Source organism: Lolium rigidum, chromosome 7, assembly GCF_022539505.1.
Source record: "Lolium rigidum isolate FL_2022 chromosome 7, APGP_CSIRO_Lrig_0.1, whole genome shotgun sequence".
Lineage (NCBI taxonomy): Eukaryota > Viridiplantae > Streptophyta > Magnoliopsida > Poales > Poaceae > Lolium > Lolium rigidum.
In genome coordinates this window covers 345,273,134-345,331,366 of record NC_061514.1, presented here as the reverse complement: position 1 = coordinate 345,331,366, position 58,233 = coordinate 345,273,134, and the positions used below count along the sequence as shown (strand labels likewise).

The window sequence follows — 58,233 nt, the reverse complement described above, 5'->3', positions numbered from 1 at the left end:
TATATTGTCAAATAAGGAACCTGATTTTAAGCCAGTGTCATATAAGGAATTTCTCTTTTTGTAGAAGAACTGCATGTGCATACTGGAGTGTCCTTGCCTTCAAAAACATCGCGGTTTGGTCGACGGTTTCTCTCCTAGCCTATACAAGAGACAAGAGACAGAACAAATCTAGAGCTTTCCACTCCTTCATGTCTCTCTCTTAACCAAGTTTTTTTTTGCTGCGTTGCTCTCTAGTCTTCTCCATTCAGACGACTCTGTTTATGACCGTCTGGGAGAGTAGGCATCCGAAATTCCGCCATCAAGATTCTGCACCAGGAGACAAGCGATTAGACTTTTGGGGAGTGTCTCTAGGGCGGCTGCTCTCCTCTATTCATCTGCGTACTCAGCAGATTCGACTACTTTTACAAAAACCTGGACAGCCTCAACAATAAATCATTAACCATGGTGATGCTGCTGCTGGAGCGACCTTTCCGATCGTGATGTATGTACTTTTCATCTCGTATTTTGCACTACTACTTAATCCATATATAAATTTGGTAGATAGGGTTTGGTTTGTGTATGGTTAAAGAATAAACATGCTAGTGCATATGTGATGTTTTTTCAGTAAGTAAACTCACTCCGAAATTGGCTAGTAGTCTAACAATCCTTGTGGGAGCGGCACTAATCAATGGTTCACAATTAGTCTAGGTTTATCTTGTGGCGCACTTATGCCAATTGCCAACTTCTTTAGTTAAGGCCATTGATCGTACTTAGCTGGGACAGTACTGTGGTACCCAGAGATTAGCTTTGTGTCCACTTTAAATTGAACGGGATGGGGGTCCAAACCTCAACGATCTATTTGTTGGATTTTCCGCATCATGTTCAATTCCTCCCAATCTTTAAACCGAACCCCAAATCATTGGCTTAGTATACAAGTGAAGAAAACAGATGCTCGGGCAGACCTTACAAAAAATACTAGAAAAAGCATTCTCAAATCCACGAGAGATTATGTACTATTCCAAACCCCGATTAGAAGCTACCAACAACACAGAGGGAGGGAGTATCTTAATCCTGGTCGTCTTGAAGGAGCAACAGAAGAATACTCCATTGTGTCAGTCGTAGCCACTGTGCCACACTGCCCGATGCTCGAACGCAGCCCAGCACGACGTCAACCTCATCATCCAAAGCAACGGCTTTAAATCTCGCCGTGTGGGCCAACCCACGAAAAAACAGATTAGTGGCGTGGAAGGAGTAAAGATAAAGGGAGCGCGCGCGGCCATTAGTTGAGCTCACGTGCCCTGCCATGGCCGCAGCTTGTCGGACGACGACGACGACGAAGCGGAGGAAGAAGAAGAAGTGGTTGCGACGCGGTGGATTCTGTTCTGGCTCGCGCGTCAGCATTGGTCGACGGCAGAAGCGCGCGCAACACAACTGCTGTCAGTCAGAGAAAATGTTTGCTTGTCTGAAGAAACAGATCTTATCTTCCTTTTCCTCGCATATCCTGTGCTACTCGTCGTCTCGGGCGAAGACGCTCTATGTACAGTACTGTACCTGTATGGTACTGTACCGCTAGTACAAATGTTAATGTATGTACGATCTGGTATAAATTAGAAAAGGACACGCCGTTCGTACGGTAGGTCGTATGAAAGCTCGGGCAGGGTACACGGACAATTTCTTTGAAGCAAATGTTCCTATAAATGCGTCACAGCATAGGTGTGCCCATGGGCTCATGGCGTCTACCTGATGTGTTTACTCTTTTCTGGCTTTATTATCGTGAATGTTACCTGTTGTATGCTCTATTTTTGGGCCTTGATTTACTTGAGAAAAAAGAGGAGAAAACACCAACCCATCTGCGCAGCTCATCTGTTAACGTGACCACCCGATCGAGTGTCAGCAAAGTACAGCTAGCCTTCAATCAACCACTATGTTGAGCGGCCTCAACGAACTAGAACATCTCCGAGCGAACCGATTGCGACCACGCGGTTGGAAAATGCGCCAACATTCAGGTCCAGCGGTTCGATATATACTGATCGGTCTATCCGTGGAGAAGCAAACGCGGTACAAATATGAGTATTGGATGCGTCTAGACAGATGTTGCACGGTCAAGCCGCGTGACTGCTCTCTTCTCACACAGGCCCGCCACCTATCTCGATGCGTCTTCTCATGCGCATCAATTCTAGCGACTAGGCATCGTTTCGACAGTCTGCGCCACGTTAATGGCGATGACTCGTCCACCGAGCGGCCACCGCCCACCTCTACCAACAAAGTTAATGCCGTTGCCAAGCGTGTCGCGCCCTCGGCTACCTCCAACGTATATAGAGATGGGTGCGCGCTCGGCTGCCTCATCATCTCCTCCACACAAACTCTAGCCACCGCACAACCTCCACCGTAGCGCCGCCTCGCACCTCTCCTCCACCTTTGCCACGATGAGCAGCGCCGGCAGCGGCCAGGCTACCTGCCTCCACCTTCGACTCCACCTCCCCCGAACCCATGAGGGACGAGAACGAAGATAGCGCGGACAACGTCATCGACGCGAAGTTCATGGCTGACGCGGAGCAGGCGGCAGTCAGGCAGAGGAGGAGCGGGTGGCCCACGCGGGAGATTCGCGTTGACCTCGTACAACTGGATTTCTTTCGGGGCGCAGGAGTTCCACGCGTGGCGCCGAGCAGGATACCTCGGCGATGTCGACTTCTTCACCCGTGAGCTCGACGACGAGGACGAGTATGACGGCGAGGGCGAGTACAAGGACGATGGTGAGGGATGGTACAAGGACGACGGCGAGGGCGGGTACAAGGACGATGGCGAGGACGATGACGTTCAGGTCCTCGGAGCCAACAACAACGATGACGACGGCGGCAGCCTGGCCTACGATCCGGAGACCCGGCCGCCGGGCATCAGCGAGGAGGAGACTATCGCAGTCGCAATGGCCAACAACAACCTCGACTAGCTCGCTATGTGGGACGTTCTCGGCATCCAACTTTGTGGATCCTGGCTGGCGTAGGGGACGCCGACGACTCCTCTGGCCACGCCGACACACACACCTCATGTTCCCGTTCCTCCTACTCCATCCCCGGCCTGGGATTCGTGCCCGTCGTCACCTCATGCTCCCGTTCCTCCTCCACCGTCACCGCCGGGTCCCCTTCATCATCCACCGGCGGTCTACCAACTGCCATGGCGGACGGGGGAGATCATCAACCTCATCAGCGACGACGAGCAGTAGTTGATGGCTAGGTTTTAGCAGCCTTGGTGGCCCTTTTAAATTTTATTTTTTTCTATCATTATATTTTTCTATCTTCTTTTTTTCTATTTTTCTTATGGGTCGAACCGCTGGAAACACCCCAAAAGCAAACGGCCATACGATCGAATTCGACTATTTGGATCAATGCAAGCGGATGCACCAGGCCACTTTAGACATATGGTTTGCGCCGCCTCCGTTGGACTGTTGGAGATGCCCTGACTAGCAAACCCCGGGCCCCGGCAGAGGCTAGTCCCGCACCTCCTCCGGAAGCAGAGATGCGCAGCAAACGCGTAGAAGCTCAGCATCCATGCGTGTGCAGCCGGCCGTGGAACTCCGGAGATGGACGGACGGAGCGGGGTGTCGGAGGATCGAGCTGGTAGTTGGCTGCGTGGAGACTTCAAGGCGTAGGGGCGCGAGGCCGGTGGCGCACGGGTACGGCCGGTGGCGCCTCGAGCTGCTTTGATTTGCTTTGCGTTGCTCCCGCTAGCTAGCGCACGGATTGAATGCGTGCGCATGCAGGTGTGAGGGATTGGAGGAGGTACGTACCGGCCGGAGCAGGGAGTTAATGGCGGGGGGCGTAGGGTTAGGGATTTTAAGTGCGGCATTTACGTCGCCTTTGACGTTTTCTCCCTGGGACGGTTTGTGCGGCCGTGATCCGATCCGGTAGAGGAAGAAGCCCTAGGATTCTCGCCTCCTCCGTGCACATTGTCGCCAAAGTCAGCGGCGATCCTGAGAAAAAACACAGCAGAGCCAGCAACGAGACGTTCAGTTAGCGGCCGGGATCATGAAAGGCTGGCGAGATCGTGGATCTCATCGTTTCCATGTTGGGCTGACAGCCCAAAGAGCCGGGCAGTAAGTGTTGACGCGACATGGCCCAACAGTCCGCTGGTGGAAGGACTCGACTTTCTTGTTTTTTTAAGATTCACCGCAATATCTCCTTTGACTTACTGAATTATTATCTTTACTCCTACAAGAGAAATCTTTATTAGACCTATAAAGATTCGAAGGTGACAATGGTCCTTTGATCTTCTTCTCTGCTATTTAGTCAGGAAGGCTCAATCCACCGACATGTTTCCAGCGGTAGGTGATAAGATGCCAAGGTTATATGTTTCCTTTTTTATCAAAAACATATACGTAATCCATAGAATCTAGAAAAAATCCTAGGGTGATGTCATTGATTTACAGAAAAAATATATCACGCGAAAATACCAACACAACTAGCAATTTAGTTTGTTCTTGTACCTTGCAACAAAAACAACAGTTTAGTTTATTTCTACAACATTGCAACAAACATTCCTTAGCTACCACCGGAGCATCCACTTGGACAACTAAAATACGGCAACGCTTCGATAGAAAAATAGAAATTACAGTATCGACCTAATATCATTCAGTATTTTTGTCGAGAAAAGACGTGTATTTGGGGGCATGCAGGAGACCACGTAATACATTGAATGGTGGGAGAGATGGCCTTTTCCCAACGTAGTCTTGGTGGCTCATATAATTATACTAAACATTTTTAGTTATTTTTTAAATAGATCATAATATAGTTTGAAAATATATATTTGATCTTACTTATCAACCATTGTTAACCATCCAATAGTGTTGCTAAACATTAATTGTGTTTCTGATTATATAATTGCAATAAATATTAATAATAAATATATTTTTATTGTGGTGAATTTAAATTGTAGTTGTATTAAAAGTTACATTAGTTTTCTCCTTTCTAAGACATTGCCATAACAAGATATTGAAACTAGATCGCCCAAAATGAAAAAAATGCCAACCTCCCTGAATTAATTTTGGCAATTTGATGAATTTATCATGTATATTTATACTATTTTTGTGTGTACTTTCTTTCTATTTTATCATTCTTAAATAGGGGAGAGATTTACAAACCATATGGCCTAGCAAATATCTTTTTAGTTGTTTGTACTCTATGACTAGGTAAACAAATTTGTAGAAACTTCACGAGTAAACATCGACTCATTGGCATGTTTATTATTTCGTAGTCAAACGTACCTCCTACTAGTTGGTTTCCCGCGCGTTGCTGCGGACATGCCTAAGTAATCTTAAATATATAATTTGTGAACAGTCTAGCAATAATATCATATATTACACTAAGAATTTGGACAAAATTGGTTTTGTTTTTGACAGCACATTGCTGCAAATAACTGAATCATTTCTTGCTGCATAACTCACTACAATGATCAGTCTGAATTCTTAACGATGGGTGTCGGTTGTATGGAGATGAGGAACAGTGAACTGGTAATTTAATTCACACCAAAATAGTATGTGTATATTAATGTATACTCTATCGACCCAAAAGCATGAGAAAAATCTTACAGTTAACAATACAACGTTAATGCAAGAAGCCCTTACATGGTTTAAGAATTTGGCAACCCATCACCTGATAAAGTGCACCGCCAGAGCCTTTAGTTGTAAGCCTACTTAATATTAGCCTTGGCGACATAATACATAAACGCAAAGGTAGATGTGATTTTGAAAACTGAAAGACGATATGAGTGACCTTACTTTCTTGTCCCCTGTTTTTTGAGAAAAGGGGCATTTGATGTCTCCTGTTTTTTGTGAAAAAAAGCCATTTGATGTCTCCTGTATGATAACTGAAGAACCGAGAAGAGCGTACATGAGATTCACATGTTCTAGGGAAAGAGAAAACCTGCAAAAGTAGTGAATCAGCAAAACTTGTTGTGCAAGAGTTAAACCAAACAGAGTAGGCACCTCAAAGAGTAAGGCAGAGAGAAAAACCTGGGAATGGTTTGGAGCCTCCCAGTCGAGCGGGGAGTTATAGGAGCATAGAATTGTTGCTCTAGACGGTGGCTAGGCGGAGTCAACATCATCGTTGTGGCCGTAAAATCATGACAGAAGATGGGAGGCTGGGGCAGGAGATGCTGCATCCACGCATGATACTGCAAGTTCGTTGCCGTCTGAAAGGACACGGATGTCGCCTAGAGGGGGGGTGAATAGGCGATTTAAAACTTTTACGAGATGGGCTTAACAAATGCGGAATAAAACTAGCGTTTACTTTGTCAAGCCCAAAGCCTATATACTATTGTTCACCTATGTGCACCAACAACTTATTCTAAGCAATGGTTCACCTATGTGCACCAACAACTTATGCTAAGCAATACAAGCAAGTATGTGATAGCAAGATATATATAACTTCAAGCACGATGGCTATCACAAGGTAAAGTGCATAAGTAAAGAGCTCGGGTATAGAGATAACCGAGGCACGCGGGAGACGATGATTTATCCCGGAGTTCACACTCTTGCGAGTGCTAATCTCCGGTGGAGAGGTGCGGTTGCTTAGTGCTCCCGAACGCCACAAGAGGCTCACCTTGAGGTGTGGTTGCTCGATGCACACCAACGCCACAAAGGCCTCACCCCAAGATGCGGTACTCACACCACACACCGAATGCCACGAAGGCGCCTCACCTAAATCTCCGGTGACCCTCGCCACAAAGGCCTAGGTCACAGTTCCACTAAGGGATTTCCTTCGAGGCGGAAACCGGGCCTTACACAAAGCTTGGGGCACGCATCCACAACTTAATTGGAGGCTCCCAAGAAATCGCCACAAAGGCCTCAAATCCGTCTAGGGTTCCAAGAACCCAAGAGTAACAACTTTCTTGCTTTCACTTCCACGAATCACCGTGGAGAACTCAAACCGATGCACCAAATGCAATGGCAAGAACACCACAAAGATGCTCAAGTCCTTCTCTCTCAAATTCCAACAAAGCTACAAAAGCTATTGGGGGAATAAGAGAGGAAGAACAAATAGGAGGAGGAACACCAAATTTCTCCAAGATCTAGATCTAGTGGATTCCCCTCACAAAGAGAGGGATTTGATTGGTGAAGGTGTAGATCTAGATCTCCTCTATCTATCTCTCAAATAGATGCAAGATTCATGGGAGGGAGAGGGAGATAGTGATACGTCTCCAACGTATCGATAATTTCTTGTGTTCCATGCCACATTATTGATGTTATCTACATGTTTTATGCACACTTTATGTCATATTCGTGCATTTTCTGGAACTAACCTATTAACAAGATGCCGAAGTGCCGGTTCTGTTTTCTGCTGTTTTTGGTTTCGGAAATCCTAGTAACGAAATATTCTCGGAATCGGACGAAATCAACGCCCGGGTTCCTATTTTACCGGAAGCATCCGGAACACACGAGAACCGCCGGAGAAGAGGCACGGGGCCACCAAACCCTAGCCCGGCGCGGCCAAGGGGGCGCGCCCCCTAGGGTGTGGACCCCCTTCGACCTTCTGCGCCGCCTCTCCGCCTATAAAAAGCCCCTGGATCAGAAAACCCGATACCAATTGACGAAACTCCAGAAAGACTCCAGGGGCGCCGCCACCGTCGCGAAACTCCAATTCGGGGACGGAACTCGTTCAGGCACCCTGCCGGAGCGGGGAAGTGCCCCGGAAGGCTTCTCCATCGACACCGCTGCCATCTCCATCGACACCGCTGCCATCTCCACCGCCATCTTCATCACCGCTGCTGCTCCCATGAGGAGGGAGTAGTTCTCCATCGAGGCTCGGGGCTGTACCGGTAGCTATGTGGTTAATCTCTCTACTATGTACTTCAATACAATGATCTCATGAGCTGCTTTACATGATTGAGATTCATATGAGTTTGTATCACAATTCATCTATGTACTACTCTAGTGATGTTATTAAAGTAGTTTTATTCCTCCTGCATGTGTGCAAAGGTGACAGATGCGTGCACCGTGTTAGTACTTGGTTTATGCTATGATCATGATCTCTTGTAGATTATGGAGTTAACTATTGCTATGATAATATTGATGTGATCTATTCCTCCTACATATGCACGAAGGTGACGAGTGTGCATGCTATGCTAGTACTTGGTTTAGTACTGTTGATCTATCTTACACTAAAGGTTACTTAAACATGAGCATTATTGTGGAGCTTGTTAACTCCGGCATTGAGGGTTCGTGTAATCCTACGCAATATGTTCATCATCCAACAAAAGTGTAGAGTATGCATTTATCTATTCTGTTATGTGATCAATGTTGAGAGTGTCCACTAGTGAAAGTGTAATCCCTAGGCCTTGTTCCTAAATACCGTCTGAGTTACTACTTGCTTGTTTACTTGTTTTTCTTGCGTTACTACTGCTGCAATACCACCACCATCAACTACACGCCAAGCACTTTTACGGCACCGTTGCTACTTGCTCATACTTATTTATACCACCTGTATTTCACTATCTCTTCGCCGAACTAGTGCACCTATTTGGTGTGTTGGGGACACAAGAGACTTCTTGCTTTGTGGTTGCGGGGTTGCATGAGAGGGATATCTTTGACCTCTTCCTCCCTGAGTTCGATAAACCTTGGGTATCCACTTAAGGGAAACTTGCTTCTTGTTCTACAAACCTCTGCTCTTGGAGGCCCAACACTTGTCTACAAGAATAGAAGCTCCGTAGACATCAAGCACTTTTACAGGCGCCGTTGCCGGGAAGAAAGGTAAAAGGCTCTCATACTACGGTCTCGGGTAAAGTATTTTTACGGCGCCGTCGTGTGTGTGCTCAAAGCTATTTCCTTTAGATCCTGCAATTGCATCTTGTTGTTTCTTGTTTACACTAGTTTGGCATAATGTACAAGAGTGAGCTTCTTATTCTATTTCCTGATTTAAAACATGGATTGTTTGATGCGAAAATTAAAAAACCTATGAAATCTTGTTTGCATGTCGGTAGTAATATTAGTATGAACGCTTTGAACACCATTGTTGACAATAATATAGAAAGTTCTAAGCTTGGGGAAGCTGGTTTGCATGATATTTTTAGTCCCCCAAGCATTGAGGAGAAAATTTTCTTTGATGATACTTTGCCTCCTATTTATGATGATTATAATGATAGTGGTCTCTTGGTGCCACCTACTATGGAGAGTAAATTTTGTTGTGATTATACTATGCCTCCTACACTTGATGAGAATAATAATGATAGCTACTTTGTTGAATTTGCTCCCACTACAACTAATAAATTTGATTATGCTTATGTTGGGAGTAGTAATAATTTTATGCATGAGACTCATGATAAGAATGTTTCATTTGATAGTTATATTGTTGAGTTTGCTCATGATGCTACTGAAAGTTATTATGAGAGAGGAAAATATGGTTGTAGAAATTTTCATGTTACTAAAACACCTCTCTATGTGCTGAAATTTTTGAAGCTACACTTGTTTTATCTTCCTATGCTTGTTACTTTGCTCTTCATGAACTTGTTTATTTACAAGATTCCTATGCATAGGAAGCATGTTAGACTTAAATGTGTTTTGAACTTGCCTCTTGATGCTCTCTTTTGCTTCACATACTATCTTTTGCGAGTGCATCATTAAAGCTCTTGAGCCCATCTTAATGGCTAAAAAGAAAGAACTTCTTGGGAGATAACCCATGTGTTATTTTGCTACAGTACTTTGTTTTATATTTGTGTCTTGGAAGTTGTTTACTACTGTAGCAACCTCTCCTTATCTTAGTTTTGTGTTTTGTTGTGCCAAGTTAAGCCGTTGATAGAAAAGTAAGTACTAGATTTGGATTACTGCGCAGTTCCAGATTTCTTTGCTGTCACGAATCTGAGCCCACTGCCCTGCAGGAAGCTCAGAAAATTATGCCAATTTACGTGCATGATCCTCAGATATGTACGCAACTTTCATTCAATTTGAGCATTTTCATTTGAGCAAGTATGGTGCCATTTTAAAATTCGTCAATACGAAGTGTTCTGTTTTGACAGATTCTGCCTTTTATTTCGCATTGCCTCTTTCGCTATGTTGGATGAATTTCTTTGATCCACTAATGTCCAGTAGCATTATGCAATGTACAGAAGTGTTAAGAATGATTGTGTCACCTCTGAATATGTCAATTTATATTGTGCACTAACCCTCTAATGAGTTGTTTCGAGTTTGGTGTGGAGGAAGTTTTCAAGGATCAAGAGAGGAGTATGATGCAACATGATCAAGGAGAGTGAAAGCTCTAAGCTTGGGGATGCACCCGGTGGTTCACCCCTGCATATATCAAGAAGACTCAAGCGTCTAAGCTTGGGGATGCCCAAGGCATCCCCTTCTTCATCGATAAATTATCAGGTTCCTTCTCTTGAAACTATATTTTTATTCGGTCACATCTTATGTGCTTTACTTGGAGCGTCTGTGTGCTTTTGTTTTTGTTTTTGTTTGAATAAATTGGATTACATCATGCTTGTGTGGGAGAGAGACACGCTCCGTTGGTTCGTATGAACACATGTGTTCTTAGCTCATAATATTCATGGCGAAGTTTCCTCTTCGTTAAATTGTTATATGGTTGGAATTGGAAAATGATACATGTAGTAATTGCTATAAATGTCTTGGGTAATGTGATACTTGGCAATTGTTGTGCTCATGTTTAAGCTCTTGCATCATATGCTTTGCACCCATTAGTGAAGAAATACATAGAGCATGCTAAAATTTGGTTTGCATATTTGGTTTCTCTAAGGTCTAGATAATTTCTAGTATTGAGTTTGAACAACAAGGAAGACGGTGTAGAGTCTTATAATATTTTCAATATGTCTTTTATGTGAGTTTTGCTTGTACTAGTTCATCCTTGTGTTTGCCTCAAACAACCTTGCTAGCCTAAACCTTGTATCGAGAGGGAATACTTCTCATGCATCCAAATACTTGAGCCAACACTATGCCATTTGTGTCCACCATACCTACCTACTACATGGTATTTCTCCGCCATTCCAAAGTAAATTGCTTGAGTGCTACCTTTAAACAATTCAAAATTTATTACCTCTTATTTGTGTCAATTTTTATAGCTCATGAGGAAGTATGTGGTGTTTATCTTTCAATCTTGTTGGGCAACTTTCACCAATGGACTAGTGGCTTCATCCGCTTATCCAATAATTTTGCAAAAGAGCTGGCAATGGGATTCCCGAGTCCCAAATTAACAAACTAAAAATAGACACTCCTCCATGGTATGTGATTGTTGGACGGCACCCGAAGGATTCGGTTAGCCATGGCTTGTGTAAGCAAAGGTTGGGAGGAGTGTCATCATAATAAAACTAAAATAAAAAGGTACTCCTTCATGGTATGAGATTGTTGGCAGGCACCGAGGATTCGGTTAGCCATGGTTTGTGAAAGAAAGGTTGGAAGGAGTGCCATCCAAAAATAAAATAAAATGGGAGCCGCTCTTTGAAGGTTTGTCTGGCAAGGGGGTTAGAGTACCCACTACCATTCGTTGACAACAACAAACACCTCTCAAAACTTTACTTTTATGCTCTCTTTATGTTTTCAAAATCAAAGCTCTAGCACAAATATAGCAATCGATGCTTTCCTCTTTGAAGGACCATTCTTTTACTTTTATTGTTGAGTCGGTTCACCTATTTCTCTCCATCTCAAGAAGCAAACACTTGTGTGAACTGTGCATTGATTCTTACATATTTGCATATTGCATTTGTTATATTGCTTTGCATTGACAATTATCCATGAGATATACATGTTACAAGTTGAAAGCAACCGCTGAAACTTAATCTTCTTTTGTGTTGCTTCAATGCTTTTACTTTGAATTATTGCTTTATGAGTTAACTCTTATGCAAGACTTATTGATGCTTGTCTTGAAGTGCTATTCATGAAAAGTCTTTGCTTTATGATCCACTTGTTTACTCATGTCGTACATATTGTTTTGATCGCTGCATTCACTACATATGTTTTACAAATAGTATGATCAAGTTTATGATGGCATGTCACTCCAGAAATTATCTTTGTTATCGTTTTACCTGCTCGGGACGAGCAGAACTAAGCTTAGGGATGCTGATACGTCTCCAACGTATCGATAATTTCTTGTGTTCCATGCCACATTATTGATGTTATCTACATGTTTTATGCACACTTTATGTCATATTCGTGCATTTTACGGAACTAACCTATTAACAAGATGCCGAAGTGCCAGTTCTCGTTTCCTGCTGTTTTTGGTTTCAGAAATCCTAGTAACGAAATATTCTCGGAATCGGACGAAATCAACGCCCGGGTTCCTATTTTACCGGAAGCATCCGGAACACACGAGAACCGCCGAGAGAAGAGGCACGGGGCCACCAAACCCTAGCCGGCGCGGCCAGGGGGCGCCCCCCTAGGGTGTGGACCCCCCTTCGACCTTCCTGCGCCGCCTCTCCGCCTATAAAAAGCCCCTGGATCAGAAAACCCGATACCAATTGACGAAACTCCAGAAAGACTCCAGGGGCGCCGCCACCGTCGCGAAACTCCAATTCGGGGGACAGAACTCTGTTCCGGCACCCTGCCGGAGCGGGGAAGTGCCCCCGGAAGGCTTCTCCATCGACACCGCTGCCATCTCCATCGACACCGCTGCCATCTCCACCGCCATCTTCATCACCGCTGCTGCTCCCATGAGGAGGGAGTAGTTCTCCATCGAGGCTCGGGGCTGTACCGGTAGCTATGTGGTTAATCTCTCTACTATGTACTTCAATACAATGATCTCATGAGCTGCTTTACATGATTGAGATTCATATGAGTTTGTATCACAATTCATCTATGTACTACTCTAGTGATGTTATTAAAGTAGTTTTATTCCTCCTGCATGTGTGCAAAGGTGACAGTGCGTGCACCGTGTTAGTACTTGGTTTATGCTATGATCATGATCTCTTGTAGATTATGGAGTTAACTATTGCTATGATAATATTGATGTGATCTATTCCTCCTACATATGCACGAAGGTGACGAGTGTGCATGCTATGCTAGTACTTGGTTTAGTACTGTTGATCTATCTTACACTAAAGGTTACTTAAACATGAGCATTATTGTGGAGCTTGTTAACTCCGGCATTGAGGGTTCGTGTAATCCTACGCAATATGTTCATCATCCAACAAAAGTGTAGAGTATGCATTTATCTATTACGTTATGTGATCAATGTTGAGAGTGTCCACTAGTGAAAGTGTAATCCCTAGGCCTTGTTCCTAAATACCGCTGAGTTACTACTTGCTTGTTTACTTGCTTTCTTCGCGTTACTCTACTGTCGCAATACCACCACCATCAACTACACGCCAAGCACTTTTACGGCACCGTTGCTACTTGCTCATACTTATTTATACCACCTGTATTTCACTATCTCTTCGCCGAACTAGTGCACCTATTTGGTGTGTTGGGGACACAAGAGACTTCTTGCTTTGTGGTTGCGGGGTTGCATGAGAGGGATATCTTTGACCTCTTCCTCCCTGAGTTCGATAAACCTTGGGTATCCACTTAAGGGAAACTTGCTGCTGTTCTACAAACCTCTGCTCTTGGAGGCCCAACACTGTCTACAGGAAAGGAGGGGGAACGTAGACATCAGATAGCAAGCTCAAAGAAGGTCAACAATGGAGGCAAAAACGAGCTCAAACGGTTGGGGAACTTTGGGGAAGAAGACCCCCTTAAATAGGGCAAGAGAAATCTGCCCGTTATGCACAAAACTCGTGAAAACCGGAACTTCCGGTCATTTGGGGCGGAACTTCCGCCCCGGAAGTACCGGCCAAGTTCCGGGTGAAGTCGGGCGACCCGGAAAGCTTACGGTATACTTTTGCGTGCAGAATCGTCATTTCCGGAAGTTCGCCGGAACTAGGGCGGAAGTTCCGGCCACCGGAACTTCCGGCCAACTTCCGGCCGAGAACCGCTTCACGGAAACTTGAATAACTTTTGCATCCGGACTCCGATTTTGATGATCTTGGGCTCGTTTCGAAGCTAGTAAAAAGCTCTACAAGATCATGCAGGAAACCATCATAGTCCAGTAAGGTAGGATAGAAACAAATGGATAAAGGTTTTACCTATCTATAAACAGACAAACCGGTAAAACCTCCAATATGGAAAATGCAACAACTTGAGTTAGGAAACTCGGATTTAGGTGAAACCAATTTTGTTGTAAAGAAGATGACAATAGCTACCCCACAAAGAGTGAAAAGCTTAAGAACAAGTTGGGTAGGTTTTTCTATGTATTTTAGAGTGAAACCTCTCAATACGAGAAACCGAGAAAAGCTCCAATATCGAAAACGCAACAAGTGATTCATGCGGAATCCGTTTCGATGAACTAGAGCTTGCTATGGAAATAACCACAAGCTCTAAATCACCACATGGATAAGATCCAAATAACAACCAAGAAATATGATGCAAGGATGCAAAGGTTTGAGCTCTCTCCGAACGATGCGATCGAGTTACTCACTCGAGAGCCCTCTTGATAGTACGGCAACTAAACTATAAACCGGTCTCCAACTACACCATGAGACCGTTAAGAAAGAACCCTATCAAGAGCAAACCTTAACCTTGCACATTCCACTTGAGCTCGATGATGACGATGTTGACCGCCACAAGATGGAACGCCTTTCTTGCTTGTGCTTGCTTGACGAAGTCTTGTAGATTGCTCCCCCATAAACCACCATGGGAGAGCTTCTTCTTCGAGCGCAACTTCACATATCCTTGATCACCATATGGATGGCAAGAGTCAATCAAAGGATCTCTTCAAGATGGCTCATCTTGAACTTGCACTTCATTTCGTTGATGTCTTGAAGTTAACCTTGAGAGCTCACTTCATCTTCATCTTCAAGACATACTTGACACTTGATATCCTTCATCAATTTCTTCTTATTGCAACCTTGAAGCCAACAAATGGTTCAAGCATTGCCTATGGACAACACCTACAAATATAACTCAATGCAAACATTAGTCCATAGGGATTGTCATTAATTACCAAAACCACACATGGGGGCTCCATGCACTTTCAATCTCCCCCATTTTGGTAATTGATGACAATCTCTTTGAGAGGGTTTATATAAGGAATTTAAGTAACAAATAAGTTGAATATATAGAGCAAACTCCCCCATAATATATGCATGTGTGAATGATCTTGACTTTCATTGCATATATTGGCATTCAAAGCCTAGTGGAGTTTCCTCTAAATATTCAACTATGCAAAGCAACAAGATGCAATGCAATAAAGGCACATGCTTAAGCACAAAGCAAAGACATAACCAAATTCCCTTAAACCCTCCAAACTTCTCCCCCATTGGCACCAATTACCGAAATGGGTGAAAAATTTAGAAGGCCAATATAGTGAGAGTTCCTCCATAGCGTGTGCATTTCTCATAATTTGAGTGGAATCAAATGCACATATCCAATGACGAATATTCGGAAGGAATCACACTATAGATAGGTTCAAAGATTGCAAAAAGATAACAAAGTCAAGAAGCTTCAACAAATAAAGCAAGCAACCAAATGAACCACAAAGAAGATACCAACAGAAAGATAGATATTATGATAAGATCAAGAAGATTAATCTAAATAATATGAGGAAGCTCCCCAAGGTTTGTGCACAAAACTAGACAACTTGCATTGGAGTATAAAGTGCACAAACATGGAATCATCACTCCCATAATATCATTCAAAACAAAAGATACCAAGTGAATCAAACTATAATGATCATCACAAAATAGTGCCTTAAATAAAATGAGGAAGCTCCCCAAGGTACATGCATAAATTAAAATGTTGCATTTGAATACAATATGCATAACATGGAATCCTTACTCCCTCATTACCATTTAAAACACAAATTTGCAATAGATCATAGATAGAAAATTAAGCTTAACACTTGCAACAAACAAATGGTTGAGCAACAATTAAGAGGCACCATAATAAAAGGCTCAACCAAGAGGATATGTGAAAGGCATGATAAAGCATATTATAAGACTATTACAAGGATGAGAAAAAAGCATCATCATAGTCTTCAATGAATTATATTGCTTAGCATGACCAATCAACACGCAATAAAAAAAATATCAAGAGGAGATGTATCATCTCTTATGTGTATAAGTTTCTCTAAGTGGGCAATATCACAAAGATATTTATTCACAAAGAAACATGCACACAAAATGGATACGCAAGAAAAATAGTATGATATCCAAGACGAAGTCATGCAATATACCAATAAGAATTTTTGCTTAATAGCATGGCCAAAGGCACAATTTTATCTTATTGTACATTCATGAACTTCAAACCACAAACAACTAAAATACATCACAAATATCAACAAGGGATAGAAGATAGTTGGGATGCATTTGAGAAAGGCAACAAGTATCACAAACGGGGATACCAAAAAAAGTAACTAAATTTGCACTTTCATCTATATTGCACATGTGAGAGCTTTGAGGAATTGATATGCAACAAAATTGCTAGATAGGCATAGTTGGGATGGATGAATCATGAGCATGATTTAAAATACTTCCCAACAAATGCACTCATCTCAAATTACTCACATTCACAATAAAGAGGTTTCATTAAGACTTTTGCAAGAAGCACAACATTTGCAAATCAAGAGATTCATGCCAAGATGCAACCATAAGGTTGGATACAAGAAAAGTATGCATGAGAAGATACTTGTTACCAAGATAGCATTGGTGTGGATGTAGTAGATATGTGTTCGTTGACCATCCTAGCTTGCCTCAAGTTACCATTGAGTCACCACTTCTTTCCAAGAGTGAGACAAGCATCCAATGCATATCCATTGTACCTAACACAAAGGTAAGTACAAAATGGTCCCCAAACTAATTGGGTCCGAAGTAGTTAGACACACTACAACATATAGGACAAACTCCACAATTCTATGTGCATGTAGATATGAAAATGAATTTCATGCACATCTTAGCCAAATTAGGATTTGATGGAGTTTACCCTATATATTGGATCAAAGAAAGTAACACATGCCATAAGATATACATATATTAAATATGCATGCACAATACTCTCAAGAACCAAAGGAAGATACAATTTGGACAAAACACCAAATAAATCAATAGACAATGGTTGCCCAAATTATATCAAAGAATCAAATCAACACAAGATTGACTCCAAAGACTTATCTCATTATAAGAAGCTAATTAAACCTAAACACAAAGGAATGAGATAACCAACTCCCAAGAGAGCAAGGTTCCAACGAATAAACCAAACCCTCGAAACTTTTTATGATGGCACAAAGTACCAAAAAGAAAATTTATGTCTCCCAAAACCAAATTTTTGATAGAGATCAAGAGATGTTAAGCATTCTAACAAATATAGGAAAGCTCCCCCAAGATTAGTGCATTATCTAGGATTTTGCATATGAATACAAAAATGCACAAGACTAGGATCATCACGCTACCTACATCTACTAAAAAGCTAAGAAAGTTTGAATAGACAAATTAGATCCATAAGATGCAAGGAAGACACATGGGAGTCAAAGCACAACAAATTCATGGCAATAAATAATGCAATTTAAACACAAGAGCCAATGTAGATATGATCAATAAATATCTACCTCATAATTGATACCAATTGTCCTAGGACAAGAGGTATTATGAAATTTTCCCGGTGGTAGTTTGTAAGAATACATAAGATCATATTTACAACGAACAAAGCATATGGTAAAAGATAAGAGTTAACCATCATGCAAAGAAAGTTTCTTGATAGCTTCATTTAGTCATACCAACATGCAAGGCAATTAATAGTATTCATACCAACATGCAAAGCAATTAATAGTATTCATACCAACATGCAAAGCAATTAATAGTATGACTTGAAGCACATGGTTTTCCAAAAAAGTATTGAGGGACACGTTGTGAAAAACCATGCCAAGAAAAACTTTCACAAATAAGATCCACAAAGATATTAGCAATGAAGCTATTTAAGCAAATTGGAGCTTGTTTGAGCAAACATGCCACATAGGAGAGAGATAATTTACGATATCAATTCTATGTGACACAACCTCAAATGTTCACATTTTCTAGGCTTGTAATATGCACAAAGCTTATTACTCCCCCATAATGTGATAATGAATTTATTTTCACAAGAGGCAAATAAGATCCAACTAGAGATATTAAAGGACAATAGAATTTGAATTTCTCATGAATATGACATACCACATAGAGACTAGATAATCTTGCAATATCAATTCTAAGTGATATTCCTCATGTACACACATTGTTAGGATCATGAAATTCCCAAAGGAATATCACTTCCCCAAAATGGGATTGTCCATTAATTGCTCATAAGAGCCATATAAGATACATCAAGGTGCAAAGAGGCTCCAACACAAACACAAATACATGGTGTGCAACCCAACATGCATAGACTTGATTTCTCAAGAAAAGCAAGTAGGAAGCACAACATCTACAAACACATGTTAGGAACAAAACTAACACATGCAAAGGGGCGAGTAACTTTCAATATAAATGAGATGAGCACATGTTACCGCAAGGAGGAACATTGAATATATGATAGAAGCAAGATAACCAAGACTTGGCTTGAGATAGTATAAATGATGAAGATCCCTTAATTCTTCATGATGTAGCCAAGTCTCCAATGCCCTCCAACAAGCACCTATTGATCAAGTTTTGGATTGTTGGTCCCCAACTAAGTTGGGTCCTAAGAGGTTAGTCACAATAGGCTTGGCAACCCAAATGGTTCTTTTCTTGACACCACTTTGAGCACCAACATATTTGGCAAACACATTGCCACCCTCATCCTTACGAAGAGAATAAACATCATCAATGGAGATAGAGTTGGATGAGGTACCAATAGTGCAAAAAGAGGAGATGTGGCCCTTCTCACGGCATATGTAGCAAGTTCTTTTCTTCTCCTTCTTCCCACTAGATTTCTCCACAATGGGAGCATTGGCTTGATTCTTCTTGGGAAGTGGAATTTCTTCAACTTGAGGTTGAATATGGGTTTGAGCTTGAGGCCGCTTCCCTTTTTGCTTCTTATTCAAAGGGCAAGATCTAACATGGTGCCCTTCAATTTTGCACTTGAAGCAAACAATCTTTGCCGGGTCTTTGACTTGTAATTGACCCTTCTTAATCTTGTTGCTCTTGGACTTGTTCTTGTTGTTGGAGTTGAATCCAAGTCCACTCTTGTCATTGGGGGATTGTTGCACACTCAACATCTTGTCAAGTTTGCATTTCCCTTCATGACCCTTTACCAAGTCGTTCTTCAAAGAAGAGACTTGGGCCTTGAGCTCTTTGATTTCCTCTACATGGTTAGTAACAACACAAGTACTAGAGAAAGTAGAACCTTCATTGTTAGAGCAACAAGGCAAGGAAGATAATTCATCACAAGATTTAGCGATACTATGAGTGGATGAATTACAAGGACTAGCACATTTCAATATAGCATTTTGAGTAGTAGTGCTAGTATCCACATGAGGCTCACAAGGTGTTTCCTTTGATATGATAGCCTCATGAGCTAACTTTAGCCTATCATGAGAGGCTAGAAGATCCTCATGGGAGCTAGAGAGCTTTCCATGATTTTCTTCCAATTTCCCATAATTGCTAGTTAGCAATTCAAGTTGAGCCCTTAGCTCAACATTCTCCTTCAAGATAGATGCTTCACAAGAAGTAGAGTTAGTAGCACAAGCATCATCACAAGACATATTAAGAAGAGATGGTAACATAGCATGCTCTTTTAAATAGGAAGCTTGAAGTTGCTCATGGGACTTGGTGAGGATAGAGTGTTCGCTCTCCAAGACCTTGTGGGCCTTGTCTAGATCATCTAGATCCTTAACAAGTTTATCATGACCAACACCAACTTTTGAATTTTCCTTTTTAAGCATTTTTACTTGAGCTTTAGCATGGTCTCTTTCCTTAATGAGTTTAGAAACTATTTCATTTTGAGACACTTCAAGGGTTTCAAGTTGCTCTTCAAGAGAGGCTATGGTCTCTTGTTCTTCTTCAAGATCATTCTTTAGTGATGCTACATCATCGGCATACTCTCGTTCAAGAGCACCCTTTTTATCAATGGTGTTCTCATGCATCCAAATAAGTTTTTGGCTCTCAATAGCGGTAGTCAAGATTTCAAAGAAGTGAGTGCTAGCAATTTTATCTTTGCAAATAACCTTGAATATGCTCTCACCCTTATCGCGTAGAGAGACAACCCAATCCTCTTCTTCATATTCATCCTCATCCTTATCACCACCGGACATATTAGGTTCCATGGTAGGAGGTACCGAGGAACCCTTGGCCATAAGGCATATATGAGGACCGTGAGATAAAGATGAGGAGTTACTTGAGGCTCCTTTCAAGATCTTGTCTTGAACAATAGAATCTTTAGTTTCCTCTACATTGTTAGACACACAACAACTAGAGGAAATAGAATCATTTTTATCATGGTCACAAGACAAATCAAGCATATCATTATGAGATTTATTCAAGCAACTTACACATGATATGCAAGGACTATCAACACAAGCATGTAAATCATTTCTAGTGCTAGATGTGTTTAAGTCCAAAGATGAAGCATTGCAATGAGATAGAGATGAAGAATCATCAATAGTAAGCTCAATATCAACATTACAATTTTCATCACCACTCACCATATCATTACCTTGTGTCTTACCACACTTTGGTGAAGTGGATGAAGATGAGAACTCATCACGGCCGGAAGTGGAAGCAATACAATCATCCTCAATAATATTGGACACATCATATTTGTCTTGAAGCTTTGTCCATAATTCATGAGCGCTCCCAAAAGGCATGATTGAAGAAGTAACTACATTGCTCACAACAATGGAAAACACATGAGAAGCAAGAGCATCGAGGCAAGAGTTTTTCTCCTCCTCAAGAGATAAATTTTGAGGATCCTTAGGAGAAGAAAAACCCATGTCAAGAAATCGCTCCATGTCCGGGGACATACGCCGCAAAATATTAAGCACATAAATTTTCCATAGAACATAATTTATGCCATCAAATATAACCAAGTTATTGTGCGCTAATCCCCTAACCGACATCTTTACTCTCAAGGCGGTGAAGCCTAAGAATGAGAGACCTTGCTCTGATACCAATTGAAAGGACACGGATGTCGCCTAGAGGGGGGGTGAATAGGCGATTTAAAACTTTTACGAGATGGGCTTAACAAATGCGGAATAAAACTAGCGTTTACTTTGTCAAGCCCAAAGCCTATATACTATTGTTCACCTATGTGCACCAACAACTTATTCTAAGCAATGGTTCACCTATGTGCACCAACAACTTATGCTAAGCAATACAAGCAAGTATGTGATAGCAAGATATATATAACTTCAAGCACGATGGCTATCACAAGGTAAAGTGCATAAGTAAAGAGCTCGGGTATAGAGATAACCGAGGCACGCGGGAGACGATGATTTATCCCGGAGTTCACACTCTTGCGAGTGCTAATCTCCGGTGGAGAGGTGCGGTTGCTTAGTGCTCCCGAACGCCACAAGAGGCTCACCTTGAGGTGTGGTTGCTCGATGCACACCAACGCCACAAAGGCCTCACCCCAAGATGCGGGACTCACACCACACACCGAATGCCACGAAGGCGCCTCACCTAAATCTCCGGTGACCCTCGCCACAAAGGCCTAGGTCACGGTTCCACTAAGGGATTTCCTTCGAGGCGGAAACCGGGCCTTACACAAAGCTTGGGGCACGCATCCACAACTTAATTGGAGGCTCCCAAGAAATCGCCACAAAGGCCTCAAATCCGTCTAGGGTTCCAAGAACCCAAGAGTAACAACTTTCTTGCTTTCACTTCCACGAATCACCGTGGAGAACTCAAACCGATGCACCAAATGCAATGGCAAGAACACCACAAAGATGCTCAAGTCCTTCTCTCTCAAATTCCAACAAAGCTACAAAAGCTATTGGGGGAATAAGAGAGGAAGAACAAATAGGAGGAGGAACACCAAATTTCTCCAAGATCTAGATCTAGTGGATTCCCCTCACAAAGAGAGGGATTTGATTGGTGAAGGTGTAGATCTAGATCTCCTCTATCTATCTCTCAAATAGATGCAAGATTCATGGGAGGGAGAGGGAGATAGCAAGCTCAAAGAAGGTCAACAATGGAGGCAAAAACGAGCTCAAACGGTTGGGGAACTTTGGGGAAGAAGACCCCCTTAAATAGGGCAAGAGAAATCTGCCCGTTATGCACAAAACTCGTGAAAACCGGAACTTCCGGTCATTTGGGGCGGAACTTCCGCCCCCCGGAAGTACCGGCCAAGTTCCGGGTGAAGTCGGGCGACCCCGGAAAGCTTACAGTATACTTTTGCGTGCAGAATCGTCATTTCCGGAAGTTCGCCGGAACTAGGGACTTCCGGCCAACTTCCGGCCAGAAAACTGCTTCACGGAAACTTGAATAACTTTTGCATCCGGACTCCGATTTTGATGATCTTGGGCTCGTTTCGAAGCTAGTAAAAAGCTCTACAAGATCATGCAGGAAACCATCATAGTCCAGTAAGGTAGGATAGAAACAAATGGATAAAGGTTTTACCTATCTATAAACAGCAAACCGGTAAAACCTCCAATATGGAAAATGCAACAACTTGAGTTAGGAAACTCGGATTTAGGTGAAACCAATTTTGTTGTAAAGAAGATGACAATAGCTACCCCACAAAGAGTGAAAAGCTTAAGAACAAGTTGGGTAGGTTTTTCTATGTATTTTAGAGTGAAACCTCTCAATACGAGAAACCGAGAAAAGCTCCAATATCGAAAACGCAACAAGTGATTCATGCGGAATCCGTTTTCGATGAACTAGAGCTTGCTATGGAAATAACCACAAGCTCTAAATCACCACATGGATAAGATCCAAATAACAACCAAGAAATATGATGCAAGGATGCAAAGGTTTGAGCTCTCTCCGAACGATGCGATCGAGTTACTCACTCGAGAGCCCTCTTGATAGTACGGCAACTAAACTATAAACCGGTCTCCAACTACACCATGAGACCGTTAAGAAAGAAACCCTATCAAGAGCAAACCTTAACCTTGCACATTCCACTTGAGCTCGATGATGACGATCTTGACCGCCACAAGATGGAACGCCTTTCTTGCTTGTGCTTGCTTGACGAAGTCTTGTAGATTGCTCCCCATAAACCACCATGGGAGAGCTTCTTCTTCGGCGCAACTTCACATATCCTTGATCACCATATGGATGGCAAGAGTCAATCAAAGGATCTCTTCAAGATGGCTCATCTTGAACTTGCACTTCATTTCGTTGATGTCTTGAAGTTAACCTTGAGAGCTCACTTCATCTTCATCTTCAAGACATACTTGACACTTGATATCCTTCATCAATTTCTTCTTATTGCAACCTTGAAGCCAACAAATGGTTCAAGCATTGCCTATGGACAACACCTACAAATATAACTCAATGCAAACATTAGTCCATAGGGATTGTCATTAATTACCAAAACCACACATGGGGGCTCCATGCACTTTCACCGTCGCCATAGTGCCGCAGTTCTTAGGGAAGTCTAGTTGAGTTATGTTTTACTCGATGAGAGGTCGTAGAATAGGTAGACGAACATGAGAGCAGGAATATATAGCTGATCGGTATGAAGGAAAAAATGATGGATGTAAGTGTTTTCAGTGGATATTAAAGCAAGAACATGGACAGGCAAAGAAAAGTGGATATGGAGAGATGGCTGTTCGGTAGCCGATATAATGACGGATAAAATAATATCAGTATTTATGCATGGGCTAGGCTGCATGGCTAGACGTTGGTATGATGTGGTCTCGATGGATAATTGATGACCGTAGATTTGAAATCATACGGATAGAAATAATTGGGGTGGTGTGGCTTCACCAAATTTCAGCTTGCAAACATTAAATGCATTTTAGTGGGAATGAACTTTATAGATATTATAGATTAGTTGTAGTGGGTTCAATTAATAGTAAGTTGACAACGTGTTGATGATTTGTACTTCCTAATGAAATAGAATAATCGATCGAAACGGGAGTTCCTATTTACCGATCTGGTCGGCATTTCGGCATAAATAACGTACCGCACACCCCAAAACCTGCAGTAGATTGATGGGCCGTGGCCCATCCGTAGGTACAACTGCTTTCCATTTCCTTGTTTTTTTTTTTCTGATGTTTCTTTTCTGTTTATTTTCCGTTTTCCAAAATCTGAACGTTTTTTTTTCAAAACCCAAATGTCATATGAATTTTTTTTTCAAACTTTGAACTTTTTTTAGATCTGAACAATTTCAAAATTTGAAGAATTTTCAAAATATACAATTTCTTAGAAATGTAATTTTTACAAAACAAACATTTTTGAAATTTGAACAAATTTGGAATCTCAACAAATTTCAAAACTTGAATAAATTTGAAATCTAAACAAATTTTGAAATTTGAACAAAATTTAAATCTGGATAAATTTAAAATTTGAATGAATTTCAAATATTTAGTCGGTCTAAACATTTTGAAATAACAAAAATCGAAACCAAATTAAAAAACAAAGTAAAATAATCTGAAACCGAAAACGTAGCCAAATAACCAACAAAATCACAATTTAAAAAAACACATATAAAAAACTGTCAAAATTAAAGAGAAAACCGGCAAAAGTGTAAGATTCACGATTCTGGGCCACGCCCTTGTTAGCTCCTGGGTGTGCGGCGCGGTGTACGTAACCACCGACCTGGTTTGTGTATAGGTTTTACCAACTGAGCTCCAACTCGTCGACCTGATTGGCATGAACAGCGCACCGCACATCGCAAAACCCGCAGTAGTTTGATGGGTCGTGGCCCATCCGTAGGTATAGCCACTTTCCATTTCTCTGTTTTATATGATGTTTCTTTTTTCATTTTTCAAAATCTGAACGTTTTTTCAAAACCCAAATGTCTTATGAGATTTTTTTTAAAACTTTGAACATTATTTTAGATCTAAAACATTTCAAAAATTGAACAATTTTCAAAATAAAAAATTAAATATGGACTTTTTTTCCAAAAATAAATATTTTAGAAATTTGAATTTTTTGGAATGTGAACAAATTTCAAAACTTGAACAAATTTGAAATATGAAATTTTTTCAAACTTGATCAAATTTTAAATCTGAGTAAATTTAAAATTTAAACCAAATTCAAATATCGAATATTTTCTCGATCTGAACATTTTTAAATAAAAAAAAATAAAAATTTAAAAACAAAGTAAAAAATCTAAAACCAAAAAAGTAGCAAGAAAACCAATGAATCCGCAGTTTAAAAAATAGAGACAGAAAGCATCAAAACCAAAGATAAAACATGCAAGAGAAACAAATTCGCGATTCTGGGCAGACACATGTTAGCTCCTGGGTGTGCGGCGCGGTGTAACCATCGACCTGGTCGATGTATAGGTTTTAACAATCGAGATTCTATTCGCCGACCTGGTCGGCATGAATAGTGCACCGCACAACCCAAAACCGCAGTAGTTTGATGGGTCGTGGCCCATCTTATGAGAATTTTTTCTAATTTTGAACATTTTTTTAGATCTTAAAAATTCCAAAATTTGAACAATTTTCAAAGTACACAATTTTTTTAAAATGTATTTTGTTTTTCAAAAAACATGAACATATTTGAAATCTAAAAAAATTTCTTTGATCAGATTTGAAATATGAATAAATTATAAAATTTGAACGAATTTTAAATTTTGAATATTTTGTTGATCTTAACATTTTCAAAAAGAAAAATCAAAATCAAAATTTAAAAACAAAGTAAAAAATCTGAAACATAAAAGGTAGCCAGAAAACCTACAATACTGCAATTAAAAAAAACGTAAACAGAAAACTGTCAAAATTAAGAAAAAACTTGCAAGAGAGACAAATTCAGGATTCTGGGCTAGGCCCTTGTTAGCTCCTAGATGTGCGGCTTGGTGTAACAACCGATGTGTAGGTTGTACCGACTGAGCTCCTATTCGTCGACCTGGTCTAGCCCATCCGCAGATACGGCTGCCCTTTCCATTTCTCCTTTTTTTCGATGTTTCTATTATGTTTATTTTTCGTTTTTATAATCCAACCGTTTTTTCAAAACCCAAATGTCTTATGAGACATTTATTTTTTCAATTTTTGAATTTTTTTAGATATGAAAAATTCTAAAATTTGAACAATTTAATTTAAAAACAAAGTAAAAAAATCAGAAACCAAAAAAATAGCCAAAAAAACAAACTAAACCGACCATGTCAGTGAGCTCCTATTCGCCGACCTGATCGGCATAAACAGCGCACCGCACACCCAAAAACCCGCAGTAGTTTGATGGGCCATGGCCCATCTGTAGGTATAGGTGCTTTCCATTTCTCTATTTTTTTCTGATGTTTATTTTTTGTTTTTCAAAATATGAACGTTTTATTCAAAACCCAAATGTCTTATTAGAAATTATTTTTCAAAATTTGAACATTTTTTAGGTCTGAACAATTTCAAAATTTATACAGTTTTCAAAAAATATATGTTTTAAAAAATGTAAAAAAGCTTAAAAAATAAACATTTTTGAAAATTGAACAAATTTGGAATGTGAACAAATTTTTGTTCATATTTCAAAAAAATATGAACAAATTTTGAAACTTGATCAAATTGGAAATCTGAATAAATTTAAAATTTAATAAATTTCAAAATTTGGATATTTTCTAGATCTGAACATTTTGAAATAAAAAAACAAAACAAAAATTTAAAAACAAAATAAAAAATCAAAAACCAAAAAAAAGTAGCTAGAAAACCAACAAAACCGCATTTTTTTAATAAAAAAACATAGACAGAAAACCATCAAAACCAAAGAGAAAACCGCTAAGAGAGACAAATTCACGATTGTAGGCTAGACTCATGTTAGCTCCTGGGTGTGTGGCGCGGTGTAACCACCAAAACGGGGGGCTCCTCACCACCGACCAGGTCGACAGGAGCAGGACACCGCACTCCCTTGTGCCCGAAGGTTTCTAGGTGGGCCGCGGCCCAACATCAGGTAATGCGTTTTTTTTATTTTTTTTATTTCTTTATTTCTGTTGTTTCTTTTCTTTTCTTTCTACGTTTTTTAAAAACTCAAAAATTGAACATTTTTTTAATATGAACAAATTTGAAAAATTATATTCTCCAAAATTTGAAAAAATAATTTTAAAAAATTATGATTTTTTATATATGAACAATTTTTGAATTTGAACATTTTTAACATTTGAATTTTATTCAAATTTAATCAATTTTCGAATTTGGACAGTTTTTATATTGAACAATTTTGAATTTGAAAAAATCAAGGTTTAAAATAGCGTGCTAAATGAAATAGCGTCGGTCTCCTTCAAACGCTATGAACGCTATATCATGCTAATTGCATGCTATATTTCAAATAGCGTTTTGAAAAAATATCAAATGTAGTCTAAAAATAAAGGATTTCGCTAATTTTTTTGGATATTTAGTCCAAAAAATGACCGAATCATACATACGTAGCCACATACAACAAACAGATCTCGAATTTTTCAGAAGGCTAATATCAGTATTTCACAAGGCAACAATATAGTATCAGTATTTATTAAGAATTATCAGCATTAGCAATATTAAGTTCTAATCTAGAAGAGAAACCAACATATTGCAGTTCATCATCATGAAAAAGTGAAAGTAACTTTGCTTGAAAAAATAGCGCGCTAACGCTATGAAGTTTTAGCACGATATATCATGCTATTTCACAAATAGCGCCATATCGAGTAAAATTACTAAAATTTAGCGTACACCCTCCAAATATGCTATTGCGTGGTATTAACGGAGAAATAGCGTGCTATTTTAAACCTTGGAAAAAATATCATATTTAAACAATTTTCGTATTTGAAATTTTTTTATACTTGAACAATTTTCGAATTTGAACAATTTTTATACTTGAAAAAATTTCGTATTTGAACAATTTTTATACTTGAACAATTTTCGAATTTGAACAATTTTTATACTTGAACAATTTTTGTATTTGATTTTTTTTTATATTTGAGAAATTTTCGAATTTGAACAATTTTTATATACTTTAACAATTTTCGTATTTGAACTATTTTTATATTGAACAATTTTCAAATTTGAAAAAAATCATAAGTGAACAATTTTCAAATGGAATGTTTTTCGAATTTTTGAGATAGAATATTTTAAATTCTGAACATATTACATTTAAATATATTTCAATTTTAAAAATTTATTAAATCTTAAGAACGAAAAAAGAAACAGAAAAAAAAAATAACAAAAACAAAAAAACAAGAAAACACGAACTGGGCCGACCAGGTCAACCCATACCATGCGCCGGGGGTGTGCGGCGCGCGGTAACCGCCGACCTGGTCGGTTTATAGGATTTGCCCCAAAACGTGTTCATACGTTCGAAAATTTGGGCCGTAAAAGGGCTGTGCTCTCGGAGCCCGCACCGGTGAAATATAATCTATTTTTATTTCCGACGGGAGAGAGAGAGAGGAGGGAGCGAGGGGAGAGGACAGAGTATCCAGAGTCTGCCCGGGCGTTCGGTCTGTTCGGTTTGCTCGGTCCGGTCTTTTCGGTCTTTCAAAATTTCGGTCATCCAGAAATACTACCCATAATACATTCGGTCTTTTCGGTCTTTCTGTATTCGGTCTTTGGTCTTTTCGGTCCGGTCTTCGGTCATGACCATATAGACCAAATAGAAGAGCACATGTATATAAATAATGGCAGCAGAACGAGCATTTCACTTGACAACACTAGCGCAAGTGCACAATACCTTAGGGTAGCAGCACAAAACGGCAATACTTCACAGATAACAGCTTATAGATAATTTGAAGCAAATAAACAAACATTTATTCTTATTCTCATTGTCACGGATGATAAGCACAAAAGCACATAGATAATAGAAGTTGTTGCACTTGTTAGTGTTCTTTGCTTGACTTTCCCGTGGCCGCAGATGAGCCAGCAGAATTATAAGCCTTGCGCTTCCCTTTACCTTTGTAACCAAGTTCTTAGAGCAACTCTGCACACATAATTACGGAACATGGTTTATTGTAGCAGCAACAATATTATGAAAATAACATGGGCACATGGCTGGTTGTATATATACTAGGTGGTTGATTGTAGCAGCAATCAGTGGTATAAAAATAACATGGATAATTGGTGAGGTAGCAGTAGCAACAATGGTAGGTAAATAACATGGTACATGGTTGATTGTATATAAACAAGGTGGTTTATTGTAGCAGCAGTGGTATAAAAATAACATCGATGATTGGTTCTAAAGTAGATCTCAGTAAAAATAATTACACAACTAACCAGTATAGTTAAACAGAAAAATTAGACCAAACTACAATTTACAGAGGTCTAACACTAGCAGTATATTTCACACAAGTCAAACTACATCAGTCTAATCTAACACTAGCAGTATCTATTTTACAATAGTTTCCCGTGCCCTGTTGGAGACCAAGCCATAGATGACAATACGGAGATCTACAACTATATTATTCTATAACAGTCTAACACTAGCACTAGCAGATGCAGAGCAGTTTCATAGAGAAGATTAGAAGAATACGGAAGTGTGGTGTCGCCGTGGGGTTGGAGATGGGGCAGGAACCAAGATGCTGCTGCAGTGCTGGGTCGGCCGGACCGCCGGAGGGTGGGGTGGCGGCGGTGCTTACGGGCGGACTAGGTTGGCCGGTTGGGGATGGGGCGGGCGGGCGGGTGGCGGCGCGGCGCTGTGCTAGGTCAGGTCCGCTGCTGTCCAGGGTCGAGCATGGGACTAGGCGGAAGGAAGTAATCGAGAGTGAAGACTGAAGAGGCTTCTACTCGTTGATGTCTAGATGGGCTAGCGTGGAAATAAACACTTGATATCTACATGGGCTTGCTGGGCTGAAACTATCGGTCTCTTCGGTCGCTTCGGTCTGTCACTCTCGACAACCGAACAGTACGAGAATAATTCGGTCACCAGATTGGCGAGACCGATCGAATGACCGAAGACCGAACAAGTGGGTTTTTCGGTTTCGGTCCCGGTTTTTTCGGTTTCGGTCTTCGGTCTCGGTTTTTTATGCCCGGGCATAATCCAGAGAAGCTAGAGATTGTGGAGCCGGCTTTGCCGCCGCACCCAATATAACGACTGGGACGACTCCGGCGATCCCCATAGTCCCCCACCCAAAATCCAATCGAAAGCCCAATTCCATCCTAATCGCCGACCCTGCCTGCCTGGGCGTGATGAGTCACTCCGTCATGTTCTCCGGCAATGGCGAGGTGGACGCCTGCGTAGGTGAGGCCTCCGGCGTTAGCGAGGAGCAAGTCTGCATGGGCGAGGCCTCCGTTAAGGGCGACGAGGACGCCTGCAAGGGCGAGGCCTCCGTCGTGCTCTCCGGCAAGAGAAAGTACACCGTCAAGCGCACAGGTACGGCGGATTATCCCTGTGTGAAGCGGCTCCGTGAGCGGCGCCTCCTCTCCTTCCTGCAGGACCAAGGCTTCCACGGCGCCTTCGAAGCGTACGTATATGTTTCTTCTTTCTCTTGAGAAATTTGAGATCGATGATGCTATTGCTGTCCTTTCTCTGAGTCGGGACGCACGCATGTTGGTTTACATCGATCGACCGCTGCTGCAGGCTGGTCGACAAGACTCCGGTGATCTTCAGAGTGCCGCACATACGGCTGCTGGTCGAGCAAGGCCGGTGGGCGGACGCCCTCAGGTACCTCAACGCCTACCTGCCGCCGCTCGTCAAGAATCACACGAGGAGCCGCCGCGCCCAGATCTTCCATAACTTCCTATGGATGCACTACCGCTTCGCCAACGCCGTCGCCGGCAACAGGGAAAACCAGGACTACCTGGAAAGGCGTTACGGAAAGAACTCGAGGAGCTCCACCCTCGCCGAGCTCAGGTTCCGTCGTATCGCCTACACCATACTTGCCTCAGAGCCCCACCAGCTCGTGGCCACCTACGACTGGAACCAAGTGAGGCGGCACGCGTCGTTTCTAGTCGACTATTTGGCGAACACAACGCCAGAGCTCAGACGCTCAATGCCATTGCCGTCCCGCTACATGATGCCGCAGCATGTACTTCCAATTGGATCCGGCCGGTAATTCATCCTTCCAACCTCACTTAATCCTTTACTTCCTAGCTCATCGATCCACTACGTGGATATACAGTCATGGTGAATTTGCACACTTTTTTAATCTCACTTTGGCCCTCCTTTAACTTAACCTTCAAAGTTTGCACAGGAGGGGGCATCGCCTAGTGAAGAAACAAGGTCCCAAGAAGCCAGACACAGAAGCTATCCTAGTGGCCTTGAAGAGGTACTCTATCTTATTACTTGTCTCTAGACGAATTAATAAAACCTCTCCTCAATTCTTTGGGAGCACATTAATTGATTCATTGCCTTGCAGCCTCTACAGGGATCCAAGAGCCGGTATGATATCCACTTCAGGAACAGCTTACGATTAGCCTTTAGATTTCACAGTTTGGCAGCTACTAACGGTGCTTTTAATTATTCGGCAGAGTCAAACAATGACGCGCTGGAAATGTTGGTGGATTTCCTTGGTAAAACTAGCCTCTGCTCTTCATGTGTCTTGTATTTCCGCGGAGGATACTGTTTATACTCCACTGTTTGGTTGCTGGGCGAAAAAAAAAACAGTTTTTATTGCTGTACTGTTCTGTTTGCACTGATGAACTTGTGTGATCTTCAGATCAAACTTTTCAGGCTGGTCTACGTAGAGGCTGCAATCTAAGCTATGCATCTCAGCCAAATGTAAAGGAAGGTAAACTTCAGAATTGATTTGTCCATCAAGTAGCCTGTACTCACTTGCCACTGTCTCAACTTACCATATGGGCTCTTAACTGGTTGTGTTTACTCTTTTCCAAGCCACGATATTTGAGCTTATTACTCCGATCTCACTTTCAAACCCTGCATGAAAGATCTCTTATTTTATTGGTTGATGATGCGCTATGGTTTAGATGTCTCAGACACGTGCTACCATATTTTTAGAAAGAGTACTAATCCTTCCGCCTCATATTACTTGTCGCTAATATGGACGTATATCTATATACATCTATATTAGCGACAAGCCGACAAGTAATATGGATCGAAGGGAGTAGTGAAAATTTCCCTGCCCCTTATTCCATGAACATTTAAAACATAAATATATTACATTAAAACCAAACATGGCTACACAGAATGAGAAGGAGCTTGTGTTTTGACCATTTATGGTAGTAACTGTCAAACAGATTTTGCTAAATTATAACAATGAAAATAATGAGGAAGTTACAACAAATTTTAATAGTGGTTTGGCAGTGGAAGCCTTTTTAGGGAGGTTTTGTAGTGGATGTTTACCTTCGTTTGAATAGTTGCATTCACCATGCTATATTTTGTGCATGTGTATCTTTGAAAAATCATGATGCTGTGATTGAGCAAATTTTTCTTTAAAATATAAGGATCCAAATAATGTTCAAAGATCTTGTTAGAAATAAGAACTATGGGACATGAAGGCACGTTACTTCAATTTTCGATGCCTCTGTCGATCTGCCCCCATTTTTGACAGCAGAACACGCTGCAGGTAGTCCTGATGCTCCAGACGTGCAGTCTATGGTCGGCAGCTCCACAGATAATGCTGAAGGCCATGCCACATCATCAGTTAATTTTTCTGGTAAATTATTCTTGTCCATCAAGTCTATAGCCTGTAGTCACTTGCCACTGTCCCTCAACTTACCATCTCGGCTCTTAACTGGTTGTTTACTCTTTTTCAAGTCCTTTTTCGGCCATATTTGCACTATTTTCTTAAGCTACGACACCTGTATATTCTACCATCATGCCTTTCAAGATGCCGTAACTTCCCTTAGCATATTTTGTAAGGCAGCAAACTCTCTTGTCATTTAACTGAAGTGACTGTAAGTGGTAAAGAAAGAGTACACAGTTATCTTGGCAATTCATAAATCCGTGTTTTGATGATGTTCGAATACCTTCAGCATATCTTCCACTCTCTTGTTCTGGTTGCTCGAATCAACAAGGCCCTCTGCCATCCAAAGGCGAACCAACTCATCGAGTAATGGCTTCCATGGCAGGTTGACCAAAATGTTATTGCTTGATGATGCGCTATGGTTTAGATGTTACGGACACATGCTACCAGATTTTTTTTTTAAAAAGTACTACTGCTTTCCTCCCACGCATATTACTTGTCGCTAATATGGATTATTTACCTAGATACATTTTAGTTCAAGATACATCCATATAAGCAAACAAGTAATATGGATAGGAGGCCGTACTGAAATTTCCCCTGCCCCTTATTCTAAGAACATTTAAAACATAAATATATTACATTAAAACCAAACATGCCCACGCAGAATGAAGGAGATTTTCTTTTGACCATTTACAAAGTACTGTCTAATAGATTTTACTAAAATTATAACAATGGAAATAATGATGAAGTTACAGCAAAATTAAACAGTGGTTTGGCAATGGAAGCATTTTTAGGGAGGTTTTGTAGTGGATGTTTACCTTCGTTTGAATACTTGCATTCACCATGCTATGTTTTGTGCATGTGTATCTTTAAACAATCATGATGCTGTGATTGAGAAATTTTTTCTTTAAAATATAAGAGTGCAAATAACGTTCAAATTAAGATCTTGTTAGAAATAAGAACTTTGGGATGCCTCTGTCGAGCTGATCCCATTTTTGACAGCTGAACACGTTGCAGGTAGTCCTGATGCTCCGGACGTGCGGCCTATGCTCGGCAGCTCCACAGATAATGCTGAAGGCCATGCCACATCATCAGTTCATTTTTCTGGTAAATTATTCCGACACCCTTGCCTGGTTGTAAGTTTGGATAACCATCTGCTCAGTTCGCCAAGTAGCTGAATGCATCATTTGATTATATAGATAGCATGCAGGAATATGTTCCAGTCTCCCAGTAATTTATAACTTGCCATGCTTTTGTATTCTGCCCTTTTGGTTTTATGATAATACTTTTCAACTTAGGTATCGGGAAGTAATTTTATATTTGGAGTCCTGCACTTGTAGCAACCTAGAACATCACTGCCCCTATTTGTAACAGGTTATTTTAAAAGATCAGTGTCTAAACATCTTGTCTCCAGTTATCCATATTATCCTGCTTATGTTCATAATTTTGTACTTGTTCAATCTGTGTCTTCCCCTTCTTTAGGTTTTTATCACATGGTTTCCCCACTTTTGTGGTCATTAATTAGAAGATCTAGGCGAAAAATTCTTCCCCTTAAGTTCAGCTTGCAATTATTATTTTGTTGGTTGCTCTGTTAATTGCCTGATGTATTTGCCTAGTATTAGTCCGTTTGAAATTATATGATGTTTTGGATTTTAATGTGGACTACATTTTTCGGTAAATAAAATATATTAATATCAAAAAAACCAATTACACCCAGCCTATGCAACATCGCAACACCCTAATGGCAGTATGGATGCACACAACTAAAAAAGAGAAAAGAAAACTAAGAAACAAAAGTCCCGCTACAATAACTCAGGCTTAGTAACAACAATACATCCATCACCAAGACAACACTTGAAATACAAACTCTCCAAAAACGACGCCTCCAAGAAGGGAACAGTGCACCAGCACCGTCGTCACCCGATCAAAGATCTTAGGTTTTCACCCTGAAGATAGTCCCGCTCTCAAAAGAATACCTTCAACAAGGTCATTGCCAGACACAACCAGTTGAGGTCAGACCTTGGGTTTTCACCCTGAAAGGTAGGACTCTGAGCTTCACATGTGCTGCCGCCCCCACTTTCATACCACTGCTGCGAAACCCCGAACACCAATCAAGTTCCTCAACATCGTGGAGACTTGAACCTCCTCTAGCTAGTCCCCAATCCAGCCTTCATGATATTCTCTTCTTCTGACTTCACCATGGACCAAAAAGTATCTTGATGTCAACGCAGAACAGAGCTTCACGCCGCTCCCTCCGGAATCAATCGGTCGGAATAAAAGCATGGGTGCGCGCTACCGAATACCACCCGATCATGTGGACTCCAGGCAAAAGATGCACTGTTCCATACGCTGTCGGAGCCTTCCGGAATTCATCACTCTGGCTAGATGAAGAAAGATCGGCATCCGGAAGGTCTTCGTCTTCGAGAAAGAAGAACCTTGGACCACCACCATGAAAGTCGGAACGGCCGGCCCGCACGCCGCCACCATGGCTGGGAACCGCGGTCCATCTTCTTCCTCCAACCCGCTCGGTGGAGGCCGGCAGCCAACAGGAGAGCGGCTACGCACTCCCACGACGCGGAGACGGCCGGCCGCTGCCCGCTAGGAAATCCTGGCCGAGCCTCATTGCCGCCACCTCACGACCTTGGATCTTTGCCGCCGTCGGCCGATCTGACGCTGTCGTCCTCCTCTTCCCCGCCGATTTTCACCATGATCCAGATGACGTAGCCGAAGGCCACCGCCACCAGACCCGCCGCCCACCGTCGCCGCCCCTAAAAGACTCCGCCTCCGCGCGAAGGGGAGTCCATAGGGCGCGCCACCACCGCCCCCTCCTTTGGTAACCGGGTGCGGCCGCCACCGCCGACTCCGGTGGCGGTAGCGGCCCGGAGGAGGAAGATCGGCCGGCTTTTTTTTCTAGGGTTTGGGTCGCCCGAGGCTAATTGACTCGACAACAATCAACCGCTGCCCCAATGTGGACTACATAAGAACCGAAATGAGTGAAAAGATACATTGAAATATGTCTAGATACGTACGATTCGGAAAAAGCTAAACATCTTATAATTCGGAATGAAGGAAGTAGTTCATAACTGTGCTCTTTTATTAGGCTTGATGTTGTTTGCAGTTCATCAATGTTTGGTTACCGGCTGCATTTGCTAACTGCCAGAGTCGTTGCAGTTGCTCCATTTTTCAAGTTCATTTCTGGTGATTGGAAAGTTCATTCTCAAAACCTTGGAATCTCATCAGTGACGAATGAAGGTAATTTAGTTGAACAATCCGGCTAAATAATATTTTAATCTTCCTAGTTACAGTTTCATCAATGTTTCTGCACATATATTATCCGCATAATGTGGTAGATACCTATTTCATTCGATTTTTTCAGGATTACATTTGCATCTGTGCACGGAAAGTTAACATATATGCAAATATTGTTTTTAGCACTATATTGATTCTGCTGACAATTAACAAATGTGATCATTACAAACTAACGAAAGCTAATGTAGCTCTTACTCTTCTTTCAAATGTGTGCATACCCTTTCTTCCCCCGTGGTCCTTGAAATGCTAACCTTTCGAGAACATAAGGCGTAAAAGTTTAGTCAAGTTATGTTATGCTTTGATAGTACTTGATCCAGTGATGATCCTTGAGCTTGAGAGTAATCTTTCTTGGGCAGGCGCAGATATAAGGGTTTAATACAAACAAGTTTTCATACTAAGAACCCAGGAGGATCGACCACACTGTTGAGGATGATAGTTATTGAACAAAAAAGTAACGGACGGCTGGGTCGTTTGGTGAAGCGAGGTCGGCAAGACTGAGTGTTTGGTGTGAATTGTGCATGGTTGAACAATAGCTTGAATAAACCATATGCTTTCCTTAATAGAAGTCGTCTGTCATGTGACAATGTTATCTTTTAAATGTACGTGACCACTAGTAGAGGTCATTTTTTAGTTGATAAGTTGCTTCGATTGCATGTTTTGAGAAGAAACATTGGTATTGCATCGTAGACATAGTTGGTTTTCAGATGCTGCGCCAGATCTGGCGCGCCGGGCGGGCCCAGCTCAATTCAAGGGTATTCAGCTGAATACCCATTATTTTTAGCAGAGTATTTCATATATATACCGTTTGTATGAGGTACTTTGGGTATTTGGCTAATATTCAGTGAATGTGCACGACAGCACCATGTGTCAGCTTCTCATGCGCAGAAGCGTAGGGGAGTCCTGCGATCAAACCGCGTCCCGCGAACACCCAATGGCCCATGGCCCAATTCGGCAACTCAACACCAGCAGGACTTAGCCCAGTTACACGCTTTGGAAAAAATGCCACCTAGGGAAAACTCAAAAGAGGCATCTAAGCACAGCGAACGCACCCACATTTCCATCTCGCGCCTGATTCCTCTAAAAATACTCACCTCCTAATCACCTCTACGTTCCCATCCTGAGAAAAAAAAGAAGCCTCAAGTTAGCGAGGTCTATACTCCATGTCTCCATCGATTCACAATTACCTCACATTCTAGGTTTAGTCAAAGTAAAACTTTGTAAAGTTTGACCTGATGTTTAGAAAATATCAATATCTACAATATAAAATATATTGCATTAGAATTTTTATAAATTACACTTAAATTATATGCATGTGATATTATGAATGTTGATATCGTTTCTTCCACTTTTAATCAAACTTTACAAATTTTGATTTTAACTTAACTTAGAACGCGAGATAATTGTGAATGGAGGGAGCAGTAAGGTAAAGAAGCCTCCCAATCAGAAAAATAATTACAAAAATTATGTAGAATTTCATCTGTTGGATTTTTAAACCATATTTTGATGGACAAAATTATCGACTTTGAATACCCATTATCGAAATCTTGCGCCCGCCCCGACTGGCGGGCGACGGCTGGCCTTCTGCGCCACCATCAATGGCACACATCTTCATGCCCCGTACCTGTCCGTTCTTAAAAGGCCACTAGCAACATCTTGCCATTTCCCACACCTCCCTAGCCGCGCTTGCACCCAAACAAACCAACGTCATAGCGCGCCGCCGCCATGCCATGGGCAAGAAGAGGAACGACCATGAGGCAGGACCGTCACACTTCTTGCCCCCATCACACGGTTGTTCTATGCGAACTGGATGCCGTGCGACGGCGGGGGCGAAGTGCAGCTGCCTGGCAATCTCGAACGTCGTCGACCTGACCTAGGTGCCCAGCGATGGCGAGGAGTAGGCTAGGGTTAAGGTTGCCTGCTTTATGTTTTCATGTTTTATATTTTTAATATTATGTAAATTATTTTACTTAAATGAAAAATGTGGAAACATTAAAATGTGTTTTGCCATTAGGGGCACCCACAGACGAAAATGATAGGCCCCGCGATCACCTTTTTGCGTCTGAAATGTAGCGGGGCCGGTAGAGATGCTCTAACGTCTAACTTTATCATTGCCATTTTGTGGAGCTTTTAGGGCATCTCCAACCGCGCGACCCAAACTGCGCCCGCGCGTCCGTTTGGGTCGAGCCGGACAAAAACGCGGCCCAGCGCGGGGACGCACCGCAAAAGCGGACGGCCGCGGCGTCCGGAACGACGCAAACCCGGCCCAAATCTGGGCTAGGTTTGCGTGGCCGCGGATGGCACGCGCTGTCCGCGCGCTGGTCGCCTCGTCTCCCTTGGGCACACCTGTCGGTGACCAGAGAGACTATTAAATGGGGACTGGAGGGGATCTGGCCCTCCACTCCAGTCCCCACTTCACTCCCCACAGCGAAACCGCCGCAATGGCCCCGAAGCGACGGTTCGCTTCCGGAGCCAACGACGACGAGGCGAGCAGCAGCCGCCGTCGTCCACCGGCGCTGCGGCCGTCCGGACGAAACCGAGGCGGCCTCCACATCGGAGAGGCCGCCCACGGCGGCGCGGCATTGCCGCAACCGCCGCCGCTGCTTCTGGAGCCCAAGCCCGAGTCCTCGGAGGAGGACCCGGACCTCCGCGCCGCGCTCCTCATCTCGGCGGCGGAGGAGGACGCGAAATGGCCGCAGCTCCATGCGGCCATTCGCACCTCCGACATGGAGGAGGCGGCCCGGCGGGAGGCCGAGGAGGCGGAGGACTGGGAGCTCTACGCCCAGGCCCGCCAGGCGCGACGGGAGGAGGAGGAGGCGGCGCGGCGGGAGGAGGCCAGGCGCCGCGCCGACGAGGAGCGCCTCGAGGAGCAGCGGCGGCAGGAGGCCGCGCGGCGGCGCCAGGTGGCCAGGCGCCGCGCCTGGCAGGAGAGGCAGCAGCGCCTCAGGGAGGAGGCGCTGCTCCGTGCGCCGCCGCAGCCTCGGGTGGCTCCGGACCCCCACTCGCCGTGGGAGGAGGCCCTGTGGTCTCCGTGGCCGGAGTCCCCGGTGCGGTCGAGCCACAACAGCGCCTCGACGCCCGGGGACGTCGTCCACGACGACGACGTCGCTGACGACGCCCACAGGGGCTAGGCGGCGCACCGGCGGCCACCGCGCCGACCAAACCCTAATAGAGGGTTTTTTTTTATATTAGTTTAAATTTAAAAGCCCATATAGGGGCTTCTTTTGTTAGTTTTATTTGCCCAAAATAGGGCTATGTACAAATTTGCCCAAAATAGGGCATATGTTCAATGAAATTTCGTTTAAATTCGCATTTTGTTTTTGTTTTCGTAGTTCTCCGGTTATGCGATGCGTCCGCGCGTTGAGCGCAGCGCGCGACCCAAACGGACACGCGGCGTTGTCCGCGTGTCCGAGCGGCGACCCAAACAGCCTAAAACGGACGGCCCAGCGCGTCTGTTTGGGTCGAGCGGTTGGAGATGCCCTTAATCCACGGCGAAAAAGCATGGCCGGCAATCGATGGATCGATCGTTTCAAGGAAAGATGAAGAGAAGCGAATCGTACGTCAGCACTTTGAAGTTTGAAAAGGCTGCCAACATATCACACCCATCACATATATGGTTGCCTCCGTCATCCTTTCCTTTCCTCTGTTGGATATAGCTAGCTGTATGAAAGGATGCAGGAAGCCAGGAATATCAACTTCTCCGAGCTGATCGCACGCGACACGCATCCATGTTCCTCTTTCTGATCAATGCTCAACATATATAGGCTTGGCGAGGCAATCAATGCTCAAATGTTCCTCTTTCCGATCAATGCTCGACCTTGTAATCTTTCTGTGAAGAAACCGTGTGCCGCGTTACTCTAAGTTGGTCAGCTAACATAATGTAAGCTTGTTTGTTCAGCACACGCTGCGAGAGTAAGAATTGTGGGCTCGGATATATGAGCTTTTTACCGAGCCATATCCTGTAGGCGGTCGACACTTATCGCTCCAACTTTTTGTTCCTTTCTTCCCACTGCACTGCCCTTCCAAACCAGTCAAACGCAGGTCGTCTCCTCTCGTCTCATCACGCGTCCACCTCCATCCATCCAGCTCCAGTAGACGCTCACTTAGCTACCTCCTCTTGTGTTGCGCGCGATCGATGGCCGCCCTGTTTGCGCTACTTCTTGTGCTCGCCGTATCTGGAGGCGCCGCCGGCGACGACGAGGCCAGGCTGCCCCGGCTCAAGCTCCGAGACGTGTCCATGAACGGCTGCGGGAACTTCGTGAGCCTCCTCAACGTGACGGCCAACGCGAGCGACATCTCCCATTCCCAGCGACGCATCCTCGCCGGTGGCGGCGGCGGGCTCGCGGTCTTCTGCCCGGACGAGGCGTGGCAGGGGCTCGTGGACCTCATGTCCAAGAACGGCTGCGGGAGCTTCGCGGGCCTCCTCGCCGCGACGGCGAACGCGGCCGAGATCTTCCACGAGCACCTCCTCGGCGGCAGCGGGCTCACGGTCTTCTGCCCCGACGACAAGGCCGTCGCCGCGTTCGACCCCACATTCCAAAGCCTCGCCGCGGGCGACCGGGTGGCCGTCCTGCTGTACCATGGCGTGGCGGCGTGCTACGGCAGGGAGCGGTTCAAGGGGTTCAACTATGTGTCGGTGCACACGCTGGCGGAGGACGCGGCGACGAAGAAGAACCAAGCCATAACAGTCCGCGACGAAGGGGGCGCGCTCGCGCTGTGGCCGGCTCCGCCGTCGTACCCGAACGGCGGTGCATGGGTGACCAGGACGGCGTCGGAGGAGGCCCCGCTCGCCGTGTACGTGGTGGACACCGTGCTGCTGCCGAGCACGGTGGCGTGCAACGGGTATCTGGGCTGGCTGCGCTGCTCCGTCGCCCCCTTCTCGGACTGGATTATGCCGATCTGCATCATGTCTTCCGCAGGGGGCCTGGTGGGCGCCCTGCTCGGAGTTCTTATCGCCGAATTCCTCATCCCCATCGACTGAGGCAGCTAGCAGGGATGCACGGAAGACACCCTGTTCCATGAAGAGGTGTTTATCTTGTGGAATTTTACGCAGCTGCACCTGCATTGGTGTGCATACTAGGCTTTGCATGGCACCGTATGTGTACATGTGCTGGACTTGGTACACAATTAAGCCATTCTAGAAGGGACTGTCTAATTTACAGGCAGCTGTTTTATAATTCATTTACACACGTTTTTTGGTCAAATAAGGTGTTGCCACGTCATTTGAGTAATTCGCGTGTAAACTGATCTCCCGCACTCGCGCTGCTGTCATTTGTTTCGGGCTTTCGCGCTGCTGTCATCTGTCATTTGTTTCGGGCCTCAGCCTCATAGCGGGTCGGGTTGTCCAGTAGTACAAATGGACCACAAAATCTGAAAGGACCAAAAGGGAGAGCCCGGCCCTGTTTTGGGCCTCAGCCTCGTACCATTCTTTGCCCCGTTCTGCCCCAGCACATGCGTGCCGCCACCCACCCACCCCCGGACCTTTTTTTTTTTTTGAAACCGTACGTCCGAAGGCATACGAACTTGTATTCATACCGTAGTAACGAAAATTACAGGGAGATTCGAGTACAAATACAAGAACAAAGAAAGAAGGATACAGGAGGACAGCTGTCTATCAACTTTTGCACGAAAGCCCCTAAAAGAAATGGAAAAAAGCAATCCAGTCCTCCCGGAGCTCCGGCCACTCCCGATCTGTAGAGCTTCACCGACGACCACCGACGAAACCGCTGCCAGAGGTGGAGAGACCTGCAGAAAACCCCGATGGTTCCAAAGAGGCACCTCGCGTTGTAGCTTTTTGAGCCGTCGCAGTTGTAGCTCACCGCGGGAGGCGAGATGTTGAAGCCAAGAAACACGCATCGGCGGCCGGGAAGAAGACTCCCCATGCCTCGCGAGAACCACACCGGATCTCCCCGCCAAAGGTCGAGGAAGAAACGCCGGCAAGACCTCCATCTGGCCACCTCCAAAACTGTCCCAAGCACGCTTCGCAAAGACCTCCAGCACACATACCTCAGCAGCCCCACGCCGTCGATGGAGGGAGCGGCAGCGCGCCGACAGAGAGCCCGAGGATGGAATCCCCACTTGACGAAGATGGCGCCGTCGAATCGCCATCCTCGCGGGGGAACTCCCACGGATCCATCACCGCTGCAGAAAGCACCGGCGAGGAGGGGCTGGATCCGAGGAGACCAAAAAGCTGACCACGCCGGCGCCGCCCCCACGCAAACGCCGCCGCCAGCCACCAACCTCGACACCCTATTTACAGGCCGTCCACCAGATCGGGGGTTCTCCCCATCTTCCGCCGCCGCATCGGACGGAGAAGAGGAGGGGAACCACCGGCGGCGCCGGAGAAACTGGGGGAAACGGAGGTCGACCCTCAAACCCTCTCTCGATTGTAGCACGGGAGAGGATAAGGGAGCTCGGGTAGTTTCTCCCCCCAGACCTTCTTCTTCCACAAGAAAGAAACAAATCGAGTGCCTCGTTCTGGAGACAGACAAACACAAACGGAGGAACGAAATGACAAAAAGGAGATCCAACTGGGGGAGGAAGAATAATATACTTGATATAATAATCGACACTAATAAAAAAAAATATTTATGTCCAGGTGAACAAGATCCTGGCGTTACCTCGGAAGTGTTAGCTGCCAAGAAACCTTCGAAAAGGCGCAAGAAAGCTTCACCTAAAGCTTTGGATAACCAAGCTCCGCAATCCCTGGAAACCGACGAGAGAAAGCAATGTGTCAACACAAGCTACATCAGTTGCGTCATAGATCATAGAAAAAAGAAGTGGAGTGCATGACTAGTGCAAAAACAAATTGGCATGCATTGGAAAAAAGTGTAGCATGACTTGTAACAGAAAATTTTAAAAAGTCTATCCAGTCTACATGTATTGCATACTAATCTTACTTTGTTACTATTACTTTTCCTGTGAAAATCCTATGAAACATTCCTATTCATAGAATGTAATGAATTACTATAGTTAATGATACTCAATAAGGACTGACTTAGCACTCAGTTTAGTTGAAAACAAGGTTCCCTGTGCTTAGAGCAAGTTCAGAGCATACACAGGTATTCTAATAGTTCATGCTACAGCGAGGAGACAACAGATCAGCGAGGAGCAACTTAATCAAATGATACTCACAGTGTATCATTTAAGTTCAATGGGGCCAGCTGAGCCTATAAGTAAGCTGGTGATAGAGTAGAACTAGATATATAAAAAAATAAATCTATTTCCTGACAAAGGCATGAACAAATTTTAAGGGTGGATGGTTTCAAAATTCGTGTTTAAACAATGACGGAAAGACTGATACTACTAAATGAGAACTGAAAGTACAGCATTTTAGGATTATAGTGTAAGGAAAGATATGCTGAAAAAATAAATAAAGCAGCAATGTTAGAATGACAAGGCAAAAAACATACATTAGCAGTAGGCAACGGTCAATCTATTCTAGACCAAAATGCTGAAAGCATAACATGGACAATACCTAGAAACTGAGAAGCACCATCAAAAATCCAAAGTTTTCTCATCTTGGAGGCAGTGATAAGTGAATGAATTCCGGTAAAGATTATGGCAATCTGGCACAGTCTGTTAAGAAGTACACTGTGAGTAACCTTCAACTTTCAAATGAAACATTGAAATAACAACAGGTAATGCTGACATGCTGAACTCCTAAACAACAAAAGACAGAATACCCATGCATGGTCCCTCCTCCATCTCCCGGGTTTGGAACCAGCCATGCAACTTAAAGTATAACGTTCTGCCCACTGAAGAAAGAGACTAACAATGATAAGAGGAACAATGCATGTCCAAACTGAGAAAAAGACTGACGAAAAAGACTGACAAAGATTATAACTGAACACTAAGAATGACTATGACTGAAGAATGATGAAATTTAATCAAATGAAACTTAAAACTGAAACTTATAACTGAAGACAAAATAACTATCACTGACGAAAGAGACTGACAAAGCTTATAACTGAACACTAAGAATGACTATGACTGAAGAATGATGAAATTTAATCAAATGAAACTTAAAACTGAAACTTATAACTGAAGACAATAACTATCACTGACGAAAGAGACTGACAAAAGACAATGACAATAATTGAACAGTGAATTAAAATCTATCAATGACAAAACTGAGAAAAGAAAAAGGAAAGACAAGTAAAATATAAACTGATAAAATTAAAACTCATACCGTAGCCCTGCCTCATAGAGTCTCTGATAATGTAGAAGAGCATTATGAGTCAAGTTCTTGTCCAGAATACCAAACTACTACTGTGGGAAATGATGTCAACATAAAATACTAATCCAATCTGTTAGTGCAATAGTTGCAGAATATGAACTATACAACATATACGTGATACCAAATTAGTAAACATTTCGGAAAGCCTGCTTTACAAGGAAACACAATAAACAACCAGGAGTTTACATTCTATGGCATAGTTCAACTAACACATAATTTCTCAAAATTACATCATAATTGCAAACTAAAAACCGCTGTCCGCGCATTTACATACTGAATTCCTACCAGGTATCATCATCGTCTATAAGTACTGATGAAACTGCAAATTTACAGCTAAAGAAGCAACAACAGCAATGTCAAAAATAACCGATGTAAAATCTTCATATTCTACTGCTCAGGCTTCACTTATCAGGCTTCACTGAGAATAGAAATCTGTAACTACTCTCAAATCTGCTTCATTTTCACCAAGGAAGTAAAGCTTGATTGCATACTGAATCCTTATGTTCAGGATGTCATTGTCAGAAAAATACGTGCGCAGGTCAAGAAATGGCTTCCAAATCTCCATATATTTCATTGCAAAAATACCACAGTCATGCCTGTTAATGGCAAAAAACACGACAAGGACGTTAAAGATAATAACTACAGTAACAAAAAATAGAGAGATAAGTTATATAATTTAGGCTAAACAGTAACAAATTTAAGTAAAAATCTTACGGCGTCTGTTGCTTAGGCACATTGGGATACATGACTTTGAAACTTGCAAAATTATGCTCTTTGTTTATTATCAATTCCCAAAGGTGGATGAAATTGTCTACCTGCATACAAAATAATACAATAAACAGTCAGAGAAAATAACAGAAGGAAGCATAATCAGAAAATAAATAAAAGGGAATTCCTAAAAAATTAAAACTAACCAGATAGTGTCTCTTGGTCTATATTCCAAACCCTGTACACAAGAAAGAGAAAAAGCATACCACAGCTTAGCCATATAAAAACGCAGACGGGAGAGCATGAATACAAAAATACAAAGGTAGATCTCACATCACTGTCGCTATACACACTGTCTCCTTCAATGTCCCCATCATCAGAATAATACTTTCCATGGTCAGCTACATCATGACAAAATCTGCAAAAGCAAAAGTACTTTAGCGCATTAAAAAAAATCCCTATGTAAGCATGAAACTGTAAAACTAGCACACGAAGTTACAGCATAAGAAAAGGGAAATAAAACATCAATATTATTATAAAAAAACATTCCTATTCCTCTATATAGCATGCTGGCTCGTGTTTCACAAATTATTATAAAAACCATCCCTATTCGTCTATAGCATGCTGGCTCGTGTTTCACAAATTATTGGGCTAACTTACATATTAAAAATGAGCAGCCTAAGCAATTCAAAAGCTATAGTCAATCAGAAATGCTCATAGTAAAATGCCAATGCTGTTTCAGGAAAACAAGTAGTTGCTACAGAGGAATACACAGTAATTGGCTGAGCATCCATCTATATAAGTCCTCGGTTTACAAACACTCAAACCATTGGCAAACAAAAACGCAGCAGCGCAGTGGTCTTTGTCCATCAATATTGCATTCATGTTGACACGTATTTCACAAATCATAGGCACAACTTACGTAGAACAAAACGACAATAACTTTCATATCATATTGAGAAAACATGGATACAACAACTACACTTTGGCTCATGATTTCCCCACAAATTTACCAATTATCGCACAAAACAAACACCATTTATTCAACAGACTCAAGCTGTGCTTATCCAACACTGGGAATAGTAGAATCCACAAGGAAGCTAGCTAAAAACTCATTGTGCAGAGGAAAAATTGACTAAACGACAGACCAACATCCAGGCAGAAAACCTAAGTTAATAAAATGACATAAAATACAGTATAAACAACCATAAAAAGAAGTCCTAATAAAATTTGTCAGGCCGAGAAATGGATGGAGATTTAATAGATGGCAAATACATAATTTGTATAACAGATACGAGTTACAGCCATGAGCACTTGTTCATCATTGATATCTGAGCAGCACCTAGCTCTAGTAGTTTTGAGAGCACACCAACGGTTACAGAATCCTCAAACACATAATATTTTGTAATACTGACAAAATACAACATAATACGAATCCCCACATCTGCAGCACCACCTACATACAGTATAAAATTCGCTATACAAATCACAAACGAAAACACTAGTGGGGGCTCGCAGAAGATAACAACAGACGAAATCACACAAACCGCCAATCAATTTCTCTAGTCTAAGCAGAAATCAAACAAAATCGTGGCCGCCATCCTTCTCCCTAACAATCTCTTGGCCCGGCTCGCGTCCTTCACCCCTAATCTGTTCAGGGACGCGGCTCTCATCCTTCTCCCCGCTGCGTCCCACAACCTTCTCCCTAGATTTCTCGCGGTCGCGGCCCTCATCCGAAATCCCGCAGGCAAACGTGAACTGGAACACGGAGCGGGGGCGAGAAAAACATACCTCCGCCGGCGAAACCTCCTGCCTCCGCCGTCCCTGGTTCTCGACCTGCCTCCGCCGTCCCTGGTTCTCAACATCCGGCGAAGATGGCTGGCGACGGGAGGAGGATGGATGGCGACGGGAGGCGCCGCCCCGTCTTCGACCCCGCACCCCTCTCCTATCTCGACCAGCACCAAAAAGAAACTAACGGAAAAGAAACGCACGCGGCCAAATACTAAAAATTAATTTCAAAATGACACAGCTAACGGGTCTCCAAGCGGGTTCGGATCCTTCACCAGAAAACAAAATCCAGGAAAATACATGGACACGTGGGAGACTGGCGCCCGAATCTCAAAGACACACGTACGGTCCAAAAAACGACTGTAAACCAATTGGAAATCAGCTAGCTGTTGTTTAGCAGATCCGTTCTAGAATTAGAGAAAAATCGAGGCTACATTTTACAATTAAGCCATTCTAGAATTAGAAAAAGAAACCATTCATCCTTTTGCGATCTGATTTCGAAATTCAAAAACAGCATCAACTGACTCGCCTCCCTGTTCGAGAGCTCGACCTGCTCCACATGATCAGCTGATGGCCTACACGTTGGAAAGCTCCATCTGCTCCAACTCTCACGTCACAGTCTTGGCCGGAAGAGGACCCTCTTCTTTGATCCCGGCTTATGTTCTTAATTTCTTGATAGCCAGATTTAACTGATAAATTAATTAGGATTAATAACAAATTACCAAGTTGTTATGAGCCTTGTTTTGGCAAAAATCAAATTAGCCTTTTTTTGGCACGTAATACATGTCTCACTTATAAAATAAAGATCAAGCCATGTAAACATCAACATGACAAAACTGAAAAGATAGGAGAATCCTAACTTATGCAAAAAAGAAACCCTCATCTACAAAGGAAAATTTAGACCAAAGAAAACCCTAAGCAACATATCAATGTGTGCCACTCGCCTTCGGCGCCAACCGTGGCGGCCACCAAACGTAAAGTGGAGAGATCACCTCTTCACCTGAGCTCGAAGCGGGTCTATCGCTGATCAACAACTTTGCTGACCTCCAAAGTATGTAGCTTGCTAACAACACATTCATTGCCATTGAAAGAATCTGGCTAGGGCAGCACACCAAATACGCCATCAAATTCCATATCTTGCACCCCGCGCGACGATGCCGGAGGAGGAAACTAGGCCTGGCAAACAAGAAGTTGAAAGCCACTTCTTGGGCTTGGTCACATGCACCGAAGGGGAGGCTTAATTTCTACCCCACTAAAAATACCAACATTAAAGCATCTCCAACCGCCTTCGTATATTTGGCTAGAATTGTTATAAACAGAAAACTTGGTATATTGGTTCCAAATTGTTGCTCCAGCAACTTTGTATAAATGGTCCACACAATTTTTTTTTAGCAAACTTGGTATATTGGACCCTCAACTTGATATATTTGCAAAGTCGACTTCGTGTATCTCCCGAAAGAGCCAAATTGTGATTTTTTCGGGAAAAATCAGACCTGAAACCTTTTAGATTATAAGAAATATTTAAATTGGAAAAAGATACAAAAATTTGAAATTTTCTTGTATTTGAAAATTTTCTCAAATTCAAAATGTACTTGAATTGAAAATTGCTTGAATTTAAAATTTTCCTAAATTTTAAATTTGCTCCAATTTAAATTTTGCTTGAATTTAAAAATTTGCTCGAATAAGAAAAATATGTTAAAAATAGAAAAAAGCAGAAAAAGGAAAAACGGGAAAACTAAAAAAAAAAAGAAAAAACCGAAAGAAAAAAGAGAAAACGAAAACCAACAAAAAATTGAAAGAACCAGAATGAACCATAGAAAAAAAAGAAAAACCCGAACCAGAAGGGCTGCAACCCGCTCGCTCTAGCGCTCGCGCGTGCATTTATCCGCCGCGCTACGGTGCTGGAATAGAGATTGGCGAGAGAGAGGGCATCGAGGGGAGGCGATTCCTATACGTCGACTAGGTCGGCGGCTACTCCGCACCGCACACCCCTGGCCGGGTTTGGGCCAGGCCTATTTAACAGTTTTTTCCTTAATTAGTCCGGTTTCCTAGTCGAGTTTTCTATTCCGGTTTTCCTTTTTTTGGGTTTCTTGTTTGGTTTTCTATTTCACCGGTTTCAAGATTTTAAAAATGTTTAAATTCAAAATGTTCAATTTTCGTAAATTTCCATTTTTTCAAATTTTCGAATATTTTAAAATTTTGAAAATATTCATATATGGAAATTGTTCAACTTTTTAAAATATGAAGATTTAAAACTGTTCAATTATAAAATGTTCAATTTTCGAAATATTCAGATTTGAAAATTTGTTCAAATTTCGAAAATAGTCAGGTTTAAAATTTGTAGAAATTTTGAAAATGTTTAGTTTTAAAATTTATTTAAATTTTAAAAATGTTAAAATTTTAAAATTGTTCAAGTTCAAAAAACGTTCACATCTAGAAAAAAATTTATATTTCTTTTTCAAAAATAATCAGATTTTTGTAAACAGGAAAAAAATAAAAAATAGAAAAAAGGAAAAGAAGATATTACCTGATCCAGCTGCAGTAGACGCTCAGTTAGCTATCTCGAGAGCGTCGATTTTAATGGAGCCGGTAGGTGTAGGTGTCACATCTACCATCCACTCTCTGCTTTGAGATTGGTGAGGCTTTTGATATTTGTCTAATATAAAACTAATAATTGAAACATAAGTGAAACTTTTTTGAAACTAAAGTGATACATGGAAAATATTGTGAAACAGTCTGATAAAAAGTGGAACTGATGACATCATTGCTGACGTCACTACGGTTTGTTTTACAAACATATTAATGTTTCAGTTATGTTTCAATTATGTTTCAAATTTATTTCACAATTTTGTGACAAAATTGGTCAGCACATGACTGACGTCATTGCTGACGCCACTGCCGTAGGTACCAGCGCCATTAAAAACAAGTTTTCGTAGCTATCTCCTCTTGTGTCGCGCGCGAGCCATGGCCGCACTGTTTGCGCTACTTCAGTACTTCTTGTGCTCGCCGTATCTGGAGGCGCCGCCGGCGACGATGACGCTAGGCTGCCCCGGCTCAAGCTCCGAGACGTGTCCATGAACGGCTGCGGGAGCGACATATCCCACTCCCAGCGGCGCTTCCTCGTCGGTGGCGGCGGCGGGCTCACGTTCTTCTGCCCGGACGAGGCGTGGCAGGGGCTCGTGGACCTCATGTCCAAGAACGGCTGCGGGAGCTTCGCGGGCCTCCTCTCCGCGACGGCGAACGCGGCCGAGATCTTCCACGAGCACCTCCTCGGCGGCAGCGGGCTCACGGTCTTCTGCCCCGACGACAAGGCCGTCGCCGCGTTCGACCCCACGTTCCGGACCCTGGCCGCCGACGACCGGCTATCCGTCCTGCTGTACCATGGCGTGGCGGCGTGCTACGGCAGGGAGCGGTTCAAGGGGTTCAACTATGTGTCGGTGAACACGCTGGCGGAGGACGCGGCGACGAAGAAGAACCAACCCATAACAGTCCTTGACGAAGGGGGCGCACTCGAGCTGTGGCCGGCGCCGCCGTCGTACCCGAACGGCGCTGCATGGGTGACCAAGACGGCGTCGGAGGAGGCCCCCCCTCGCCGTGTACCGTGTACGTGGTGGACGCCGTGCTGCTGCCGAGCACGCTGGCGTGCATCGGGTATCTGGGTTGGCTGCGCTGCTGCATCGCCCTATTCCCGGACTGGATTGTTCCGGTCAGCATCAGCTGTGTGGCAGGGAGTGTGGTGGGCGTCCTGCTCGGAGTTCTGATCGTCGAATTCCTCGACCCCATCGACTGAGGCAGCAGGGAGGAGGGATGCACGAAGACGGCCCGTTCTGTGAATACGTTTATCTTGTGGACTTTTTCTTCAGCTGCAGCTCACCTGCACCTGCATTAGTGCATACTAGGCTTTGCACACCGTAGTGTAGGTGTTGGACTTGATACAGGTAATTTTTTGAGTTATTTGACGGTACATCAGAAGGAAATCCAGTGGTCCAGATCGATAATAGTACTGCTACGCAAAGATTATGTGTAGTATATTTTAGCGTGTAGGGTATTTTTGCGTAGTACATTTTACAATTAATCCGTTCTAATATTAAAAGAAGGAAGAAACCATTCGTCGCACGATCTAAGTTCAAAATTCAAAAACAGCATCAACTCAATTGCCTCGTCGTTCGAGAGCTAATCTGTTCCACCTTTCCTCCAAGAATTTGTCTAGGCATTGTCCCCGACACTAGAGTCCGTACTCCATCTCGGCCAGCACAGTATGCTTGCTTCAGGTCTGCATGTTTGTTGAACCATCTCGACAGGAATAGATGTCGTTCATATGCTCGGGAACAAGAAAGGGCCAAGGCCGTGGACCACCACGAGAAACCAAGCTATTTAACTAAGTGGAGCTTATTTGAGGAGACCAATGGCAACCCGGATTAATTCCTTCTTAATTCCTTGATTGCTAGAATTAACTGATAATTTAATTAGGATTAATAAAAGAATACCAAGTTGTCCTTGGGCTTAGTTTTGCCAAAATCAGATTAGATGTTATTTTGCAAGTAATACATGTCTCATTTATAGAATAAGACCAAGTAATAAGCCACGGAAACACATACGACCTAACAGAACTGAAAAGATAGGAGAACCCAAACTTTTGCAAAAAGAACCTTTGGCCAAAAAGGTTAATTGCAATCCATACCAAAGAAATCCCGAGCAAAATATCAACGCATATCACTCGCCTCCCGCACCAACCATTGCGACCACCCAAGGGAAAATAGAAATATTACCCCTTCACCTCAGCTCGACGCGGCTCCATCGCCGGTCAGAAGAATTGCCAACCTTCAAAGTAGTAGCTTGCCAAAGGCAAAGCAATTTTCATTGAAAGAATCTAGCCGGGGCAGCACCCTGGAAACGCCATCGAATTCCAAATCTGGCACCCCCAACGCAAGGAGGTTGGAGGAGGAAACCATGCGTGCCAGCCTCTAACAACGAACCCAACGCAAGATTCTCCATGTTCAAACTGTAACCAACGCAACTACCTTCTGCACTTACTCTTGGACAACCTCTTGAGTTCCACTCCAACGCTAGAGCGAGCACCATCGAATCGATGGAGCCCGAGGACCCAAGTCCACCACAAGAATGTCGCCAGCCACGCAATCCCCGCTTAAACAGACTAGCACCCAGAACAGTCGCCGACCACATTGTAGAACACATCGGAGAAGAAACTGGAATAGTTTTATTCATCGCCGCAGTCACCTTCGCCGAAACCAAGACGAGAGCGGCCAAAATCAAATTAGCCATTGTATACACTTAATACTACACCCTAAATTATGTAGTATCCTGTACGGTGGAAAATCTCATTTTTCTTGTTGACTACAAAATCTCATTTTTCTTTTGAGAATCCACATTAGATATGCACGTCTTTGTATTAAGCTCCAAGGAAAACTTATACTACTGTAGTTTGTTACAAACCAAGGAAAACCACAAAAGAGAACTGCAATGCTCAAGATCCCAGGTGGACACTCAGCAGGACACCAATGCAATCCAGTCGTTGTCCATCCGAGGGAAAATTGCACTCTCCACCAGGCTCACCTCAAACCGTTGCACATGCCACCACATCGACAGAAATTTTGCACATTCCACCATGTCTACACCTAATCCTTTGCATTCCAGTCTAATCCAATCGATAAAGAAATCTGGGATGACCTGAGACTTGATAGATGTTCGGTTGATGTAGGAAATATCATGTGGTGCTATCTCGATGCCCCACTGAGACACACGACCTGTAGCATCTGGATTGGTGAGTATATTCTTCAACGGAGCTTCGGTTACGATAATAATCGGGTGATCGGAGAAGTAATGCTTCAGCTTTCGTGGTGTCATCCATACAGCATATGCCAATTTTTGGTAATATGGATACCGTTGTTTTACTGGTGTAAGTACTTCGATGCGGTAATAAACAAGACATTGTACGCCGTGAACTTTCCCTTCTTCCGCACGCTCGACAACAAGCACAGTGCTGACGACTCGACTGGTTGCCGTGATATATAGTAACATCAGCTCCCTGTCATGTGGAGTAACGAGGACCGGAGAAGTCGACAAAACCTTCTTCATATTGTCGAAAGTGTCTTGTGCTTTGTCCACTCGAATTTTTCTGATTTCTTCATCAACTGATAGAAAGGGAGGGTCTTTTCTCCCAGTTTTGCAATAAATCTACTAAGAGCTGTGATAACGCGTGAAGCACACGTCCGTTGGGAACCCCAAGTGGAAGGTGTGATGCGTATAGCAGCAAGTTTCCCTCAGTACGAAACCAAGGTTTATCGAACCAGTAGGAGATGAAGGCCACGTGAAGGTTGTTGGTGAAGGAGTGTAGTGCGGCGCAACACCAAGGATTCCGGCGCCAACGTGGAACCTGCACAACACAACCAAAATACTTTGCCCCAACTTAACAGTGAGGTTGTCAATCTCACCGGCTTGCTGTAAACAAAGGATTAAACGTATGGTGTGGAGAATGATGTTTGCTTGTGAAGAACAACAGAGAACAGAGATTGCAGTTGATTGTATTTCAGATGTAAAAGAATGGACCGGGGTCCACAGTTCACTAGTGGTGTCTCTCCAATAAGATAAATAGCATGTTGGGTGAACAAATTACAGCTTGGGCAATTGACAAATAGAGAGGGCATAACAATGCACATACATATCATGATGACTACTATGAGATTTACTTAGGGCATTACGACAAAGTACATAGACCGCTATCCAAGCATGCATCTATGCCTAAAAAGTCCACCTTCGGGTTAACATCCGCACCCCTTCCAAGTATTAAGTTGCAAACAACGGACAATTGCATTAAGTATGGTGCGTAATGTAATCAACACAAATATCCTTAGAAAAAGCATTGATGTTTTATCCCTAGTGGCAACAAGACATCCACAACCTTAGAACTTTCTCGTCATCGTCCCAGCATTCAATGGAGGCATGAACCCACTATCGAGCATAAATACTCCCTCTTGGAGTCACAAGTATCAACTTGGCCGCAGCCTCTACTAGCAACGGAGAGCATGCAAGATCATAAACAACACATATATGATAGATCAATAATCAACTTGACATAGTATTCCATATTCATCGGATCCCAACAAACACAACATGTAGCATTACAAATAGACGATCTTGATCATGATAGGCAGCTCGCAAGATCTAAACATGATAGCACAAGGGGAGAAGACAACCATCTAGCTACTGCTATGGACCCATAGTCCAAGGATGAACTACTCACGCATCAATCCGGAGGCGGGCATGATGGTGTAGAGTCCTCCGGTGATGATTCCCCTCTCCGGCAGGGTGCCGGAGGAGATCTCCTGAATCCCCCGAGATGGGATTGGCGGCAACGGCGTCACAGTATGTTTTCTCGTATCGTGGCTCTCGGTACTAGGGTTTTCGCGACGGAGTGAATAAATATGCGAAGGGGCAGAGTCGGGAGGCGGCCGAGGGGCCCACACCATAGGCCGGCGCGCCCCCCTCCAGGCCGCGCCGCCTTGTGGTGTGGGGCCGCCTTGGCCCCTCTCCGTATCTTCTTCGGTGTTCTGGAAAGCTCCGTGCAAAATAAGACCGTGGGCTTTTGTTTTGTCCGATTCCAAGAATATTTCCTCTGTAAGATTTCTGAAACCAAAAACAGCAGAAAACAGGAACTGTCGCTTCGGCATCTTGTTAATAGGTTAGTGCCGAAAAATGCATCAAAATGATATAAAGTGTATGTAAAACATGTGAGTATTGTCATAAAACTAGCAACATAAGAAATTATAGATACGTTTGAGACGTATCAAGCATCCCTAAGCTTAGTTCCTACTCGCCCTCGAGTAGGTAAAGGATAACAAGGATAATTTCTGAAGTGACATGCTGCTATCATAATCTTGATCAATACTATTGTAAAGCATATGAGATGAATGAAGTGATTCAAAGCAATCACTACAAGAAAAGTTCTGATAGACAACGTCTCAAAATCGTCCGCTAAGGGGTATTTTTCGTCGCCTATGGGCCTAACCCAACGATATGGGTTCTGTTGTGGAAACTGCGTCAAGCAAAGTCCTACGACGATTTTTTCGGTCCGTCGCGCTTGGGCGCCCTTCCGCCACGGAAAATCGGACCGTTGCCCAAGTGTTTCCGGGAGCCCGTTGACTGCTGACTGATGGCGTGTATTTCACACGTTCGTTGGGCAACCCCAAGAGGAAGGTATGATGCGCACAGCAGCAAGTTTTCCCTCAGAAAGAAACCAAGGTTTATCGAACCAGGAGGAGCCAAGAAGCACGTTGAAGGTTGATGGCGGCGGGATGTAGTGCGGCGCAACACCGGGATTCCGGCGCCAACGTGGAACCTCGCACAACACAACCAAAGTACTTTGCCCCAACGAAACGAGTGAGGTTGTCAATCTCACCGGCTTGCTCGTAACAAAGGATTAACCGTATTGTGTGGAAGATGATTGTTTGCGAGAGAAAATAGTAAAAACAAGTATTGCAAGCAGATTTGTATTTCGAGTATTAAAGAATGGACCGGGGTCCACGGTTCACTAGAGGTGTCTCTCCCATAAGATAAAAGCATGTTGGGTGAACAAATTACAGTCGGGCAATTGACAAATAGAGAGGGCATAACAATGCACATACATGTCATGATAAGTATAGTGAGATTTAATTGGGCATTACGACAAAGTACATAGACCGCCATCCAATCGCATCTATGCCTAAAAAGTCCACCTTCGAGTTATCGTCCGAACCCCTTCCGGTATTAAGTTGCAAAGCAACGGACAATTGCATTAAGTATGGTGCGTAATGTAATCAACAACTACATCCTCGGACATAGCGCCAATGTTTTATCCCTAGTGGCAACGAGCACAACACAACCTTAGAACTTTCTATCACCTGTCCCAGGTGTCAATGCGGGCATGAACCCACTATCGAGCATAAATACTCCCTCTTGGAGTTAAGAGCAAAAACTTGGCCAGAGCCTCTACTAATAACGGAGAGCATGCAAGATCATAAACAACACATATGCAATAACTTGATAATTAACATAACATGGTATTCTCTATCCACCGGATCCCGACAAACACAACATAGAGTATTACAGATAGATGATCTTGATCATGTTAGGCAGCTCACAAGATCCAACAATGAAGCACAATGAGGAGAAGACAACCATCTAGCTACCGCTATGGACCCATAGTCCAGGGGTGAACTACTCACTCATCACTCCGGAGGCGACCATGGCGGTGTAGAGTCCTCCGGGAGATGAATCCCCTCTCCGGCAGGGTGCCGGAGGAGATCTCCGTAATCCCCCGAGATGGGATCGGCGGCGGCGGCGTCTCGGTAAGGTTTTCCGTATCGTGGTTTTTCGCATCGGGGGTTTCGCGACGGAGGCTTTAAGTAGGCGGAAGGGCGAGTCGGGGGCCGACGAGGGCCCACACCACGGGCGGCGCGGGCCCCCTGGCCGCGCCGCCATGTGGTTTGGCCACCTCGTGGCCCCACTTCGTATGCTCTTCGGTCTTCCGGAAGGTTCGTGGCGAAATAGGCCCCTGGGTCTTCGTTTCGTCCAATTCCGAGAATATTTTGTTACTAGGATTTCGAAACCAAAAACAGCGAGAAACAAAGAATCGGCACTTCGGCATCTTGTTAATAGGTTAGTTCCGTAAAATGCACGAATATGACATAAAGTGTGCATAAAACATGTAGGTATCATCAATAATATGGCATAGAACATAAGAAATTATCGATACGTCGGAGACGTATCAAGCATCCCTAAGCTTAGTTACGCTCGTCCCGAGCGAGGTAAAACGATAACAAAGATAATTTCTGAAGTGACATGCCATCATAACCTTGATCATACTATTTGTAAACATATGTAGTGGATGCAGCGATCAAAACAATGGTAATGACATGAGTAAACAAGTGAATCATAAGGCAAAGACTTTTCATGAATAGTACTTCAAGACAAGCATCAATAAGTCTTGCATAAGAGTTAACTCATAAAGCAATAAATTAAAGTAAAGGTATTGAAGCAACACAAAGGAAGATTAAGTTTCAGCGGTTGCTTTCAACTTGTAACATGTATATCCCATGGATAATTGTCAACATAGAGTAATATAACAAGTACAATATGCAAGTATGTAGGAATCAATGCACAGTTCACACAAGTGTTTGCTTCTTGAGGTGGAGAGAGATAGGTGAACTGAGTCAACATAAAAGTAAAAGAATGGTCCTACAAAGAGGAAAGCATCGATTGCTATATTTGTGCTAGAGCTTTTATTTTGAAAACATGAAACAATTTTGTCAACGGTAGTAATAAAGCATATGAGTTATGAAAGTTATATCTTACAAGTTGCAAGTCTCATGCATAGTATACTAATAGTGCCCGCACCTTGTCCTAATTAGCTTGGACTACCGGATCTTTGCAATGCACATGTTTTAACCAAGTGTCACAATGGGGTACCTCCATGCCGCTCGTACAAAGGTCTAAGGAGAAAGCTCGCATTTTGGATTTCTCGCTTTTGATTATTCTCAACTTAGACATCCATACCGGGACAACATGGACAACAGATAATGGACTCCTCTTTAATGCATAAGCATGTGGCAACAATTTTTATTCTCATATGAGATTGAGGATATATGTCCAAGACTCGAAACTTCCACCATGAATCATGGCTTTAGTTAGCGGCCCAAAGTTCTTCTCTAACAATATGCATGTTCCAACCATGAAGGTGGTAGATCTCTCTTACTTCGGACAAGACGGACATGCATAGCAACTCACATGATATTCAACAAAGAATAGTTGATGGCGTCCCCAGAAAACATGGTTATCGCACAACAAGCAACTTAATAAGAGATAAAGTGCATAAGTACATATTCAATACCACAATAGTTTTTAAGCTATTTGTCCCATGAGCTATATATTGCAAAGGTGAATGATGGAATTTTAAAGGTAGCACTCAAGCAATTTACTTTGGAATGGCGGATAAATACCATGTAGTAGGTAGGTATGGTGGACACAAATGGCATAGTGATTGGCTCAAGGATTTTGGATGCATGAGAAGTATTCCCTCTCGATACAAGGTTTAGGCTAGCAAGGTTATTTGAAACAAACACAAGGATGAACGGTACAGCAAAACTCACATAAAAGACATATTGTAAACATTATAAGACTCTACGCCGTCTTCCTTGTTGTTCAAAACTCAATACTAGATATTATCTAGACTCTAGAGAAACCAAATATGCAAACCAAATTAGCAAGCTCTAAGTATTTCTTCATTAATGGGTGCAAAGTATATGATGCAAGAGCTTAAACATGAGCACAACAATTGCCAAGTATCAAATTATCCAAGACATTTTAGAGTTACTACATGTAGCATTTTCCAATTCCAACCATATAACAATTTAACGAAGAAGAAACTTCGCTACGAATACTATGAGTAGAGCCTAAGGACATACTTGTCCATATGCTACAGCGGAGCGTGTCTCTCTCCCATAAAGTGAATGCTAGGATCCATTTTATTCAAACAAAACAAAAAACAAAAACAAACCGACGCTCCAAGCAAAGTGCATAAGATGTGACGGAATAAAAATAT

The 58,233-nt window shown here is 43.0% G+C and overlaps 1 protein-coding gene, 2 long non-coding RNA genes and 1 pseudogene across 3 annotated transcripts; 3 read left to right on the top strand and 1 right to left on the bottom strand.

The window, feature by feature from the left end:
- Positions 1–31,145: 31,145 nt before the first annotated feature.
- LOC124676657 lies at positions 31,146–31,463 on the top strand. The gene is made up of 3 exons (XR_006993746.1): positions 31,146–31,219; positions 31,310–31,332; positions 31,422–31,463. It is a non-coding gene; the product is annotated as an uncharacterized LOC124676657 (long non-coding RNA).
- Positions 31,464–40,037: 8,574 nt separating this feature from the next.
- On the top strand, positions 40,038–40,883 carry LOC124673568 (annotated as a pseudogene).
- Positions 40,884–44,536: 3,653 nt separating this feature from the next.
- On the bottom strand, positions 44,537–46,747 carry LOC124673427. The gene is made up of 5 exons (XR_006992760.1): positions 46,641–46,747; positions 45,183–45,267; positions 45,056–45,087; positions 44,856–44,956; positions 44,537–44,737 (listed from the first exon to the last, which is right to left on the bottom strand). It is a non-coding gene; the product is annotated as an uncharacterized LOC124673427 (long non-coding RNA).
- Positions 46,748–49,711: 2,964 nt separating this feature from the next.
- On the top strand, positions 49,712–50,398 carry LOC124673567. Its single transcript, XM_047209619.1, has one exon. The coding sequence runs from the start codon at positions 49,712–49,714 to the stop codon at positions 50,396–50,398; it is 687 nt and encodes a 228-aa protein (XP_047065575.1).
- Positions 50,399–58,233: the final 7,835 nt, after the last annotated feature.

Excerpts from the sequence above, each read along its gene's own strand:
- LOC124673567 (XM_047209619.1), top strand. The coding sequence starts at position 49,712 with ATGAACGGCTGCGGGAGCGACATATCCCACTCCCAGCGGCGCTTCCTC.